Below are 65,049 nucleotides of genomic sequence, written 5' to 3'. Positions count from 1 at the left end.
GAATATAGAGATCAGGCGTCAACTCCCATCAGTATCGACCACGAATATGTTTTTTCCGACAGACGGGGGAAGTGACAAAGTAAAAACCTGTAGGTTCAAACAATGACCATTACAAACCAGTGTAACGAAAAGATGGATCACATGACGCAATCCCGAAGCGGTGCAGCCAGCGGGTTTCTCCACGCATCGCGCCGACAGAAACAAACATCTTTCTGGTAAGAAGAGGGGCGGGGGCGTATGTCTTATGGCCAACGTGACATGGTGTGATGAAAGAAACATACAGGAACTCAAATCCTTCTGTTCACCTGATTTAGAATTCCTCACAATCAAATGTAGACCGCATTATCTACCAAGAGAATTCTCTTCGATTATAATCACAGCCGTATATATCCCCCAAGCAGACACATCGATGGCTCTGAACGAACTTTATTTAACTCTCTGCAAACTGGAAACGATTTATCCGGAGGCTGCATTCATTGTAGCTGGGGATTTTAACAAGGCTAATCTGAAAACAAGACTCCCTAAATTTTATCAGCATATCGATTGCGCAACCAGGGGTGGAAAGACCCTGGATCATTGTTACTCTAACTTCCGCGACGCATATAAGGCCCTGCCCCGCCCCCTTTCGGAAAAGCTGACCACGACTCCATTTTGTTGATCCCTGCCTACAGACAGAAACTAAAACAAGAAGCTCCCACGCTGAGGTCTGTCCAACGCTGGTCCGACCAAGCTGACTCCACACTCCAAGACTGCTTCCATCACGTGGACTGGGAGATGTTTCGTATTGCGTCAGACAACAACATTGACGAATACGCTGATACGGTGTGCGAGTTCATTAGAACGTGCGTTGAAGATGTCGTTCCCATAGCAACGATTAAACATTCCCTAACCAGAAACCGTGGATTGATGGCAGCATTCGTGTGAAACTGAAGGCACGAACCACTGCTTTTAATCAGGGCAAGGTGTCTGGTAACATGACTGAATACAAACAGTGCAGCTATTCCCTCCGCAAGGCTATCAAACAAGCTAAGCGCCAGTACAGAGACAAAGTAGAATCTCAATTCAACGGCTCAGACACAAGAGGTATGTGGCAGGGTCTACAGTCAATCACGGACTACAGGAAGAAACCCAGCCCAGTCACGGACCAGGATGTCTTGCTCCCAGGCAGACTAAATAACTTTTTGCCCGCTTTGAGGACAATACAGTGCCACTGACACGGCCTGCAACGGAAACATGCGGTCTCTCCTTCACTGCAGCCGAAGTGAGTAAGACATTTAAACGTGTTAACCCTCGCAAGGCTGCAGGCCCAGACGGCATCCCCAGCCGCGCCCTCAGAGCATGCGCAGACCAGCTGGCCGGTGTGTTTACGGACATATTCAATCAATCCCTATACCAGTCTGCTGTTCCCACATGCTTCAAGAGGGCCACCATTGTTCCTGTTCCCAAGAAAGCTAAGGTAACTGAGCTAAACGACTACCGCCCCGTAGCACTCACATCCGTCATCATGAAGTGCTTTGAGAGACTAGTCAAGGACCATATCACCTCCACCCTACCTGACACCCTTGACCCACTCCAATTTGCTTACCGCCCAAATAGGTCCACAGACGATGCAATCTCAACCACACTGCACACTGCCCTAACCCATCTGGACAAGAGGAATACCTATGTGAGAATGCTGTTCATCGACTACAGCTCGGCATTCAACACCATAGTACCCTCCAAGCTCGTCATCAAGCTCGAGACCCTGGGTCTCGGCCCCGCCCTGTGCAACTGGGTACTGGACTTCCTGACGGGCCGCCCCCAGGTGGTGAGGGTAGGCAACAACATCTCCTCCCCGCTGATCCTCAACACTGGGGCCCCACAAGGGTGCGTTCTGAGCCCTCTCCTGTACTCCCTGTTCACCCACGACTGCGTGGCCATGCACGCCTCCAACTCAATCATCAAGTTTGCGGACGACACAACAGTGGTAGGCTTGATTACCAACAACGACGAGACGGCCTACAGGGAGGAGGTGAGGGCCCTCGGAGTGTGGTGTCAGGAAAATAACCTCACACTCAACGTCAACAAAACTAAGGAGATGATTGTGGACTTCAGGAAACAGCAGAGGGAACACCCCCATCCACATCGATGGAACAGTAGTGGAGAGGGTAGCAAGTTTTAAGTTCCTCGGCATACACATCACAGACAAACTGAATTGGTCCACTCACACAGACAGCATCGTGAGGAAGGCGCAGCAGCGCCTCTTCAACCTCAGGAGGCTGAAGAAATTCGGCTTGTCACCAAAAGCACTCACAAACTTCTACAGATGCACAATCGAGAGCATCCTGGCGGGCTGTATCACCGCCTGGTATGGCATGCACCGCCCTCAACCGTAAGGCTCTCCAGAGGGTAGTGAGGTCTGCACAACGCATCACCGGGGGCAAACTACCTGCCCTCCAGGACACCTACACCACCCGATGCTACAGGAAGGCCATAAAGATCATCAAGGACATCAACCACCCGAGCCACTGCCTGTTCACCCCGCTGCCATCCAGAAGGCGAGGTCAGTACAGGTGCATCAAAGCTGGGACCGAGAGACTGAAAAACAGCTTCTATCTCAAGGCCATCAGACTGTTAAACAGCCACCACTAACATTGAGTGGCTACTGCCAACACACTGTCAATGACACTGACTCTACTCCAGCCACTTTAATCATGGGAATTGATGGGAAATGATGTAAATATATCACTAGCCACTTTAAACAATGCTACCTTATATAATTTAACTATGCCACTTGGTTTACATACTTATCTCATATGTATATACTGTACTCGATATCATCTACTGTATCTTGCCTATGCTGCTCTGTACCATCACTCATTCATATATCCTTATGTACATATTCTTTATCCCCTTACACTGTGTATGACAGTAGTTTTTTTTTTTTGGAATTGTTAGTTAGATTACTTGCTCGTTATTACTGCATTGTCGGAACTAGAAGCACAAGCATTTCGCTACACTCGCATTAACATCTGCTAACCATGTGTATGTGACAAATAAAATTTGATTTGATTTGATACTGTAGTCTAATGTCCACCAACCCTATTCATCTCCTCTAGTTCTCCAGTCTAACGTGTACTGTAGTCTAATGTCCACCAACCCTATTCATATCCTCTAGTTCTCCAGTCTAACCTGTACTGTAGTCTAATGTCCACCAACCCTATTCATCTCCTCTAGTTCTCCAGACTAATGTCCACCAACCCTATTCATCTCCTCTAGTTCTCAGTCTAACGTGTACTGTAGTCTAATGTCCACCAAACCTATTCATATCCTCTAGTTCTCCAGTCTAATGTGTACTGTAGTCTAATGTCCACCAACCCTATTCATCTCCTCTAGTTCTCCAGTCTAACGTGTACTGTAGTCTAATGTCCACCAACCCTATTCATCTCCTCTAGTTCTCCAGACTAATGTCCACCAACCCTATTCATCTCCTCTAGTTCTCCAGACTAACGTGTACTGTAGTCTAATGTCCACCAACCCTATTCATCTCCTCTAGTTCTCCAGTCTAACCTGTACTGTAGTCTAATGTCCACCAACCCTATTCATCTCCTCTAGTTCTCCAGTCTAACATGTACTATAGTCTAATGTCCACCAACCCTATTCATCTCCTCTAGTTCTCCAGACTAACATGTACTGTAGTCTAATGTTGTGTTCTCTGCTCATCTCCTTTCCTCTCGTCAGTCAATCAATTGTATTTGTATTTATTTTTACATCAGCATATTCCACAACGTGTTTATACAGAAACCTAGCATTAATCCCCCAATCAGCACGCAATGTAGATGAAGAAGCATGGTGGCTAGGAAAAACTCCCCAGAAAGGCAGGAACCTAGGAAGAAACCTAGCGAGGAACCAGGCTCTCAGGGGTGGCCAGTCCTCTACTGGCTGTACTGGGTAGAGAGGAACCAGGCTCTGAGGGGTGGCCAGTCCTCTTCTGGCTGTACTGGGTAGAGAGGAACCAGGCTCTCAGGGGTGGTCAGTCCTCTTCTGGCTGTACCGGGTAGAGAGGAACCAGGCTCTGAGGGGTGGCCAGTCCTCTTCTGTCTGTACTGGGTAGAGAGGAACCAGGCTCTCAGGGGTGGCCAGTCCTCTTCTGGCTGTACTGGGTAGAGAGGAACCAGGCTCTCGGGGGTGGCCAGTTCTCTTCTGGCTGTACTGGGTAGAGAGGAACCAGGCTCTCAGGGGTGGCTAGTCCTCTTCTGGCTGTACTGGGTAGAGAGGAACCAGGCTCTGAGGGGTGGCCAGTCCTCTTCTGGCTATACCGGGTAGAGAGGATCCAGGCTCTGAGGGTGGCCAGTCCTCTTCTGGCTGTACCGGGTAGAGAGGAACCAGGCTCTGAGGGGTGGCCAGTCCTCTTCTGGCTGTACTGGGTAGAGAGGAACCAGGCTCTCAGGGGTGGCCAGTCCTCTTCTGGCTGTACTGGGTAGAGAGGAAACAGGCTCTCAGGGTGGCCAGTCCTCTTCTGGCTGTACTGGGTAGAGAGGAACCAGGCTCTCAGGGGTGGCCAGTTCTCTTCTGGCTGTACTGGGTAGAGAGGAACCAGGCTCTGAGGGGTGGCCAGTCCTCTTCTGGCTGTACTGGGTAGAGAGGAACCAGGCTCTCAGGGGTGGCCAGTCCTCTTCTGGCTGTACTGGGTAGAGAGGAACCAGGCTCTCAGGGGTGGCCAGTCCTCTTCTGGCTGTACTGGGTAGAGAGGAACCAGGCTCTCAGGGGTGGCCAGTCCTCTTCTGGCTGTACTGGGTAGAGAGGAACCAGGCTCTCAGGGGTGGCCAGTCCTCTTCTGGCTGTGCTGGGTAGAGAGGAACCAGGCTCTGAGGGGTGGCCATTCCTCTTCTGGCTGTACTGGGTAGAGAGGAACCAGGCTCTGAGGGGTGGCCAGTCCTCTTCTGGCTGTACTGGGTAGAGAGGAACCAGGCTCTCAGGGGTGGCTAGTCCTCTTCTGGCTGTACTGGGTGTAGAGGAACCAGGCTCTGAGGGTGGCCAGTCCTCTTCTGGCTGTACTGGGTAGAGAGGAACCAGGCTCTCAGGGGTGGCCAGTCCTCTTCTGGCTGTACTGGGTAGAGAGGAACCAGGCTCTCAGGGGTGGCCAGTCCTCTTCTGGCTGTGCTGGGTAGAGAGAAACCAGGCTCTGAGGGGTGGCCAGTCCTCTTCTGGCTGTACTGGGTAGAGAGGAACCAGGCTCTCAGGGGTGGCCAGTTCTCTTCTGGCTGTACTGGGTAGAGAGGAACCAGGCTCTGAGGGGTGGCCAGTCCTCTTCTGGCTGTACTGGGTAGAGAGGAACCAGGCTCTCAGGGGTGGCCAGTCCTCTTCTGGCTGTACTGGGTAGAGAGGAACCAGGCTCTCAGGGGTGGCCAGTCCTCTTCTGGCTGTACTGGGTAGAGAGGAACCAGGCTCTCAGGGGTGGCCAGTCCTCTTCTGGCTGTACTGGGTAGAGAGGAACCAGGCTCTCAGGGGTGGCCAGTCCTCTTCTGGCTGTGCTGGGTAGAGAGAAACCAGGCTCTGAGGGGTGGCCAGTCCTCTTCTGGCTGTACTGGGTAGAGAGGAACCAGGCTCTGAGGGGTGGCCAGTCCTCTTCTGGCTGTACTGGGTAGAGAGGAACCAGGCTCTCAGGGGTGGCCAGTCCTCTTCTGGCTGTACTGGGTAGAGAGAAACCAGGCTCTGAGGGGTGGCCAGTCCTCTTCTGGCTGTACTGGGTAGAGAGGAACCAGGCTCTGAGGGGTGGCCAGTCCTCTTCTGGCTGTACTGGGTAGAGAGGAACCAGGCTCTCAGGGGTGGCCAGTCCTCTTCTGGCTGTGCTGGGTAGAGAGGAACCAGGCTCTGAGGGGTGGCCAGTCCTCTTCTGGCTGTACTGGGTAGAGAGGAACCAGGCTCTCAGGGGTGGCCAGTCCTCTTCTGGCTGTACTGGGTAGAGAGAAACCAGGCTCTGAGGGGTGGCCAGTCCTCTTCTGGCTGTACTGGGTAGAGAGGAACCAGGCTCTGAGGGGTGGCCAGTCCTCTTCTGGCTGTACTGGGTAGAGAGGAACCAGGCTCTCAGGGGTGGCCAGTCCTCTTCTGGCTGTACTGGGTAGAGAGGAACCAGGCTCTCAGGGGTGGCCAGTCCTCTTCTGGCTGTACTGGGTAGAGAGGAACCAGGCTCTCAGGGGTGGCCAGTCCTCTTCTGGCTGTGCCGAGAGGAGATTATAAGAGTACATGGCCATCAAGACCAGATCGTTCTTCAAGATGTTTATAGATGACCAGGAGGGTCAAATAGTCATTATAGAGGCTGCAACAGCTCAGCACCTCAGGAGTAAATGTCAGTTGGGTTTTCATAGCTGAGCATTCAGAGGTAGAGAGGTAGAGAGGTAGAGAGGTAGAGAGGTAGAGAGGTAGAGAGAGAGAGACAGAGAGGTAGAGAGACAGAGAGGTATAGAGAGACAGAGAGGTATAGAGACAGAGAGGTAGAGAGACAGAGAGGTAGAGAGACAGAGAGGTAGAGAGACAGAGAGGTAGAGAGACAGAGAGGTAGAGAGACAGAGAGACAGAGAGGTAGAGAGACAGAGAGACAGAGAGGTAGAGAGACAGAGAGGTAGAGAGACAGAGAGGTAGAGAGACAGAGAGGTAGAGAGACAGAGAGGTAGAGAGACAGAGAGGTAGAGAGACAGAGAGGTAGAGAGACAGAGAGACAGAGAGGTAGAGAGACAGAGAGGTAGAGAGACAGAGAGGTAGAGAGACAGAGAGGTAGAGAGACAGAGAGGTAGAGAGACAGAGAGGTAGAGAGACAGAGAGGTAGAGAGACAGAGAGGTAGAGAGACAGAGAGGTAGAGAGACAGAGAGGTAGAGAGACAGAGAGACAGAGAGGTAGAGAGACAGAGAGACAGAGAGGTAGAGAGACAGAGAGGTAGAGAGACAGAGAGGTAGAGAGACAGAGAGGTAGAGAGACAGAGAGGTAGAGACTAATGTGTATGGTAGTCTAATGCCTTGTTCTCTTCTCTCCTCTTCTCTTCTCTTCTTCTCCTCTCTCTCCTGTCTCTCTAGTCTAATGTCTACTGGCCCAACATCCATTCTATTAACCTGACGCTAGTCAACGTAAGTCGAGACGACAACGGCTTCCTGCTCACCTGCATAGCAGAGAACCTAGTGGGAATGACCAACGCTTCCATCCAGCTGGCTGTACAGTGTAGGTTTCAAACCACTGGTGTGTGTGTGTCCGTCCAATGGTTATCATTCCCAACTGCACAGTGTAGGTTTCAATCCACGGGTGTGTGTGTGTGTGTGTGTGTGTGTGTGTGTGTGTGTGTGTGTGTGTGTGTGTGTGTGTGTGTGTGTGTGTGTGTGTGTGTGTGTGTCATGTGACTGTGGTTGTCCACCTAGCTATCATGTGACTGTGGTTGTCCACCTAGCTATCATGTGACTGTGGTTGTCCACCTAGCTATCATGTGATATGTGGTTGTCCACCTAGCTATCATGTGACTGTGATATGTGGTTGTCCACCTAGCTATCATGTAACTGAAATATGTGGTTGTCTACCTAGCTATCATGTGACTGTGGTTGTCCCACCTAGCTATCATGTGATATGTGGTTGTCCACCTAGCTATCATGTGACTGTGATATGTGGTTGTCCACCTAGCTATCATGTAACTGAAATATGTGGTTGTCTACCTAGCTATCATGTGACTGTGGTTGTCCACCTAGCTATCACGTGATATGTGGTTGTCCCCTAGCCTATCATGTGATATGTGGTTGTCCCACCTAGCTATCTTGTGATATGTGGTTGTCCCACCTAGCTATCATGTGATATGTGGTTGTCCACCTAGCTATCACGTGATATGTGGTTGTCCACCTAGCTATCAAGTGACTGTGATATGTGGTTGTCCACCTAGCTATCATGTAACTGTGATATGTGGTTGTCCACCTAGCTATCATGTGATATGTGGTTGTCCACCTAGCTATCATGTGACTGTGATATGTGGTTGTCCACCTAGCTATCATGTGACTGTGATATGTGGTTGTCCACCTAGCTATCTTGTGACTGTGGTTGTCCACCTAGCTATCATGTGACTGTGATATGTGGTTGTCCACCTAGCTATCATGTGATATGTGGTTGTCCACCTAGCTATCATGTGACTGTGATATGTGGTTGTCCACCTAGCTATCATGTGATATGTGGTTGTCCACCTAGCTATCATGTGACTGTGATATGTGGTTGTCCACCTAGCTATCATGTAACTGTGATATGTGGTTGTCCACCTAGCTATCATGTGACTGTGATATGTGGTTGTCCACCTAGCTATCATGTGACTGTGATATGTGGTTGTCCACCTAGCTATCATGTGACTGTGATATGTGGTTGTCCACCTAGCTATCATGTGACTGTGATATGTGGTTGTCCACCTAGCTATCATGTGACTGTGATATGTGGTTGTCCACCTAGCTATCATGTGACTGTGATATGTGGTTGTCCACCTAGCTATCATGTGACTGTGATATGTGGTTGTCCACCTAGCTATCATGTGACTGTGATATGTGGTTATCCACCTAGCTATCATGTGACTGTGATATGTGGTTGTCCACCTAGCTATCATGTGATATGTGGTTATCCACCTAGCTATCATGTGATATGTGGTTATCCACCTAGCTATCATGTGATATGTGGTTATCCACCTAGCTATCATGTGACTGTGATATGTGGTTATCCACCTAGCTATCATGTGATATGTGGTTGTCCACCTAGCTATCATGTGACTGTGATATGTGGTTGTCCAACTAGCTATCTTGTGATATGTGGTTGTCCAACTAGCTATCTTGTGAAATGTGGTTGTCCAACTAGCTATCTTGTGATATGTGGTTGTCCACCTAGCTATCTTGTGACTGTGGTTGTCCTACCTAGCTATCATGTGATATGTGGTTGTCCCACCTAGCTATCATGTGATATGTGGTTGTCCACCTAGCTATCACGTGATATGTGGTTGTCCACCTAGCTATCATGTGACTGTGATATGTGGTTGTCCACCTAGCTATCATGTGACTGTGATATGTGGTTGTCCAACTAGCTATCTTGTGATATGTGGTTGTCCAACTAGCTATCTTGTGATATGTGGTTGTCCAACTAGCTATCTTGTGAAATGTGGTTGTCCAACTAGCTATCTTGTGATATGTGGTTGTCCACCTAGCTATCTTGTGACTGTGGTTGTCCTACCTAGCTATCATGTGATATGTGGTTGTCCCACCTAGCTATCATGTGATATGTGGTTGTCCCACCTAGATATCATGTGATATGTGGTTGTCCCACCTAGCTATCATGTGATATGTGGTTGTCCCACCTAGCTATCATGTGATATGTGGTTGTCCACCTAGCTATCATGTGACTGTGATATGTGGTTGTCCACCTAGCTATCATGTGACTGTGATATGTGGTTGTCCACCTAGCTATCATGTGACTGTGATATGTGGTTGTCCACCTAGCTATCATGTGACTGTGATATGTGGTTGTCCACCTAGCTATCATGTGACTGTGATATGTGGTTGTCCACCTAGCTATCATGTGACTGTGATATGTGGTTGTCCACCTAGCTATCATGTGACTGTGATATGTGGCTATCCACCTAGCTATCATGTGATATGTGGTTGTCCACCTAGCTATCATGTGACTGTGATATGTGGTTGTCCAACTAGCTATCTTGTGATATGTGGTTGTCCAACTAGCTATCTTGTGAAATGTGGTTGTCCAACTAGCTATCTTGTGATATGTGGTTGTCCACCTAGCTATCTTGTGACTGTGGTTGTCCTACCTAGCTATCATGTGATATGTGGTTGTCCCACCTAGCTATCATGTGATATGTGGTTGTCCCACCTAGATATCATGTGATATGTGGTTGTCCCACCTAGCTATCATGTGATATGTGGTTGTCCCACCTAGCTATCATGTGATATGTGGTTGTCCCACTTGGGATCCAAGATGGCGGTGCAGTAGAACGTGTGTATCTGTCTTATCCCGTGTAAATAGCTGGTATAGCTTAATCTCACTTTGTCTACGAACTGAATATATTTTCCTGCAACCCGCCTCACCTAATTTGGTACGGATCTGCTATTTCTATTCCTTATAACTGGAACTTCCATCAGAGCTAGCCAGCTAACTAGCTACTAGTCTCTATTAGCCATGGCTAGCTGTCCTCTAGCCAGCTAACTAGCTACTAGTTTTTATTAGCCATGGCTAGCGGTCCTCTAGCCACCTAACCAACTACGAGTCTTTATTAGCCACGGCTAGCTGTCCTCTAGCCAGCTAACTAGCTACTAGTCTTTATTAGCCACGGCTAGCTGTCCTCTAGCCAGCTAACCAGCTACTAGTCTTTATTAAGTGGTTTAATCTTTTTTATTTATTTATTTATTTTACCTTTATTTAACTAGGCAAGTCAGTTGAGAACAAATTCTTATTTTCAATGACGGCCTAGGAACAGTGGGTTAACTGCCTGTTCAGGGGCAGAATGACAGATTTGTACCTTGTCAGCTCGGGGATTCGAACTTGCAACCTTCGGTTACTAGTCCAACGCTCTAACCACTAGGCTACCCTGCCGCCCCAATCATATCAGTGTTGAATCATATCAGTGGTTAATCATATCAGTGGTTAATCATATCAGTGTTGAATCATAACAGTGTTTTAATCATATCAGTGTTGAATCATATCAGTGGTTAATCATATCAGTGTTGAATCATAACAGTGTTTTAATCATAACAGTGTTTAAATTATTAATGTTTTGCATTGTGAAATCTAGCTTGTGGAATTGGCCAACCATTAGAAGTTAGAAGACACCATTGTGTGTCAAAATCGTCAGTTTCCTCTGTCCTCAGTTTCCCTTCCAGTTCCACCAGTCATCCTGAAACTGTCCGAGCCATGCTGTGTCAAAACCTTCACAGTTTCCTCTGCTCCCCTTCCAGTTCTACCAGTCATCCTGAAACTGTCCGAGCCATGCTGTGTCAAAACCTTCACAGTTTCCTCTGCTCCCCTTCCAGTTCTACCAGTCATCCTGAAACTGTCCGAGCCATGCTGTGTCAAAACCTTCACAGTTTCCTCTGCTCCCCTTCCAGTTCTACCAGTCATCCTGAAACTGTCCGAGCCATGCTGTGTCAAAACCTTCACAGTTTCCTCTGCTCCCCTTCCAGTTCCACCAGTCATCCTTAAACTGTCCGAGCCATGCTGTGTCAAAACCTTCACAGTTTCCTCTGCTCCCCTTCCAGTTCCACCAGTCATCCTGAAACTGTCCGAGCCATGCTGTGTCAAAACCTTCACAGTTTCCTCTGCCCCCTTCCAGTTCCACCAGTCATCCTTAAACTGTCCGAGCCATGCTGTGTCAAAACCTTCACTGTTTCCTCTGCTCCCTTCCAGTTCTACCAGTCATCCTGAAACTGTCCGAGCCATGCTGTGTCAAAACCTTCACAGTTTCCTCTGCTCCCCTTCCAGTTCCACCAGTCATCCTGAAACTGTCCGAGCCTGAGCGACGCCATGACACCTGCATAGAGTTCACAGTGAGAGGCTATCCCTACCCGACGCTGCGATGGTACCACAAACAGGTGTGATTTTTATTCCTTTTTATTAATTTCTAATATGTAAAGCAGCATGTACATATTCTGGTCTTAGAGACCACAAGAGGTGCAGGTTTTAGTCTTTACCCCAGAACTACACAGCTAACTGAAACAATCAACGGCTTGATGCTGAGATATCAATCAGGCGACTAATGCTGGGGAAAACCCAAAACAGCCTCCCCTTGGGGTTCCCCAGAATCAGGATTCAGAACCACTGATGTCAAGAGTTTGGGTCTTTTGAAAAGGACAAAAAAAATGAAACCGTATTCTAATCATGATTGTACACAGAGAGATCCTGCAGAGTGAGTACATCAGGACAGAGATGGATTTCTACCGGGACTATCTGGAGGGATGTCTGACTCTTCTCAACCCAACACACTACGATAACGGAAACTACACGCTGGAGGCCTCCAACTCCCTGGGGACCGTCACCAAGACGGTCTACGGACACTTCCTCACGGCTCCGCCCTTTGACCCTGACCCTGACGGTAACCACAACATTTTCTTAGACAGGGACACATCGTACAGCAAAAGCTATAGGTCTCAGAACAGTGACAAAGGATGTATTGCAGCAGATTGTAGCTATAAAGCAGTTCGACTAGTTCCCCATTGGGATTATTCACATCACTCAGAGATTCTCTAATGGTAGAAGACAGTCTGACCCCATTGGGATGATTCACATCACTCAGAGATTCTCTAATGGTAGAAGACAGTCTGACCCCATTGGGATGATTCACATCACTCAGAGATTCTCTAGGGTAGAAGACAGTTCTCTAATGGTCTAGAAGACAGTGACCCCATTGGGATGATTCACATCACTCAGAGATTCTCTAGTGGTAGAAGACAGTCTGACCCCCGATTGGGATGATTCCATCACTGGGATTCTCTATGGTAGAAGACAGTCCCCATTGGGATTCACATCACTCAGAGATCTCTAGAAAGACAGTCTGACCCCATTGTGATTCACATCACTCAAGATTCTCTAATGACAGTCTGACCCCATTGGGATGATTCACATCACTCAGAGATTCTCTAGTGGTAGAAGACAGTCTGACCCCATTGGGATGATTCACATCACTCAGAGATTCTCTAGTGGTAGAAGACAGTCTGACCCCATTGGGATGATTCACATCAAACTCAGAGATTCTCTAATGGTAGAAGACAGTCTGACCCCATTGGGATGATTCACATCACTCAGATGATTCACATCTAGATTCTCTAGTGGTAGAAGACAGTCTGACCCCATTGGGATGATTCACATCACTCAGAGATTCTCTAGTGGTAGAAGACAGTCTGACCCCATTGGGATGATTCACATCACTCAGAGATTCTCTAGTGGTAGAAGACAGTCTGACCCCATTGGGATGATTCACATCACTCAGAGATTCTCTAGTGGTAGAAGACAGTCTGACCCCATTGGGATGATTCACATCACTCAGAGATTCTCTAGTGGTAGAAGACAGTCTGACCCCATTGGGATGATTCACATCACTCAGAGATTCTCTAGTGGTAGAAGACAGTCTGACCCCATTGGGATGATTCACATCACTCAGAGAAGACTCTAGTGGTGAAGACAGTCTGACCCCATTGGGATGATTCACATCACTCAGAGATTCTCTAGTGGTAGAAGACAGTCTGACCCCATTGGGATGATTCACATCACTCAGAGATTCTCTAGTGGTAGAAGACAGTCTGACCCCATTGGGATGATTCACATCACTCAGAGATTCTCTAGTGGTAGAAGACAGTCTGACCCCATTGGGATGATTCACATCACTCAGAGCTTCTCTAGTGGTAGAAGACAGTCTGACCCCATTGGGATGATTCATTCACATCACTCAGAGATTCTCTAGTGGTAGAAGACAGTCTGACCCCATTGGGATGATTCACATCACTCAGAGATTCTCTAGTGGTAGAAGACAGTCTGACCCCATTGGGATGATTCACATCACTCAGAGATTCTCTAGTGGTAGAAGACAGTCTGACCCCATTGGGATGATTCACATCACTCAGAGATTCTCTAGTGGTAGAAGACAGTCTGACCCCATTGGGATGATTCACATCACTCAGAGATTCTCTAGTGGTAGAAGACAGTCTGACCCCATTGGGATGATTCACATCACTCAGAGATTCTCTAGTGGTAGAAGACAGTCTGACCCCATTGGGATGATTCACATCACTCAGAGATTCTCTAGTGGTAGAAGACAGTCTGACCCCATTGGGATGATTCACATCACTCAGAGATTCTCTAGTGGTAGAAGACAGTCTGACCCCATTGGGATGATTCACATCACTCAGAGAAGACAGTCAGAAGACAGTCTGACCCCATTGGGATGATTCACATCACTCAGAGATTCTCTAATGGTAGATTCTCCCCATTGGGATGATGGTAGAAGACAGTCTGACCCCATTGGGATTATTCACATCACTCAGAGATTCTCTAGTGGTAGAAGACAGTCTGACCCCATTGGGATGATTCACATCACTCAGAGATTCTCTAGTGGTAGAAGACAGTCTGACCCCATTGGGATGATTCACATCACTCAGAGATTCTCTAGTGGTAGAAGACAGTCTGACCCCTCAGAGATTGGGATTGGGATTCACATCACTCAGAGATTCTCTAGTGGTAGAAGACAGTCTGACCCCATTGGGATGATTCACATCACTCAGAGATTCTCTAGTGGTAGAAGACAGTCTGGGACCCCATTGGGATGATTCACATCACTCAGAGATTCTCTAGTGGTAGAAGACAGTCTGACCCCATTGGGATGATTCACATCACTCAGAGATTCTCTAGTGGTAGAAGACAGTCTGACCCCATTGGGATGATTCACATCACTCAGAGATTCTCTAGTGGTAGAAGACAGTCTGACCCCATTGGGATGATTCACATCACTCAGAGATTCTCTAGTGGTAGAAGACAGTCTGACCCCATTGGGATGATTCACATCACTCAGAGATTCTCTAGTGGTAGAAGACAGTCTGACCCCATTGGGATGATTCACATCACTCAGAGATTCTCTAGTGGTAGAAGACAGTCTGACCCCATTGGGATGATTCACATCACTCAGAGATTCTCTAGTGGTAGAAGACAGTCTGACCCCATTGGGATGATTCACATCACTCAGAGATTCTCTAGTGGTAGAAGACAGTCTGACCCCATTGGGATGATTCACATCACTCAGAGATTCTCTAGTGGTAGAAGACAGTCTGACCCCATTGGGATGATTCACATCACTCAGAGATTCAGAGATTCTCTAATGGTAGAAGACAGTCTGACCCCATTGGGATGATTCACATCACTCAGAGATTCTCTAGTGGTACCCCATTGAAGACAGTCTGACCCCATTGGGATGATTCACATCACTCAGAGATTCTCTAGTGGTAGAAGACAGTCTGACCCCATTGGGATGATTCACATCACTCAGAGATTCTCTAGTGGTAGAAGACAGTCTGACCCCATTGGGATGATTCACATCACTCAGAGATTCTCTAGTGGTAGAAGACAGTCTGACCCCATTGGGATGATTCACATCACTCAGAGATTCTCTAGTGGTAGAAGACAGTCTGACCCCATTGGGATGATTCACATCACTCAGAGATTCTCTAGTGGTAGAAGACAGTCTGACCCCATTGGGATGATTCACATCACTCAGAGATTCTCTAGTGGTAGAAGACAGTCTGACCCCATTGGGATGATTCACATCACTCAGAGATTCTCTAGTGGTAGAAGACAGTCTGACCCCATTGGGATGATTCACATCACTCAGAGATTCTCTAGGGTAGAAGACAGTCTGACCCCATTGGGATGATTCACATCACTCAGAGATTCTCTAGTGGTAGAAGACAGTCTGACCCCATTGGGATGATTCACATCACTCAGAGATTCTCTAGTGGTAGAAGACAGTCTGACCCCATTGGGATGATTCACATCACTCAGAGATTCTCTAGTGGTAGAAGACAGTCTGACCCCATTGGGATGATTCACATCACTCAGAGATTCTCTAATGGTAGAAGACAGTCTGACCCCATTGGGATGATTCACATCACTCAGAGATTCTCTAATGGTAGAAGACAGTCTGACCCCATTGGGATGATTCACATCACTCAGAGATTCTCTAGTGGTAGAAGACAGTCTGACCCCATTGGGATGATTCACATCACTCAGAGATTCTCTAGTGGTAGAAGACAGTCTGACCCCATTGGGATGATTCACATCACTCAGAGATTCTCTAGTGGTAGAAGACAGTCTGACCCCATTGGGATGATTCACATCACTCAGAGATTCTCTAGTGGTAGAAGACAGTCTGACCCCATTGGGATGATTCACATCACTCAGAGATTCTCTAGTGGTAGAAGACAGTCTGACCCCATTGGGATGATTCACATCACTCAGAGATTCTCTAGTGGTAGAAGACAGTCTGACCCCATTGGGATGATTCACATCACTCAGAGATTCTCTAGTGGTAGAAGACAGTCTGACCCCATTGGGATGATTCACATCACTCAGAGATTCTCTAATGGTAGAAGACAGTCTGACCCCATTGGGATGATTCACATCACTCAGAGATTCTCTAGTGGTAGAAGACAGTCTGACCCCATTGGGATGATTCACATCACTCAGAGATTCTCTAGTGGTAGAAGACAGTCTGACCCCATTGGGATGATTCACATCACTCAGAGATTCTCTAGTGGTAGAAGACAGTCTGACCCCATTGGGATGATTCACATCACTCAGAGATTCTCTAGTGGTAGAAGACAGTCTGACCCCATTGGGATGATTCACATCACTCAGAGATTCTCTAGTGGTAGAAGACAGTCTGACCCCATTGGGATGATTCACATCACTCAGAGATTCTCTAGTGGTAGAAGACAGTCTGACCCCATTGGGATGATTCACATCACTCAGAGATTCTCTAGTGGTAGAAGACAGTCTGACCCCATTGGGATGATTCACATCACTCAGAGATTCTCTAGTGGTAGAAGACAGTCTGACCCCATTGGGATGATTCACATCACTCAGAGATTCTCTAGTGGTAGAAGACAGTCTGACCCCATTGGGATGATTCACATCACTCAGAGATTCTCTAGTGGTAGAAGACAGTCTGACCCCATTGGGATGATTCACATCACTCAGAGATTCTCTAGTGGTAGAAGACAGTCTGACCCCATTGGGATGATTCACATCACTCAGAGATTCTCTAGTGGTAGAAGACAGTCTGACCCCATTGGGATGATTCACATCACTCAGAGATTCTCTAGTGGTAGAAGACAGTCTGACCCCATTGGGATGATTCACATCACTCAGAGATTCTCTAGTGGTAGAAGACAGTCTGACCCCATTGGGATGATTCACATCACTCAGAGATTCTCTAGTGGTAGAAGACAGTCTGACCCCATTGGGATGATTCACATCACTCAGAGATTCTCTAATGGTAGAAGACAGTCTGACCCCATTGGGATGATTCACATCACTCAGAGATTCTCTAATGGTAGAAGACAGTCTGACCCCATTGGGATGATTCACATCACTCAGAGATTCTCTAGTGGTAGAAGACAGTCTGACCCCATTGGGATGATTCACATCACTCAGAGATTCTCTAGTGGTAGAAGACAGTCTGACCCCATTGGGATGATTCACATCACTCAGAGATTCTCTAGTGGTAGAAGACAGTCTGACCCCATTGGGATGATTCACATCACTCAGAGATTCTCTAGTGGTAGAAGACAGTCTGACCCCATTGGGATGATTCACATCACTCAGAGATTCTCTAATGGTAGAAGACAGTCTGACCCCATTGGGATGATTGGGATGATTCACATCACTCAGAGATTCTCTAGTGGTAGAAGACAGTCTGACCCCATTGGGATGATTCACATCACTCAGAGATTCTCTAATGGTAGAAGACAGTCTGACCCCATTGGGATGATTCACATCACTCAGAGCTCTAGTGGTAGAAGACAGTCTAGTGGTAGAAGACAGTCTGACCCCATTGGGATGATTCACATCACTCAGAGCTTCTCTAGGGGTAGAAGACAGTCTGACCCCATTGGGATTATTCACATCACTCAGAGATTCTCTAATGGTAGAAGACAGTCTGACCCCATTGGGATGATTCACATCACTCAGAGATTCTCTAGTGGTAGAAGACAGTCTGACCCCATTGGGATTATTCACATCACTCAGAGATTCTCCAGTGGTAGAAGACAGTCTGACCCCATTGGGATTATTCACATCACTCAGAGATTCTCCAGTGGTAGAAGACAGTCTGACCCCATTGGGATTATTCACATCACTCAGAGCTTCTCTAGGGGTAGAAGACAGTCTGACCCCATTGGGATTATTCACATCACTCAGAGCTTCTCTAGTGGTAGAAGACAGTCTGACCCCATTGGGATTATTCACATCACTCAGAGATTCTCTAGTGGTAGAAGACAGTCTGACCCCATTGGGATTATTCACATCACTCAGAGCTTCTCTAGTGGTAGAAGACAGTCTGACCCCTGAGAATTGGTGGCGTATTAACATGATGAATGTTAGCAGAATATCCCTCTTTTCACTCATTCATTAGTTTCACATGACCACTTTTTCATCAATTTTTCAGAAATTGTGGACTACGGTCAGTGTTTTGACTTACTAGTGTTATTCTATTATTATGTTGTGAATGTTAGTTCTGTATTGTGGAGTTACGGCGCGCTGCTCTGTTTTGAGACAGCTTGTAATGGAGACGCAGGGAGTCAGGAAGCAGGAGTCAGGAAGAAGAAGTCAGGAGTCAGAAAGCGGGTGTCAGGAAGCAGGAGTCAGGAAGAAGGAAGCAGGAAGCAGGAGTCAGGAAGCAGGAGTCAGGAAGCAGGAGTCAGGAAGCAGGTGTCAGGAAGCAAGTTTCAGGAAGAAGGAATCAGGAAGCAGCAGTCAGGAAGCAGCAGGCAGGAAGCAGCAGTCAGGAAGCAGGAGGCAGGAAGCAGCAGTCAGGAAGCAGGAAGCAGGAAGCAGGAGTCAGGAAGCAGGAGTCAGGAGTCAGAAAGCAGGTGTCAGGAAGCAGGAGTCAGGAAGAAGGAAGCAGGAGTCAGGAAGCAGGAAGCAGGAGTCAGGAAGCAGGTGTCAGGAAGCAAGTTTCAGGAAGAAGGAGTCAGGAATCAGGAAGCAGGCAGCAGTCAGGAAGCAGCAGTCAGGAAGCAGGAAGCAGGAGTCAGGAAGCAGGAGTCAGGAAGCAGGAGTCAGGAAGCAGGTGCAGTTTGTGAGTTTAATAATAATGAACATGGAGAGATACAAAACAAGAGATGCGTCTGGACAAGAGAACAGAACCAATACTACCTGATGAGTGAGGCTACAGAGAGCTAGATAAAAGGGGAGTAATCAAGATAGTGATGAAGTCCGAGTGGGCATAATGATGGTTGCCAGGTGTGGATAATGATGTTTGCCAGGTGACATAATGAGGGTTGCCAGGTGTGCATAATGAGGGTTTCCAGGTGTGCATAATGAGGGTTGCCAGGTCACATAATGAGGTTTGCCAGGTGACATAATGAGGGTTTCCAGGTGTACATAATGATGGTTGCCAGGGGTACGTAATGATGGTTGCCAGGTGTACGTAATGATGGTTGCCAGGTGTACGTAATGATGGTTGCCAGGTGTGCATAATGAGGGTTGCCAGGTGTGCATAATGAGGGTTGCCAGGTGTGCATAATGAGGGTTGCAAGGTGTGCATAATGACGGTTGCCAGGTGTACGTAATGATGGTTGCCAGGTGTACGTAATGATGGTTCCCAGGTGTACGTAATGATGGTTGCCAGGTGAGGGAGGAGGGCTCATAATAATGTCTGGAATGGAGTCGATGGAACGGGGATCTAGCTGTTCTAACAGAGAGGGAGGAGGGCTCATAATAATGTCTGGAATGGAGTCGATGGAACGGTGATCTAGCTGTTCTAACAGAGAGGGAGGAGGGCTCATAATAATGTCTGAAATGGAGTCAATGGAAGGGGATCTAGCTGTTCTGACAGAGAGGGAGGAGGGCTCATAATAATGTCTGGAATGGAGTCAATGGAAGGGGGATCTAGCTGTTCTAACAGAGAGGGAGGAGGGCTCATAATAATGTCTGGAATGGAGTCGATGGAAGGGGATCTAGCTGTTCTGACAGTGAGGAGGTGTGACAGTGTATGATTGGAGTTACCTTGGATTGTATGATTGGAATAACCCTGGATTGTATGATGGAATAACCCTGGATTGTATGATGGAATAACCCTGGATTGTATGATGGAATAACCCTGGATTGTATGATTGGAATAACCCTGGATTGTATGATTTGAGTTACCTTGGATCGTATGATTGGAGTTACCCTGGATGAAGGGAGGGAGGGTTGAAGGGAGGGTGGGTGGGAAGAAGGGAGGGATGAAGGGAGGGAGGAAGGATGACGGAGGGATGGAGGGAGGGGGCTGAAGGGAGGAAAGGTTGAAGGGCGGAGGGATAAAGAGAGGGAAGGAGGGTTGAAGGAGGGAAGGAGGTTTGAGGAGGGTTGGAGGGATGGGGATGAAGAGAGAGTTGAGGGAGGGAGGGTTTAAGAGAGGGAAGGAGGGTTGAAGGGAGGGTTGGAGGGAGGAGGGTGAAGAGAGGGAAGGAGGTTTGAAGGGAGGGTTGAGGGAGGGAGGGATGAAGAGAGGGAAGGAGGGTTGAAGGGAGTGTTGGAGGGAGGGAGGGATGAAGAGAGGGAAGGAGGGTTGAAGGGCGGGAAGGAAGGAGGGTTGAAGAGTAGGTTGGAGGGAGGATGAAGAGAGTGAAGGAGGGTTGAAGGGAGGGTTGGAGGGAGGAGGGATGAAGAAAGGAAGGAGGGTTGAAGGGCGGAAGGAAGGAGGGTTGAAGAGTAGGTTGGAGGATGAGGGATGAAGAGAGGAAGGAGGGTTGAAGGGAGGGAAGGAAGGATGGGTTGGAGGGAGGGGAAGGAAGGAGGGTTGAAGGAGGGTTGGAGGAGGAGGGAGGATGAAGAGAGGGAAAGAGGGTTGAAGGGGGTTGAGGAGGGAAGGATTGAAGGAGGGTTGGAGGGAGGGATGGAGGGTTGGAGGGAGGGAAGGAGCTTTGAAGGGAGGGTTAAAGGGAGGGAGGAGGGGGTTGTAGGGAGGGTGGGTAGGAGGGTTGAAGGGGCGGGTTGAAGAGAGGGAAGGAGGGTTGAAGGAGGGGTAATGGGAGGGAAGGAGGAGGGTTGGAGGGAGTGAGGATGAAGAGAGGAAGGAGGGTAACAAGGAGGGTTGGAGGGAGGAAGGAAGGAGGGTTGAAGAGTAGGTTGGATGGAGGGATGAAGAGAGGGAAGGAGGGTTGAAGGGAGGGAAGGAAGGAGGTTGAAGGGAGGGTTGGAGGGAGGGAAGGAAGGAGGGTTGAAGGGAGGGTTGGAGGGAGGGGGAGGGATGAAGAGAGGGAAAGAGGGTTGAAGGAGGGTTGGAGGGAGGGAAGGAGGGTTGAAGGGAGGGTTGGAGGAGGGAGGGGGGTTGGAGGGAGGGAAGGGGGATTGGAGGGAGGGAGGGAAGGAGGGTTGGAGGGAGGGAAGGAGGATTGAAGGGAGGGTTGAAGAGAGGGAAGGAGGGTTGAAGGGAGGGAAGGAAGGAGGGTTGAAGGAGGGTTGGAGGGAGGGGAGGGATGAAGAGAGGGAAGGAGGGTTGAAGGGAGGCTGGAAGGAGGAAAGGAACGTTGAGGGGAGGGTTGGAGGGAGGGAAGGAGGTTTGAAGGGAGGAGGGATGAAAAGAGGGAAGGAGGGTTGAAGGTAGGGTTGGGGAGAGGGAAGGATGAAGAGAGGGTTGGAGGGTTGAAGGGAGGTTGGCGGGAGGGAGGGATGAAGAGAGGGAAGGAGGGTTGAAGGAAGGGTTGGAGGGAGGGAAGGGGTTGAAGGAGGGTTGAGGGAAGGGAAAGGAGGTTTGAAGGGAGGGGGATGAAAAGAGGAAGGAGGGTTGAAGGAAGGGGGGATTGATGAAGGAGGGTTGGAGGGTGAAGGGAGGTTGAAGGAGGGAGGGATGAAGAGGGAAGGAGGGTTGAAGGAGGGTTGGGAGGGAAAGGGATAGGGAGGGTGATGGTGGGGAAAGAAGAAGGAGGGTGGGTGGAAGATAGGGAGGAGGAAGGGATGACGGGAGGGATGGAGGGAGGGGGCTGAAGGGAGGAAAGGTTGAAGGGCGGGAGGGATAAAGAGAGGGAAGGAGGGTTGAAGGGAGGGAAGGAGGTTTGAGGGGAGGGTTGGAGGGAGGAGGGAGGGGATGAAGAGAGAGTTGGAGGGAGGGAGGGTTTAAGAGAGGGAAGGAGGGTTGAAGGGAGGGTTGGAGGGAGGAAGGGGTGAAGAGAGGGAAGGAGGTTTGAAGGGAGGGTTGGAGGGAGGAGGGATGAAGAGAGGGAAGGAGGGTTGAAGGGAGGGTTGGAGGAGGGAGGGGAGGGGTGAAGAGAGGGAAAGAGGTTTGAAGGGAGGGTTGGAGGAGGGAGGGATGAAGAGAGGGAAGGAGGGTTGAAGGGAGTGTTGGAGGGAGGGAGGGATGAAGAGAGGGAAGGAGGGTTGAAGGGCGGGAAGGAAGGAGGGTTGAAGAGTAGGTTGAAAGGGAGGGATGAAGAGATGAAGGAAGGTTGAAGGGAGGGGTTGGAGGGAGGAGGATGAAGAGAGGGAAGGAGGGTTGAAGGGCGGGAAGGAAGGAGGGTTGAAGAGTAGGTTGATGGAGGAGGGATGAAGAGAGGGAAGGAGGGTTGAAGGGAGGGAAGGAAGGAGGGTTGGAGGGAGGGAAGGAAGGAGGGTTGAAGGGAGGGTTGGAGGGAGGGAGGGAGGGATGAAGAGAGGGAAAGAGGGTTGAAGGGAGGGTTGGAGGGAGGAAGGAGGGTTGAAGGAGGGTTGGAGGGAGGGAGGGGAGGGTTGGAGGGAGGGAAGGAGCTTTGAAGGGAGGGTTAAGGGGAGGGAGGGGAGGGGGTTGTAGGGAAGGAGGGAAGGAGGGTTGAAGGGCGGGTTGAAGAGAGGGAAGGAGGGTTGAAGGGAGGGGTAATGGGAGGGAAGGAGGGAATGATTGGAGGGATGAGGGATGAAGAGAGGGAAGGAGGGTTGAAGGAGGGTTGGATGGAGGGAAGGAAGGATATTGAAGAGTAGGTTGGAGGGATGAAGAGAAAGGAGGGTTGAAGGATACCAATGAAGGAGGGTTGAAGGGAGGGGAATGGAGGGATGATGGAGGGAGGGATGAAGAGAGGGAAAGAGGGTTGAAGGGAGGGTTGGAGGGAGGGAAGGAGGGTTGAAGGAGGGTTGGAGGGATGGGAGGGAGGGAAGGAGAGGGAGGGAGGGAGGGAAGGAGGGTTGGAGGGAGGGAAGGAGGGAAGGAGGGTTGAAGGGAGGGAAGGAAGGAGGGTTGAAGGGAGGGTTGAAGAGGGGAAGGAGGGTTGAAGGAGGGAAGGAAGGAGGGTTGAAGGGAGGGTTGGAGGGAGGGAGGGATGAAGAGAGGGAAGGAGGGTTGAAGGGAGGCTGGAAGGAGGAAAGGAACGTTGAGGGAGGGAAGGAGGTTTGAAGGGAGGGAGGGATGAAAAGAGGGAAGGAGGGTTGAAGGTAGGGTTGGGGAGAGGGAAGGATGAAGAGAGGGTTGGAGGGTTGAAGAGGGTTGAGGTTGGCGGGAGGGAGGGATGAAGAGAGGGAAGGAGGGTTGAAGGGAGGGTTGGAGGGAGGGAAGGGGGTTGAAGGGAGGGCTGGAGGGTGGGAAGGAGGGTTGGAGGGAGGAAGGAGGGTTGAAGGGAGGGTGGGTGGGAAGAAGGAGGGAGGAAGGGATGAGTGTGTTAATGTCTGAATGGAGTCAATGGAAGGGGGATCTAGCTGTTCTAACAGAGAGGGAGGAGGGCTCATAATAATGTCTGAATGGAGTCAATGGAAGGGGATCTAGCTGTTCTAACAGAGAGGGAGGAGGGCTCATAATAATGTCTGGAATGGAGTCGATGGAATGGGGATCTAGCTGTTCTGACAGTGAGGAGGTGTGACAGTGTATGATTGGAGTTACCTTGGATTGTATGATTGGAATAACCCTGGATTGTATGATGGAATAACCCTGGATTGTATGATGGAATAACCCTGGATTGTATGATTGGAATAACCCTGGATTGTATGATGGAATAACCCTGGATTGTATGATGGAATAACCCTGGATTGTATGATGGAATAACCCTGGATTGTATGATTGGAATAACCCTGGATTGTATGATTTGAGTTACCTTGGATCGTATGATTGGAGTTACCCTGGATGAAGGGAGGGAGGGTTGAAGGGAGGGTGGATGGGAAGAAGGATGGATGAAGGGAGGGAGGAAGGGATGACGGGAGGGATGGAGGGAGGGGGCTGAAGGGAGGAAAGGTTGAAAATAGGCAGGGAGGGATAAAAGAGGAAGGATGGGTTGAAGGAGGGAAGGAGGTTTGAAGGAGGGTTGGAGGGAGGATGAAGAGAGTTGGAGGGAGGAGGGTTTAAGAGAGGGAAGGAGGGTTGAAGGAGGGTTGGAGGGAGGGGAGGGGTGAAGAGAGGAAGGAGGTTTGAAGGGAGGGTTGGAGGAGGGAGGGATGAAGAGAGGAAGGAGGGTTGAAGAGAGGGTTGGAGGGAGGAGGGTGAAGAGAGGGAAGGAGGTTTGAAGGAGGGTTGGAGGGAGGGAGGGATGAAGAGAGGGAAGGAGGGTTGAAGGGAGTGTTGGAGGGAGGGAGGGATGAAGAGAGGGAAGAGGGTTGAAGGGCGGGAAGGAAGGAGGGTTGAAGAGCAGGTTGGAGGGAGGGATGAAGAGAGTGAAGGAGGGTTGAAGGGAGGGTTGGAGGGAGGGATGGATGAAGAAAGGAAGGAGGGTTGAAGGGCGGGAAGGAAGGAGGTTTGAAGAGTAGGTTGGAGGGAGGAGGGATGAAGAGAGGGGAAGGAGGGTTGAAGGGGAGGGAAGGAAGGAGGGTTGGAGGGAGGGAAGGAAGGAGGGTTGAAGGGAGGGTTGGAGGAGGAGGGATGAAGAGAGGAAAGAGGGTTGAAGGAGGGTTGGAGGAGGGAAGGAGGGTTGAAGGAGGGAGGGAGGGTTGGAGGAGGGAAGGAGCTTTGAAGGGGAGGGTTAAAGGGATGGAGGGGAGGGGGGTTGTAGGGAGGGGAGGGAAGGAGGGTTGAAGGGCGGGTTGAAGAGAGGAAGGAGGGTTGAAGGGAGGAATGGGAGGGAAGGAGGGAGGGTTGGAAGGAGTGAGGGATGAAGAGAGGGAAGGAGGGTTGAAGGGGAGGAAAGGAGGGAGGAGGGAAGGAAGGAGGGTTGAAGAGCAGGTTGGAGGGAGGGATGAAGAGAGAGGAAGGAGGGTTGAAGGAGGGAAGGAAGGAGGGTTGAAGGGAGGGTTGGAGGGAGGGAAGGAAGGAGGGTTGAAGGGAGGGTTGGAGGAGGAGGGAGGAGGGATGAAGAGAGGGAAAGAGGGTTGAAGGGAGGGGAGGGAGGAAGGAGGGGAAGGGAGGTTGGAGGGAGGGAGGGGGCGGTTGAGAGGGAGGGAAGGGGGTTGGAGGGAGGGAGGGAAGGAGGGTTGGAGGGAGGGAAGGAGGATTGAAGGGAGGGTTGAAGAGAGGGAAGGAGGGCTGAAGGAGGGAAGGAAGGAGGGTTGAAGGGAGGGTTGGAGGGAGGGAGGGATGAAGAGAGGGAAGGAGGGTTGAAGGGAGGCTGGAAGGAGGAAAGGAACGTTGAGGGAGGGTTGGAGGGAGGGAAGGAGGTTTGAAGGGAGGGAGGGATGAAAAGAGGGAAGGAGGGTTGAAGGTAGGGTTGGGGAGAGGGAAGGATGAAGAGAGGGTTGGAGGGTTGAAGGAGGTTGGCGGGAGGGAGGGATGAAGAGAGGGAAGGGGGTTGAAGGGAGGGTTGGAGGGTGGAAGGAGGGTTGGAGGAGGGAAGGAGGGTTGAAGGGAGGGTGGGTGGAAGAAGGAGGGATGAAGGGATGACGGAGGGATGGAGGGAGGGGGGCTGAAGGGAGGAAAGGTTGAAGGGCGGGAGGGACAAAGAGGAAGGAGGGTTGAAGGGAGGGAAGGAGGTTTGAGGGTTGGAGGGAGGGGGGATGAAGAGAGAGTTGGAGGAGGGAGGGCTTTAAGAGAGGAAGGAGGGTTGAAGGGAGGGTTGGAGGGAGGGAGGGGTGAAGAGAGGGAAGGAGGTTTGAAGAGAGGGTTGAGGGAGGGAGGGATGAAGAGAGGGAAGGAGGGTTGAGGGAGGGTTGGAGGGAGGAGGGGTGAAGAGAGGGAAGGAGGTTTGAAGGAGGGCTGGAGGGAGGGAGGGATGAAGAGAGGGAAGGAGGGTTGAAGGGAGTGTTGGAGGAGGGAGGGATGAAGAGAGGGAAGGAGGGGCTGAAGGGCGGGAAGGAAGGAGGGTTGAAGAGCAGGTTGGAGGGAGGGATGAAGAGAGTGAAGGAGGGTTGAAGGAGGGTTGGAGGAGGGAGGGATGAAGAGAGGGAATGATGGGTTGAAGGGCGGGAAGGAAGAGGGTTGAAGAACAGGTCGGAGGGGAGGGAGGGATGAAGAGAGGGAATGGAGGGTTAAGGAGGAAGGAAGGAGGGTTGATGAGGGAAGGAAGGAGGGTTGAAGGAGGGTTGGAGGAGGGAGGAGGAGGGATGAAGAAGGAAAGAGGGCTGAAGGGAGGGTTGGAGGGAGGGAAGGAGGGTTGAAGGGAGGGTTGGAGGAGGAGGAGGGCTGGAGGGAGGGAAGGAGCTTTGAAGGAGGGTTAAAGGGAGGAGGAGGGGGTTGTAGGGAGGGAGGGAAGGAGGGTTGAAGGGCGGGTTGAAGAGAGGGAAGGAGGAGGGTAACAAGGAGGGGAATGGGAGGGAAGGAGGGAGGGTTGAGGAGTGAGGGATGAAGAGAGGAAGGAGGGTTGAAGGAGGAAGGAAGGAGGGTTGAAGGGAGGTGATGGAGGAGGGATGGATGAAGAGAGGGAAGGAGGGGTTGAAGGGAGGAAGGAAGGAGGGCTGGAGGAGGAAGGGAGGAGGGAGGAAGGAGGGCTGAAGGATGAGGAAGAGAGGAAAGAGGGCTGAAGGAGGGAGGAGGGAAGGAGGGCTGAAGGAGGAGGAAGGGGGTGAAGGAGGGAAGGGGGTTGAGGGAGGAGGAAGGAGGGTTGAGGAGGGAAGGAGGACTGAAGGAGGGTTGAAGAGAGGGAAGGATGATGGAAGGGTTGAAGGGAGGGTTGAAGGGAGGGAGGATGAAGAGAGGGGAAGGAGGGCTTGAAGGAGGCTGGAAGGAGGAAAGGAACGTTGAGGGAGGGTTGGAGGGAGGAAGGAGGTTTGAAGGAGGAGGATGAAGAGAGGGAAGGAGGGTTGAAGGAGGGTTGGAGGAGGGAAGGAAGGAGGGTTGAAGAGCAGGTTGGAGGAGGGATGAAGAGAGGGAAGGAGGGTTGAAGGAGGGAAGGAAGGAGGGTTGAAGGGAGGGAAGGAAGGAGGGTTGAAGGAGGGTTGGAGGGAGGGAGGAGGGATGAAGAGAGGGAAAGAGGGTTGAAGGGAGGGTGGAGGAGGGAAGGAGGGTGAAGGGAGGGCTGGAGGGAGGGAAGGGGGTGGAGGGAGGGAGGGAAGGGGGGTGAGGGAGGGAGGGAGGGAAGGAGGGTTGGAGGGAGGGAAGGAGGATTGAAGGAGGGTTGAAGAGAGGGAAGGAGGGTTGAAGAGGGAAGGAAGGAGGGTTTAAGGCAGGGTTGGAGGGAGGGAGGGATGAAGAGAGGGAAGGAGGGTTGAAGGGAGGCTGGAAGGAGGAAAGGAACGTTGAGGGGAGGGTTGGAGGGAGGGAAGGAGGTTTGAAGGGAGGGAGGGATGAAAAGAGGGAAGGAGGGTTGAAGGTAGGGTTGGAGGGAGGAAGGATGAAGAGAGGGTTGGAGGGTTGAAGGGAGGTTGGCGGGAGGGAGGGATGAAGAGAGGGAAGGAGGGTTGAAGGGAGGGTTGGAGGGAGGGAAGGGGGGTTGAAGGGAGGGTTGAGGGTGGAAGGAGGGTAGGAGGAGGAAGGAGGGTTGAAGGGAGGGTTGGAGGGAGGGAAGGGGGTGAAGGGAGGAAGGAGGGTTGAAGGGAGGGTTGGAAGGAGGGAAGGAGGGTGAAGGGAGGGAAGGAGGGTTGGGGATGGGTTGGAGGGAGGGAGGGATGAAGAGAGGGAAGGAGGGTTGAAGGGAGGGAGGGAGGGATGAAGAGAGGGAAGGAGGTTTGAAGGAGGGGCTGGAGGGAGGGAGGGATGAAGAGAGGGAAGGAGGGTTGAAGGGATGGGTTGGAGGGAGGGAGGGAGGGAGGATGAAGAGAGGGAAGGAGGGTTGAAGGGAGGGTGGAGGGAGGGTTGAAGGGAGGGAGGGAGGGATGAAGAGAGGGAAGGAGGTTTGAAGGAGGGTTGGAGGGAGGGAGGGATGAAGAGAGGGAAGGAGGGTTGAAGGGCGGAAGGAAGGAGGGTTGAAGGGAGGGTTGGAGGGAGGGAGGGATGAAGAGAGGGAAGGAGGTTGAAGGGAGGGAAGGAAGGAGGGTTGGAGGGAGAGAAGGAAGGAGGGTTGAAGGGAGGGTGAGGGAGGGAAGGAAGGAGGGTTGAAGGAGGGTTGGAGGGAAGGAAGGAAGGAGGGTTGAAGGAAGGGTTGGAGGGAGGGAGGGAGGGATGAAGAGAGGAAAGAGGGTTGAAGGAGAGTTGGAGGGAGGGAAGGAGGGTTGAAGGGAGGCTGGAAGCAGGAAAGGAACGTTGAGGGGAGGGTTGGAGGGAGGGAGGGAGGTTTGAAGGAGGGTTGGAGGGAGGGAGGGATGAAGAGAGGGAAGGAGGGTTGAAGGTAGGGTTGGAGGAGGGAAGGAGGGTTGGCGGGAGGGAGGGATGAAGAGAGGGAAGGAGGGTGGAGGAGGGTTGGAGGGAGGAAGGAGGGTTGGAGGGTGGGAAGGAGGGTTGAAGGGAGGGTTGGAGGGAGGGAAGGAGGGTTGAAGGGAGGGAAGGAGGGTTGAAGGGAGGAAGGAGGGAGGGAAGGGGGTTGAAGGGTGGGAAGGAGGGTGAAGGAGGGTTGGAGGGAGGAAGGAGGGCTGAAGGGAGAGGTGATTGGAGGGAGGGAAGGGGGTTGAAGGGAGGGTTGGAGGGAGGGAAGGAGGGTTAAGGAAGGGAGGGTGGAAGGGAGGGAAGGAGGGTTGAAGGGAGGGTTGGAGGGAGGGAAGGAGGCATAAAGGAGGGAAGGAGTGTTGAAGGGAGGGTTGGCAGGAGGGAGGGATGAAGAGAGGGAAGGAGTGTTGAAGGGAGGGTTGGAGGAGGGAAGGGGGTTGAAGGGAGGGTTGGAGGGAGGGAAGGGGGTTGAAGGGAGGGTTGGAGGGATGGAAGGAGGTTTGAAGGAGGGAAGGAGTGTTGAAGGGAGGGTTGGAGGGGGAGAAAATACTTGAAGGGAGGGAGGGTTGAAGGGAGGGAAGGAGGGTTGAAGGGAGGGTTGGAGGGTTGAAGGGAGGGTTAGAGGGATGGTTAGAGGGAGGGAGGGTTGAAGGGAGGGAGGGTTGAAGGGAGGATTGGAGGAGGGAGGGTTGAAGGGAGGATTGGAGGGAGGGAGGGTTGAAGGGAGGATTGGAGGGAGGGAGGGTTGAAGGGAGGTTTGTAGGGAAGGAGGGTTGAAGGGAGGATTGGAGGGAAGGAGGGTTGAAGGGAGGTTTGTAGGGAAGGAGGGTTGAAGGGAGGTTTGGAGGAGGGAGGGTTGAAGGAGGTTTGTAGGAGGGAGGGTTGAAGGGAGGATTGGAGGAGGGAGGGTTGAAGGGAGGTTTGGAGGAGGTTTGGAGGGAGGGAGGGTTGAAGGGAGGGTTGAAGGGAGGGTTGAAGGGAGGTTGGGAGGAGGGTTGAAGGGAGGTTTGGAGGGAAGGAGGGTTGAAGGGAGGTTTGGAGGGAAGGAGCTGCGTATAGTTGTTACAGGCTGCTTATAGTTATTACGGGCTGAGAAAAGGGACTGCTAATTCAACACACTCAGACACACACACACACACACACACACACACACACACACACACACACACACACACACACACAGACACAGACACCCCCAATTCCTCTCTGATTTTCAGCCTCCTCTCATCCTTCAAATTGTATCCGACAGCAGCCGACAGAGACTCCATTTCATGGTTGTGAGTCTGTGTGTGTGAGTGTGTATGAGTGAGTGGTGTGTGATTCTGTGTGTGTGTGTGTGGTGTGTGTGAGTGTGTGTGTGTGTGTGTGTGTGGTGTGAGTCTGTGTGAGTGTGTGTTTCAGTGTGTGTGTGTGTGAGTGTATGAGTGTGTGAGTGTGTGTGTGTGGTGTGTGTGAGTGTGTGAGTGTGTGTGTGTGTTTCAGTCCGTGTGTGTGTGTGTTCACTTTGCTCCAGCTTGTCCTGTTCATGTCCTCTGTTCTTTTATATAAATAACCTCCAGTGTATAATATCTTCTGATAAGGAAACTGTTTTATGTGAAATGGGATTTAAAGACTCCAGCCTGTCGGTCGATTTTTACTCCACAATTCTGCTCTGGAGTTAGACTGCATCCCAAATAGAACCCTGTTCCATATATAGCACACTACAAGGCAAGGAGGGCTCTGGTCAAAGCTAGTGTACTATGGAATAGTGTGCCATTTGGGAGTGGGTTGTATTCTCCAGTGCTCCTACTGTCTCTGTCTGTATTCCAGGTAGCCCAGTGCCATCAAACAATGCCATCAGGCCGGAAGAGGAGACGTTTGGGGTGAGTTTATAATGACTCAGGGTCTGTCTCAAATAGCACACTAATCCCTACATAGGGCACTACTTTAGACCACAGTCCATAGGGCTCTGTTCAAAAGTAGTGTAGTGTCTCCTGGTTTCCACAGTACTGGGGCTGGCTAGAATCACCTGTCTCTCTGTCTGTCTCCTAACCTGTCTGTCTGTCTCCTAACCTGTCTGTCTCTCTGTCTGTCTCCTGGTGTCCACAGTACTGGGGGTGGCTAGAATCACCTGTCTGTCTGTCTGTCTGTCTGTCTGTCTGTCTGTCTGTCTGTCTGTCTGTCTGTTGCCTAACCTGTCTGTCTGTCTCCTAACCTGTCTGTCTGTCTGTCTGTCTGTCTGTCTGTCTGTCTGTCTGTCTGTCTGTCTGTCTGTCTGTCTGTCTGTCTCCTAACCTGTCTGTCTGTCTCCAGGTGTCGATAGCAGTAGGTCTGGCTGGTTTCACCTGTCTGTCTGTCTCCTAACCTGTCTGTCTGTCTCCTAACCTGTCTGTCTGTCTCCTAACCTGTCTGTCTGTCTCCAGGTGTCGATAGCAGTAGGTCTGGCTGGTTTCACCTGTCTGTCTGTCTCCTAACCTGTCTGTCTGTCTCCAGGTGTCGATAGCAGTAGGTCTGGCTGGTTTCACCAGTGTTCTCCTCATCGTCCTCTTCATTCTCATCAACAAATATGGCCGACGCAACAAGTATGGATTGAAGGGTAAGTCATAGTGCACTACATGACCAAATGTATGTGGACACCTGCTCCTCCAACATCTCATTCCATAAATCATGGGGATGAATTCAAGTTAAATAAAGGTTAAATACAAAATATATTAAAAATATGGAGCTGGTCCCCCTTTTGTTGCTATAACAGCCTCCACTCTTCTGGGAAGGCTTTAATATGGAGCTGGTCCCCCTTTTGTTGCTATAACAGCCTCCACTCTTCTGGGAAGGCTTTAATATGGAGCTGGTCCCCCTTTTGTTGCTATAACAGCCTCCACTCTTCTGGGAAGGCTTTAATATGGAGCTGGTCCCCTTTTGTTGCTATAACAGCCTCCACTCTTCTGGGAAGGCTTTAATTGGAGCTGGTCCCCCTTTTGTTGCTATAACAGTCTCCACTCTTCTGGGAAGGCTTTAATATGGAGCTGGTCCCCCTTTGTTGCTATAACAGCCTCCACTCTTCTGGGAAGGCTTTAATATGGAGCTGGTCCCCCTTTTGTTGCTATAACAGCCTCCACTCTTCTGGGAAGGCTTTAATATGGAGCTGGTCCCCCTTTTGTTGCTATAACAGCCTCCACTCTTCTGGGAAGGCTTTAATATGGAGCTGGTCCCCCTTTTGTTGCTATAACAGCCTCCACTCTTCTGGGAAGGCTTTAATATGGAGCTGGTCCCCCTTTTGTTGCTATAACAGTCTCCACTCTTCTGGGAAGGCTTTCCACTAGATGTAGGAACATTGTTGCTATAACAGTCTCCACTCTTCTGGGAAGGCTTTCCACTAGATGTAGGAACATTGCTGCTATAACAGCCTCCACTCTTCTGGGAAGGCTTTCCACTAGATGTTGGAACATTGCTGCTATAACAGCCTCCACTCTTCTGGGAAGGCTTTCCACTAGATGTTGGAACATTGCTGCTATAACAGCCTCCACTCTTCTGGGAAGGCTTTCCACTAGATGTAGGAACATTGCTGCTATAACAGCCTCCACTCTTCTGGGAAGGCTTTCCACTAGATGTTGGAACATTGTTGCTATAACAGTCTCCACTCTTCTGGGAAGGCTTTCCACTAGATGTTGGAACATTGTTGCTATAACAGCCTCCTCTCTTCTGGGAATGCTTTCCACTAGATGTTGGTACATTGCTGCTATAACAGCCTCCACTCTTCTGGGAAGGCTTTCCACTAGATGTTGGAACATTGCTGCTATAACAGCCTCCACTCTTCTGGGAAGGCTTTCCACTAGATGTTAGAACATTGCTGCTATAACAGCCTCCACTCTTCTGGGAAGGCTTTCCACTAGATGTTAGAACATTGCTGCTATAACAGCCTCCACTCTTCTGGGAAGGCTTTCCACTAGATGTTGGAACATTGCTGCTATAACAGCCTCCACTCTTCTGGGAAGGCTTTCCACTAGATGTTAGAACATTGCAGCTGGGACCTCCATTCAGTCACAAGAGCATTAGTGAAGTCTGGCACTGATGTTAGGTGATTAGTCCTGGCTCATCCCCAAAGGTGTTCGATGGGGTTGAGGTCAGGGCTCTGTGTAGGCCAGTCAAGTTCTTCCACGCTGATCTCGACAAACCATTTCTGTATGGATCTTGATTTGTGCACGTTGGCATTGCTGGAACAGCATGCTGAAACAGGAAATGGCCTTCCCCACACTGTTACCACAAAGTTGGAAGCACAGAATTGTCTAGAATGTCACTGTATGCTGCAGCGTTATGATTTCCCTTGACTGGAACTGAGGGGCCCGAACCATGAAAAATGGCCCCAGACTGTTACTCCTCCTCCACCAAACTTTTATTTTAAAAATTTGATTTCACATTTATTTAACCAGGTAGGCCACTTGAGAAACAAGTTCTCATTTACAACTGTGACCTGGCCAAGAATAAAGCAAAGCAGTTCGACACAAACAACACAGAGTTACACATGGAATAAAGAAACTGGCCAGCTGACTGACTGGGGTCTGACTGGCCAGCTGGTAGACAGGGGTTTGACTGGGGTCTGACTGGCCAGCTGGCTGGCTGGGGTCTGACTGGCCAGCTGGCTGGCTGGGGTCTGACTGGCCAGCTGGCTGGCTGGGGTTTAATTGAGGTCTGACTGGGGTCTGACTGGCCAACTGGTAGACCGGGGTTTGACTGGGGTCTGACTGGGGTCTGCCTGGCCAGCTGGCTGACTGGGGTCTGACTGGCCAGCTGGCTGACTGGGGTCTGACTGGCCAGCTGGCTGACTGCGGTCTGACTGGGGTCTGACTGGCCAGCTGGCTGACTGGGACCTGACTGGGACCTGACTGGGGTCTGACTGGTCACCTGGCTGACTGGGGTCTGACTGGGACCTGACCGGGACCTGACTGGGGTCTGACTGGGACCTGACTGGGACCTGACTGGGACCTGACTGGGACCTGACTGGATTCTGTCTCTCTGGTTGCCACCTGACTGGTGTCTGATTGGGACGTGACTGGAACCTGAAGAGGGCCCAGATAACGATTATGGACAGGACCCACGATCAGATCTAGTAGCCATGGTGGAAAAGAGTCAAATCCATTTTCCATTTTGGCTGCGAAAAACAACGAGAAGGAAGCTTCTTCTTTTAATCAATGATTTTTTTTTGTGGGAGATTAAAATGTATCTTTGACATATTCTGAAAGTTACGAAGCGTGCGGCCAATTCTATTATTTCCAGTGTGGCCATAATAATAACTGTTAAAGCTTCTGCCATTTATAAGCTTTGGTCTCTGCATCTCCCTTTCCTTCTGCCTCCATCTCTCTCTCATGTTTTGCCCTCCACATCTTGGCATTTGGAACGGAACTAGTTTCATATTTTTTATAGTATAGAGTCTATTGACGTACCGGTGCGTCAATCTAAGTAATATAATAAAAATAAAAAACATTTATATCTGTCAGTTTAATGAGCTGGAGATGTTTTCTGCATGGGCTGTGTCTCAATACATCGCATCCTCCTATGTGGCCCTTCCCTATCTGCGGTGGAAAGAGTCCGATTTATACCGCTGTTGGTCAGACTGGTAGACATCCTGAAAATGTCTGTAGCATCCTAACGGTTTGGCCAACAAACTAATATGGTGTTCTCCGTTGTGCTGTACGACCTCCACGAGTGACTCGTCTGAAGTCGGTAACGCCGATGTGTCAGCTTTTGTCTGAGGTGTCTGAACCGTTTTACCCCACTGTAAGAAGGGGAGACTCTCACCAATACGGCGGTGTTCTCCGTTTTGTTCTATTTCCCCCACCAGTGTTATGGGACTGGTCTGAAGGTAACCCTGACAAAATAATGGAAGAACGAAGGTAGTTTTGTGCCAACAACAACAAGGGGTTAAATGTGTCTAAACATTTATAAACATTTCCTGAGCTTTCTTATATCTCCTAGATATATGACATACACTTCAAAAACATTTGTAACAATGATGCTGGGAGTCAGGAAGCAGGAGTCAGGAAGCAGGAGTCAGGAAGCAGGAGTCAGGAAGCAGGAGTCAGGAAGCAGGAGTCAGGAAGCAGGAGTCAGGAAGCAGGAGTCAGGAAGCAGGAGTCAGGAAGCAGGAGTCAGGAAGCAGGAGTCAGGAAGCAGGAGTCAGGAGTCAGGAAGCAGGAGTCAGGAAGCAGGAAGCAGGAAGCAGGAAGCAGGAAGCAGGAGTCAGGAAGCAGGAGTCAGGAAGCAGGAGTCAGAAGCAGGAGTCAGGAAGCAGGAGTCAGGAAGCAGGAGTCAGGAAGCAGGAGTCAGGAAGCAGGAGTCAGGAAGCAGGAGTCAGGAAGCAGGAAGCAGGAAGCAGGAAGCAGGAGTCAGGAAGCAGGAGTCAGGAAGCAGGAGTCAGGAAGCAGGAAGCAGGAAGCAGGAAGCAGGAGTCAGGAAGCAGGAGTCAGGAAGCAGGAAGCAGGAAGCAGGAGTCAGGAAGCCGGAAGAAGGTGAAGTTGGTGAGTTTAATAATAAAGAACAGATCGATACATAGAGTGATGTTAGGGAGGGGACATGAACCACTACTGTCTGTAGAGTGATGTTAGGGAGGGGACATGAACCACTACTGTCTGTAGAGTGATGTTAGGGAGGGACATGAACCAATACTGTCTGTAGAGTGATGTTAGGGAGGGGACATGAACCACTACTGTCTGTAGAGTGATGTTAGGGAGGGGACATGAACCACTACTGTCTGTAGAGTGATGTTAGGGAGGGGACATGAACCAATACTGTCTGTAGAGTGATGTTAGGGAGGGGACATGAACCACTACTGTCTGTAGAGTGATGTTAGGGAGGGGACATGAACCACTACTGTCTGTAGAGTGATGTTAGGGAGGGGACATGAACCACTACTGTCTGTAGAGTGATGTTAGGGAGGGGACATGAACCACTACTGTCTGTAGAGTGATGTTAGGGAGGGGACATGAACCACTACTGTCTGTAGAGTGATGTTAGGGAGGGGACATGAACCACTACTGTCTGTAGAGTGATGTTAGGGAGGGGACATGAACCACTACTGTCTGTAGAGTGATGTTAGGGAGGGGACATGAACCACTACTGTCTGTAGAGTGATGTTAGGGAGGGGACATGAACCACTACTGTCTGTAGAGTGATGTTAGGGAGGGGACATGAACCACTACTGTCTGTAGAGTGATGTTAGGGAGGGGACATGAACCACTACTGTCTGTAGAGTGATGTTAGGGAGGGGACATGAACCACTACTGTCTGTAGAGTGATGTTAGGGAGGGGACATGAACCACTACTGTCTGTAGAGTGATGTTAGGGAGGGGACATGAACCACTACTGTCTGTAGAGTGATGTTAGGGAGGGGACATGAACCACTACTGTCTGTAGAGTGATGTTAGGGAGGGGACATGAACCACTACTGTCTGTAGAGTGATGTTAGGGAGGGGACATGAACCACTACTGTCTGTAGAGTGATGTTAGGGAGGGGACATGAACCACTACTGTCTGTAGAGTGATGTTAGGGAGGGGACATGAACCACTACTGTCTGTAGAGTGATGTTAGGGAGGGGACATGAACCACTACTGTCTGTAGAGTGATGTTAGGGAGGGGACATGAACCACTACTGTCTGTAGAGTGATGTTAGGGAGGGGACATGAACCACTACTGTCTGTAGAGTGATGTTAGGGAGGGGACATGAACCACTACTGTCTGTAGAGTGATGTTAGGGAGGGGACATGAACCACTACTGTCTGTAGAGTGATGTTAGGGAGGGGACATGAACCACTACTGTCTGTAGAGTGATGTTAGGGAGGGGACATGAACCAATACTGTCTGTAGAGTGATGTTAGGGAGGGGACATGAACTCAGAACCACTACTGTCTGTAGAGTGATGTTAGGGAGGGGACATGAACCAATACTGTCTGTAGAGTGATGTTAGGGAGGGGACATGAACTCAGAACCACTACTGTCTGTAGAGTGATGTTAGGGAGGGGACATGAACCACTACTGTCTGTAGAGTGATGTTAGGGAGGGGACATGAACCACTACTGTCTGTAGAGTGATGTTAGGGAGGGGACATGAACCACTACTGTCTGTAGAGTGATGTTAGGGAGGGGACATGAACCACTACTGTCTGTAGAGTGATGTTAGGGAGGGGACATGAACCACTACTGTCTGTAGAGTGATGTTAGGGAGGGGACATGAACCACTACTGTCTGTAGAGTGATGTTAGGGAGGGGACATGAACCACTACTGTCTGTAGAGTGATGTTAGGGAGGGGACATGAACCACTACTGTCTGTAGAGTGATGTTAGGGAGGGGACATGAACCAATACTGTCTGTAGAGTGATGTTAGGGAGGGGACATGAACCACTACTGTCTGTAGAGTGATGTTAGGGAGGGGACATGAACCACTACTGTCTGTAGAGTGATGTTAGGGAGGGGACATGAACCACTACTGTCTGTAGAGTGATGTTAGGGAGGGGACATGAACCACTACTGTCTGTAGAGTGATGTTAGGGAGGGGACATGAACTCAGAACCACTACTGTCTGTAGAGTGATGTTAGGGAGGGGACATGAACCACTACTGTCTGTAGAGTGATGTTAGGGAGGGGACATGAACCACTACTGTCTGTAGAGTGATGTTAGGGAGGGGACATGAACCACTACTGTCTGTAGAGTGATGTTAGGGAGGGGACATGAACCACTACTGTCTGTAGAGTGATGTTAGGGAGGGGACATGAACCACTACTGTCTGTAGAGTGATGTTAGGGAGGGGACATGAACCAATACTGTCTGTAGAGTGATGTTAGGGAGGGGACATGAACCACTACTGTCTGTAGAGTGATGTTAGGGAGGGGACATGAACCACTACTGTCTGTAGAGTGATGTTAGGGAGGGGACATGAACCACTACTGTCTGTAGAGTGATGTTAGGGAGGGGACATGAACCACTACTGTCTGTAGAGTGATGTTAGGGAGGGGACATGAACCACTACTGTCTGTAGAGTGATGTTAGGGAGGGGACATGAACCACTACTGTCTGTAGAGTGATGTTAGGGAGGGGACATGAACCACTACTGTCTGTAGAGTGATGTTAGGGAGGGGACATGAACCACTACTGTCTGTAGAGTGATGTTAGGGAGGGGACATGAACCACTACTGTCTGTAGAGTGATGTTAGGGAGGGGACATGAACCACTACTGTCTGTAGAGTGATGTTAGGGAGGGGACATGAACCACTACTGTCTGTAGAGTGATGTTAGGGAGGGGACATGAACCACTACTGTCTGTAGAGTGATGTTAGGGAGGGGACATGAACCACTACTGTCTGTAGAGTGATGTTAGGGAGGGGACATGAACCACTACTGTCTGTAGAGTGATGTTAGGGAGGGGACATGAACCACTACTGTCTGTAGAGTGATGTTAGGGAGGGGACATGAACCACTACTGTCTGTAGAGTGATGTTAGGGAGGGGACATGAACCACTACTGTCTGTAGAGTGATGTTAGGGAGGGGACATGAACCACTACTGTCTGTAGAGTGATGTTAGGGAGGGGACATGAACCACTACTGTCTGTAGAGTGATGTTAGGGAGGGGACATGAACCACTACTGTCTGTAGAGTGATGTTAGGGAGGGGACATGAACCACTACTGTCTGTAGAGTGATGTTAGGGAGGGGACATGAACCACTACTGTCTGTAGAGTGATGTTAGGGAGGGGACATGAACCACTACTGTCTGTAGAGTGATGTTAGGGAGGGGACATGAACCACTACTGTCTGTAGAGTGATGTTAGGGAGGGGACATGAACCACTACTGTCTGTAGAGTGATGTTAGGGAGGGGACATGAACCACTACTGTCTGTAGAGTGATGTTAGGGAGGGGACATGAACCACTACTGTCTGTAGAGTGATGTTAGGGAGGGGACATGAACCACTACTGTCTGTAGAGTGATGTTAGGGAGGGGACATGAACCACTACTGTCTGTAGAGTGATGTTAGGGAGGGGACATGAACCACTACTGTCTGTAGAGTGATGTTAGGGAGGGGACATGAACCACTACTGTCTGTAGAGTGATGTTAGGGAGGGGACATGAACTCAGAACCAATACTGTCTGTAGAGTGATGTTAGGGAGGGGACATGAACCACTACTGTCTGTAGAGTGATGTTAGGGAGGGGACATGAACCACTACTGTCTGTAGAGTGATGTTAGGGAGGGGACATGAACCACTACTGTCTGTAGAGTGATGTTAGGGAGGGGACATGAACTCAGAACCACTACTGTCTGTAGAGTGATGTTAGGGAGGGGACATGAACCACTACTGTCTGTAGAGTGATGTTAGGGAGGGGACATGAACCACTACTGTCTGTAGAGTGATGTTAGGGAGGGGACATGAACCACTACTGTCTGTAGAGTGATGTTAGGGAGGGGACATGAACCAATACTGTCTGTAGAGTGATGTTAGGGAGGGGACATGAACCACTACTGTCTGTAGAGTGATGTTAGGGAGGGGACATGAACTCAGAACCAATACTGTCTGTAGAGTGATGTTAGGGAGGGGACATGAACCACTACTGTCTGTAGAGTGATGTTAGGGAGGGGACATGAACCACTACTGTCTGTAGAGTGATGTTAGGGAGGGGACATGAACCACTACTGTCTGTAGAGTGATGTTAGGGAGGGGACATGAACCACTACTGTCTGTAGAGTGATGTTAGGGAGGGGACATGAACCACTACTGTCTGTAGAGTGATGTTAGGGAGGGGACATGAACCACTACTGTCTGTAGAGTGATGTTAGGGAGGGGACATGAACCACTACTGTCTGTAGAGTGATGTTAGGGAGGGGACATGAACCACTACTGTCTGTAGAGTGATGTTAGGGAGGGGACATGAACCACTACTGTCTGTAGAGTGATGTTAGGGAGGGGACATGAACCACTACTGTCTGTAGAGTGATGTTAGGGAGGGGACATGAACCACTACTGTCTGTAGAGTGATGTTAGGGAGGGGACATGAACACAGAACCAATACTGTCTGTAGAGTGATGTTAGGGAGGGGACATGAACACAGAACCACTACTGTCTGTAGAGTGATGTTAGGGAGGGGACATGAACACAGAACCAATACTGTCTGTAGAGTGATGTTAGGGAGGGGACATGAACCACTACTGTCTGTAGAGTGATGTTAGGGAGGGGACATGAACCACTACTGTCTGTAGAGTGATGTTAGGGAGGGGACATGAACCACTACTGTCTGTAGAGTGATGTTAGGGAGGGGACATGAACCACTACTGTCTGTAGAGTGATGTTAGGGAGGGGACATGAACCACTACTGTCTGTAGAGTGATGTTAGGGAGGGGACATGAACCACTACTGTCTGTAGAGTGATGTTAGGGAGGGGACATGAACCACTACTGTCTGTAGAGTGATGTTAGGGAGGGGACATGAACCACTACTGTCTGTAGAGTGATGTTAGGGAGGGGACATGAACCACTACTGTCTGTAGAGTGATGTTAGGGAGGGGACATGTACCACTACTGTCTGTAGAGTGATGTTAGGGAGGGGACATGAACCACTACTGTCTGTAGAGTGATGTTAGGGAGGGGACATGAACCAATACTGTCTGTAGAGTGATGTTAGGGAGGGGACATGAACCACTACTGTCTGTAGAGTGATGTTAGGGAGGGGACATGAACTCAGAACCACTACTGTCTGTAGAGTGATGTTAGGGAGGGGACATGAACCACTACTGTCTGTAGAGTGATGTTAGGGAGGGGACATGAACCACTACTGTCTGTAGAGTGATGTTAGGGAGGGGACATGAACCACTACTGTCTGTAGAGTGATGTTAGGGAGGGGACATGAACCACTACTGTCTGTAGAGTGATGTTAGGGAGGGGACATGAACCACTACTGTCTGTAGAGTGATGTTAGGGAGGGGACATGAACCACTACTGTCTGTAGAGTGATGTTAGGGAGGGGACATGAACCACTACTGTCTGTAGAGTGATGTTAGGGAGGGGACATGAACCACTACTGTCTGTAGAGTGATGTTAGGGAGGGGACATGAACCACTACTGTCTGTAGAGTGATGTTAGGGAGGGGACATGAACCACTACTGTCTGTAGAGTGATGTTAGGGAGGGGACATGAACCACTACTGTCTGTAGAGTGATGTTAGGGAGGGGACATGAACCACTACTGTCTGTAGAGTGATGTTAGGGAGGGGACATGAACCACTACTGTCTGTAGAGTGATGTTAGGGAGGGGACATGAACCACTACTGTCTGTAGAGTGATGTTAGGGAGGGGACATGAACCACTACTGTCTGTAGAGTGATGTTAGGGAGGGGACATGAACACAGAACCAATACTGTCTGTAGAGTGATGTTAGGGAGGGGACATGAACACAGAACCACTACTGTCTGTAGAGTGATGTTAGGGAGGGGACATGAACACAGAACCAATACTGTCTGTAGAGTGATGTTAGGGAGGGGACATGAACCACTACTGTCTGTAGAGTGATGTTAGGGAGGGGACATGAACCACTACTGTCTGTAGAGTGATGTTAGGGAGGGGACATGAACCACTACTGTCTGTAGAGTGATGTTAGGGAGGGGACATGAACCACTACTGTCTGTAGAGTGATGTTAGGGAGGGGACATGAACCACTACTGTCTGTAGAGTGATGTTAGGGAGGGGACATGAACCACTACTGTCTGTAGAGTGATGTTAGGGAGGGGACATGAACCACTACTGTCTGTAGAGTGATGTTAGGGAGGGGACATGAACCACTACTGTCTGTAGAGTGATGTTAGGGAGGGGACATGAACCACTACTGTCTGTAGAGTGATGTTAGGGAGGGGACATGAACCACTACTGTCTGTAGAGTGATGTTAGGGAGGGGACATGAACCACTACTGTCTGTAGAGTGATGTTAGGGAGGGGACATGAACCACTACTGTCTGTAGAGTGATGTTAGGGAGGGGACATGAACCACTACTGTCTGTAGAGTGATGTTAGGGAGGGGACATGAACCACTACTGTCTGTAGAGTGATGTTAGGGAGGGGACATGAACCACTACTGTCTGTAGAGTGATGTTAGGGAGGGGACATGAACCACTACTGTCTGTAGAGTGATGTTAGGGAGGGGACATGAACCACTACTGTCTGTAGAGTGATGTTAGGGAGGGGACATGAACCACTACTGTCTGTAGAGTGATGTTAGGGAGGGGACATGAACCACTACTGTCTGTAGAGTGATGTTAGGGAGGGGACATGAACCACTACTGTCTGTAGAGTGATGTTAGGGAGGGGACATGAACCACTACTGTCTGTAGAGTGATGTTAGGGAGGGGACATGAACCACTACTGTCTGTAGAGTGATGTTAGGGAGGGGACATGAACCACTACTGTCTGTAGAGTGATGTTAGGGAGGGGACATGAACCACTACTGTCTGTAGAGTGATGTTAGGGAGGGGACATGAACCACTACTGTCTGTAGAGTGATGTTAGGGAGGGGACATGAACCACTACTGTCTGTAGAGTGATGTTAGGGAGGGGACATGAACCACTACTGTCTGTAGAGTGATGTTAGGGAGGGGACATGAACCACTACTGTCTGTAGAGTGATGTTAGGGAGGGGACATGAACCACTACTGTCTGTAGAGTGATGTTAGGGAGGGGACATGAACCACTACTGTCTGTAGAGTGATGTTAGGGAGGGGACATGAACCACTACTGTCTGTAGAGTGATGTTAGGGAGGGGACATGAACCACTACTGTCTGTAGAGTGATGTTAGGGAGGGGACATGAACCACTACTGTCTGTAGAGTGATGTTAGGGAGGGGACATGAACCACTACTGTCTGTAGAGTGATGTTAGGGAGGGGACATGAACCACTACTGTCTGTAGAGTGATGTTAGGGAGGGGACATGAACCACTACTGTCTGTAGAGTGATGTTAGGGAGGGGACATGAACCACTACTGTCTGTAGAGTGATACTAGGGAGGGGACATGAACCACTACTGTCTGTAGAGTGATGTTAGGGAGGGGACATGAACCACTACTGTCTGTAGAGTGATGTTAGGGAGGGGACATGAACCACTACTGTCTGTAGAGTGATGTTAGGGAGGGGACATGAACCACTACTGTCTGTAGAGTGATGTTAGGGAGGGGACATGAACCACTACTGTCTGTAGAGTGATGTTAGGGAGGGGACATGAACCACTACTGTCTGTAGAGTGATGTTAGGGAGGGGACATGAACCACTACTGTCTGTAGAGTGATGTTAGGGAGGGGACATGAACCACTACTGTCTGTAGAGTGATGTTAGGGAGGGGACATGAACCACTACTGTCTGTAGAGTGATGTTAGGGAGGGGACATGAACCACTACTGTCTGTAGAGTGATGTTAGGGAGGGGACATGAACCACTACTGTCTGTAGAGTGATGTTAGGGAGGGGACATGAACCACTACTGTCTGTAGAGTGATGTTAGGGAGGGGACATGAACCACTACTGTCTGTAGAGTGATGTTAGGGAGGGGACATGAACCACTACTGTCTGTAGAGTGATGTTAGGGAGGGGACATGAACCACTACTGTCTGTAGAGTGATGTTAGGGAGGGGACATGAACCACTACTGTCTGTAGAGTGATGTTAGGGAGGGGACATGAACCACTACTGTCTGTAGAGTGATGTTAGGGAGGGGACATGAACCACTACTGTCTGTAGAGTGATGTTAGGGAGGGGACATGAACCACTACTGTCTGTAGAGTGATGTTAGGGAGGGGACATGAACCACTACTGTCTGTAGAGTGATGTTAGGGAGGGGACATGAACCACTACTGTCTGTAGAGTGATGTTAGGGAGGGGACATGAACCACTACTGTCTGTAGAGTGATGTTAGGGAGGGGACATGAACCACTACTGTCTGTAGAGTGATGTTAGGGAGGGGACATGAACCACTACTGTCTGTAGAGTGATGTTAGGGAGGGGACATGAACTCAGAACCAATACTGTCTGTAGAGTGATGTTAGGGAGGGGACATGAACCACTACTGTCTGTAGAGTGATGTTAGGGAGGGGACATGAACCACTACTGTCTGTAGAGTGATGTTAGGGAGGGGACATGAACCACTACTGTCTGTAGAGTGATGTTAGGGAGGGGACATGAACTCAGAACCACTACTGTCTGTAGAGTGATGTTAGGGAGGGGACATGAACCACTACTGTCTGTAGAGTGATGTTAGGGAGGGGACATGAACCACTACTGTCTGTAGAGTGATGTTAGGGAGGGGACATGAACCACTACTGTCTGTAGAGTGATGTTAGGGAGGGGACATGAACCAATACTGTCTGTAGAGTGATGTTAGGGAGTGGACATGAACCACTACTGTCTGTAGAGTGATGTTAGGGAGGGACATGAACCAATACTGTCTGTAGAGTGATGTTAGGGAGGGGACATGAACCACTACTGTCTGTAGAGTGATGTTAGGGAGGGGACATGAACCACTACTGTCTGTAGAGTGATGTTAGGGAGGGGACATGAACCACTACTGTCTGTAGAGTGATGTTAGGGAGGGGACATGAACTCAGAACCACTACTGTCTGTAGAGTGATGTTAGGGAGGGGACATGAACTCAGAACCACTACTGTCTGTAGAGTGATGTTAGGGAGGGGACATGAACCACTACTGTCTGTAGAGTGATGTTAGGGAGGGGACATGAACCACTACTGTCTGTAGAGTGATGTTAGGGAGGGGACATGAACCACTACTGTCTGTAGAGTGATGTTAGGGAGGGGACATGAACCACTACTGTCTGTAGAGTGATGTTAGGGAGGGGACATGAACCACTACTGTCTGTAGAGTGATGTTAGGGAGGGGACATGAACCACTACTGTCTGTAGAGTGATGTTAGGGAGGGGACATGAACTCAGAACCAATACTGTCTGTAGAGTGATGTTAGGGAGGGGACATGAACTCAGAACCACTACTGTCTGTAGAGTGATGTTAGGGAGGGGACATGAACCACTACTGTCTGTAGAGTGATGTTAGGGAGGGGACATGAACCACTACTGTCTGTAGAGTGATGTTAGGGAGAGGACATGAACCACTACTGTCTGTAGAGTGATGTTAGGAGGGGACATGAACCACTACTGTCTGTAGAGTGATGTTAGGGAGGGGACATGAACCACTACTGTCTGTAGAGTGATGTTAGGGAGGGGACATGAACCACTACTGTCTGTAGAGTGATGTTAGGGAGGGGACATGAACCACTACTGTCTGTAGAGTGATGTTAGGGAGGGGACATGAACCACTACTGTCTGTAGAGTGATGTTAGGGAGGGGACATGAACCACTACTGTCTGTAGAGTGATGTTAGGGAGGGGACATGAACCACTACTGTCTGTAGAGTGATGTTAGGGAGGGGACATGAACCACTACTGTCTGTAGAGTGATGTTAGGGAGGGGACATGAACCACTACTGTCTGTAGAGTGATGTTAGGGAGGGGACATGAACCAATACTGTCTGTAGAGTGATGTTAGGGAGGGGACATGAACCACTACTGTCTGTAGAGTGATGTTAGGGAGGGGACATGAACCACTACTGTCTGTAGAGTGATGTTAGGGAGGGGACATGAACCACTACTGTCTGTAGAGTGATGTTAGGGAGGGGACATGAACTCAGAACCACTACTGTCTGTAGAGTGATGTTAGGGAGGGGACATGAACCACTACTGTCTGTAGAGTGATGTTAGGGAGGGGACATGAACACAGAACCACTACTGTCTGTAGAGTGATGTTAGGGAGGGGACATGAACCACTACTGTCTGTAGAGTGATGTTAGGGAGGGGACATGAACCACTACTGTCTGTAGAGTGATGTTAGGGAGGGGACATGAACCACTACTGTCTGTAGAGTGATGTTAGGGAGGGGACATGAACCACTACTGTCTGTAGAGTGATGTTAGGGAGGGGACATGAACCACTACTGTCTGTAGAGTGATGTTAGGGAGGGGACATGAACCAATACTGTCTGTAGAGTGATGTTAGGGAGGGGACATGAACCACTACTGTCTGTAGAGTGATGTTAGGGAGGGGACATGAACCACTACTGTCTGTAGAGTGATGTTAGGGAGGGGACATGAACCACTACTGTCTGTAGAGTGATGTTAGGGAGGGGACATGAACCACTACTGTCTGTAGAGTGATGTTAGGGAGGGGACATGAACTCAGAACCAATACTGTCTGTAGAGTGATGTTAGGGAGGGGACATGAACTCAGAACCACTACTGTCTGTAGAGTGATGTTAGGGAGGGGACATGAACCACTACTGTCTGTAGAGTGATGTTAGGGAGGGGACATGAACTCAGAACCAATACTGTCTGTAGAGTGATGTTAGGGAGGGGACATGAACACAGAACCAATACTGTCTGTAGAGTGATGTTAGGGAGGGGACATGAACCACTACTGTCTGTAGAGTGATGTTAGGGAGGGGACATGAACCACTACTGTCTGTAGAGTGATGTTAGGGAGGGGACATGAACCACTACTGTCTGTAGAGTGATGTTAGGGAGGGGACATGAACCAATACTGTCTGTAGAGTGATGTTAGGGAGGGGACATGAACCACTACTGTCTGTAGAGTGATGTTAGGGAGGGGACATGAACCACTACTGTCTGTAGAGTGATGTTAGGGAGGGGACATGAACCACTACTGTCTGTAGAGTGATGTTAGGGAGGGGACATGAACCAATACTGTCTGTAGAGTGATGTTAGGGAGGGGACATGAACCACTACTGTCTGTAGAGTGATGTTAGGGAGGGGACATGAACCACTACTGTCTGTAGAGTGATGTTAGGGAGGGGACATGAACCACTACTGTCTGTAGAGTGATGTTAGGGAGGGGACATGAACCACTACTGTCTGTAGAGTGATGTTAGGGAGGGGACATGAACCACTACTGTCTGTAGAGTGATGTTAGGGAGGGGACATGAACCACTACTGTCTGTAGAGTGATGTTAGGGAGGGGACATGAACCACTACTGTCTGTAGAGTGATGTTAGGGAGGGGACATGAACCACTACTGTCTGTAGAGTGATGTTAGGGAGGGGACATGAACCACTACTGTCTGTAGAGTGATGTTAGGGAGGGGACATGAACCACTACTGTCTGTAGAGTGATGTTAGGGAGGGACATGAACCACTACTGTCTGTAGAGTGATGTTAGGGAGGGGACATGAACCACTACTGTCTGTAGAGTGATGTTAGGGAGGGGACATGAACCACTACTGTCTGTAGAGTGATGTTAGGGAGGGGACATGAACCACTACTGTCTGTAGAGTGATGTTAGGAGGGGACATGAACCACTACTGTCTGTAGAGTGATGTTAGGGAGGGGACATGAACCACTACTGTCTGTAGAGTGATGTTAGGGAGGGGACATGAACTCAGAACCACTACTGTCTGTAGAGTGATGTTAGGGAGGGGACATGAACTCAGAACCACTACTGTCTGTAGAGTGATGTTAGGGAGGGGACATGAACCACTACTGTCTGTAGAGTGATGTTAGGGAGGGGACATGAACTCAGAACCAATACTGTCTGTAGAGTGATGTTAGGGAGGGGACATGAACTCAGAACCACTACTGTCTGTAGAGTGATGTTAGGGAGGGGACATGAACCACTACTGTCTGTAGAGTGATGTTAGGGAGGGGACATGAACCACTACTGTCTGTAGAGTGATGTTAGGGAGGGGACATGAACCACTACTGTCTGTAGAGTGATGTTAGGGAGGGGACATGAACCACTACTGTCTGTAGAGTGATGTTAGGGAGGGGACATGAACCACTACTGTCTGTAGAGTGATGTTAGGGAGGGGACATGAACCACTACTGTCTGTAGAGTGATGTTAGGGAGGGGACATGAACCACTACTGTCTGTAGAGTGATGTTAGGGAGGGGACATGAACCACTACTGTCTGTAGAGTGATGTTAGGGAGGGGACATGAACCACTACTGTCTGTAGAGTGATGTTAGGGAGGGGACATGAACTCAGAACCAATACTGTCTGTAGAGTGATGTTAGGGAGGGGACATGAACCACTACTGTCTGTAGAGTGATGTTAGGGAGGGGACATGAACTCAGAACCACTACTGTCTGTAGAGTGATGTTAGGGAGGGGACATGAACTCAGAACCACTACTGTCTGTAGAGTGATGTTAGGGAGGGGACATGAACTCAGAACCACTACTGTCTGTAGAGTGATGTTAGGGAGGGGACATGAACCACTACTGTCTGTAGAGTGATGTTAGGGAGGGGACATGAACTCAGAACCACTACTGTCTGTAGAGTGATGTTAGGGAGGGGACATGAACCACTACTGTCTGTAGAGTGATGTTAGGGAGGGGACATGAACTCAGAACCACTACTGTCTGTAGAGTGATGTTAGGGAGGGGACATGAACTCAGAACCACTACTGTCTGTAGAGTGATGTTAGGGAGGGGACATGAACCACTACTGTCTGTAGAGTGATGTTAGGGAGGGGACATGAACCACTACTGTCTGTAGAGTGATGTTAGGGAGGGGACATGAACCACTACTGTCTGTAGAGTGATGTTAGGGAGGGGACATGAACCACTACTGTCTGTAGAGTGATGTTAGGGAGGGGACATGAACCACTACTGTCTGTAGAGTGATGTTAGGAGGGGACATGAACCACTACTGTCTGTAGAGTGATGTTAGGGAGGGGACATGAACCACTACTGTCTGTAGAGTGATGTTAGGGAGGGGACATGAACTCAGAACCAATACTGTCTGTAGAGTGATGTTAGGGAGGGGACATGAACCACTACTGTCTGTAGAGTGATGTTAGGGAGGGGACATGAACTCAGAACCACTACTGTCTGTAGAGTGATGTTAGGGGGGACATGAACCAGAACCACTACTGTCTGTAGAGTGATGTTAGGGAGGGGACATGAACTCAGAACCACTACTGTCTGTAGAGTGATGTTAGGGAGGGGACATGAACCACTACTGTCTGTAGAGTGATGTTAGGGAGGGGACATGAACTCAGAACCACTACTGTCTGTAGAGTGATGTTAGGGAGGGGACATGAACCACTACTGTCTGTAGAGTGATGTTAGGGAGGGACATGAACTCAGAACCAATACTGTCTGTAGAGTGATGTTAGGAGGGGACATGAACTCAGAACCACTACTGTCTGTAGAGTGATGTTAGGGAGGGGACATGAACCACTACTGTCTGTAGAGTGATGTTAGGGAGGGGACATGAACCACTACTGTCTGTAGAGTGATGTTAGGGAGGGGACATGAACCACTACTGTCTGTAGAGTGATGTTAGGGAGGGGACATGAACTCAGAACCACTACTGTCTGTAGAGTGATGTTAGGGAGGGGACATGAACTCAGAACCACTACTGTCTGTAGAGTGATGTTAGGGAGGGGACATGAACCAGAACCACTACTGTCTGTAGAGTGATGTTAGGGAGGGGACATGAACCACTACTGTCTGTAGAGTGATGTTAGGGAGGGGACATGAACTCAGAACCACTACTGTCTGTAGAGTGATGTTAGGGAGGGGACATGAACCACTACTGTCTGTAGAGTGATGTTAGGGAGGGGACATGAACTCAGAACCAATACTGTCTGTAGAGTGATGTTAGGGAGGGGACATGAACTCAGAACCACTACTGTCTGTAGAGTGATGTTAGGGAGGGGACATGAACCACTACTGTCTGTAGAGTGATGTTAGGGAGGGGACATGAACCACTACTGTCTGTAGAGTGATGTTAGGGAGGGGACATGAACCACTACTGTCTGTAGAGTGATGTTAGGGAGGGGACATGAACCACTACTGTCTGTAGAGTGATGTTAGGGAGGGGACATGAACCACTACTGTCTGTAGAGTGATGTTAGGGAGGGGACATGAACCACTACTGTCTGTAGAGTGATGTTAGGGAGGGGACATGAACCACTACTGTCTGTAGAGTGATGTTAGGGAGGGGACATGAACCACTACTGTCTGTAGAGTGATGTTAGGGAGGGGACATGAACCACTACTGTCTGTAGAGTGATGTTAGGGAGGGGACATGAACTCAGAACCAATACTGTCTGTAGAGTGATGTTAGGGAGGGGACATGAACCACTACTGTCTGTAGAGTGATGTTAGGGAGGGGACATGAACTCAGAACCACTACTGTCTGTAGAGTGATGTTAGGGAGGGGACATGAACTCAGAACCACTACTGTCTGTAGAGTGATGTTAGGGAGGGGACATGAACTCAGAACCACTACTGTCTGTAGAGTGATGTTAGGGAGGGGACATGAACCACTACTGTCTGTAGAGTGATGTTAGGGAGGGGACATGAACTCAGAACCAATACTGTCTGTAGAGTGATGTTAGGGAGGGGACATGAACTCAGAACCACTACTGTCTGTAGAGTGATGTTAGGGAGGGGACATGAACCACTACTGTCTGTAGAGTGATGTTAGGGAGGGGACATGAACCACTACTGTCTGTAGAGTGATGTTAGGGAGGGGACATGAACCACTACTGTCTGTAGAGTGATGTTAGGGAGGGGACATGAACCACTACTGTCTGTAGAGTGATGTTAGGGAGGGGACATGAACTCAGAACCACTACTGTCTGTAGAGTGATGTTAGGGAGGGGACATGAACCACTACTGTCTGTAGAGTGATGTTAGGGAGGGGACATGAACTCAGAACCAATACTGTCTGTAGAGTGATGTTAGGGAGGGGACATGAACCACTACTGTCTGTAGAGTGATGTTAGGGAGGGGACATGAACTCAGAACCACTACTGTCTGTAGAGTGATGTTAGGGAGGGGACATGAACTCAGAACCACTACTGTCTGTAGAGTGATGTTAGGGAGGGGACATGAACTCAGAACCACTACTGTCTGTAGAGTGATGTTAGGGAGGGGACATGAACCACTACTGTCTGTAGAGTGATGTTAGGGAGGGGACATGAACTCAGAACCAATACTGTCTGTAGAGTGATGTTAGGAGGGGACATGAACCAGAACCACTACTGTCTGTAGAGTGATGTTAGGGAGGGGACATGAACCACTACTGTCTGTAGAGTGATGTTAGGGAGGGGACATGAACTCAGAACCAATACTGTCTGTAGAGTGATGTTAGGGAGGGGACATGAACCACTACTGTCTGTAGAGTGATGTTAGGGAGGGGACATGAACCACTACTGTCTGTAGAGTGATGTTAGGGAGGGGACATGAACCACTACTGTCTGTAGAGTGATGTTAGGGAGGGGACATGAACCACTACTGTCTGTAGAGTGATGTTAGGGAGGGGACATGAACCACTACTGTCTGTAGAGTGATGTTAGGGAGGGGACATGAACCACTACTGTCTGTAGAGTGATGTTAGGGAGGGGACATGAACCACCACTACTGTCTGTAGAGTGATGTTAGGGAGGGGACATGAACCACTACTGTCTGTAGAGTGATGTTAGGGAGGGGACATGAACCACTACTGTCTGTAGAGTGATGTTAGGGAGGGGACATGAACCACTACTGTCTGTAGAGTGATGTTAGGGAGGGGACATGAACTCAGAACCACTACTGTCTGTAGAGTGATGTTAGGGAGGGGACATGAACCACTACTGTCTGTAGAGTGATGTTAGGGAGGGGACATGAACTCAGAACCAATACTGTCTGTAGAGTGATGTTAGGGAGGGGACATGAACTCAGAACCACTACTGTCTGTAGAGTGATGTTAGGGAGGGGACATGAACCACTACTGTCTGTAGAGTGATGTTAGGGAGGGGACATGAACCACTACTGTCTGTAGAGTGATGTTAGGGAGGGGACATGAACCACTACTGTCTGTAGAGTGATGTTAGGGAGGGGACATGAACCACTACTGTCTGTAGAGTGATGTTAGGGAGGGGACATGAACCACTACTGTCTGTAGAGTGATGTTAGGGAGGGGACATGAACCACTACTGTCTGTAGAGTGATGTTAGGGAGGGGACATGAACCACTACTGTCTGTAGAGTGATGTTAGGGAGGGGACATGAACTCAGAACCAATACTGTCTGTAGAGTGATGTTAGGGAGGGGACATGAACCACTACTGTCTGTAGAGTGATGTTAGGGAGGGACATGAACTCAGAACCACTACTGTCTGTAGAGTGATGTTAGGGAGGGGACATGAACTCAGAACCACTACTGTCTGTAGAGTGATGTTAGGGAGGGGACATGAACTCAGAACCACTACTGTCTGTAGAGTGATGTTAGGGAGGGGACATGAACCACTACTGTCTGTAGAGTGATGTTAGGGAGGGGACATGAACTCAGAACCACTACTGTCTGTAGAGTGATGTTAGGGAGGGGACATGAACCACTACTGTCTGTAGAGTGATGTTAGGGAGGGGACATGAACTCAGAACCAATACTGTCTGTAGAGTGATGTTAGGGAGGGGACATGAACTCAGAACCACTACTGTCTGTAGAGTGATGTTAGGGAGGGGACATGAACCACTACTGTCTGTAGAGTGATGTTAGGGAGGGGACATGAACCACTACTGTCTGTAGAGTGATGTTAGGGAGGGGACATGAACCACTACTGTCTGTAGAGTGATGTTAGGGAGGGGACATGAACTCAGAACCACTACTGTCTGTAGAGTGATGTTAGGGAGGGGACATGAACTCAGAACCACTACTGTCTGTAGAGTGATGTTAGGGAGGGGACATGAACTCAGAACCACTACTGTCTGTAGAGTGATGTTAGGGAGGGGACATGAACCACTACTGTCTGTAGAGTGATGTTAGGGAGGGACATGAACTCAGAACCACTACTGTCTGTAGAGTGATGTTAGGGAGGGGACATGAACCACTACTGTCTGTAGAGTGATGTTAGGGAGGGGACATGAACTCAGAACCAATACTGTCTGTAGAGTGATGTTAGGGAGGGGACATGAACTCAGAACCACTACTGTCTGTAGAGTGATGTTAGGGAGGGGACATGAACCACTACTGTCTGTAGAGTGATGTTAGGGAGGGGACATGAACCACTACTGTCTGTAGAGTGATGTTAGGGAGGGGACATGAACCACTACTGTCTGTAGAGTGATGTTAGGGAGGGGACATGAACCACTACTGTCTGTAGAGTGATGTTAGGGAGGGGACATGAACCACTACTGTCTGTAGAGTGATGTTAGGGAGGGGACATGAACCACTACTGTCTGTAGAGTGATGTTAGGGAGGGGACATGAACCACTACTGTCTGTAGAGTGATGTTAGGGAGGGGACATGAACCACTACTGTCTGTAGAGTGATGTTAGGGAGGGGACATGAACCACTACTGTCTGTAGAGTGATGTTAGGGAGGGGACATGAACTCAGAACCAATACTGTCTGTAGAGTGATGTTAGGGAGGGGACATGAACCACTACTGTCTGTAGAGTGATGTTAGGGAGGGGACATGAACTCAGAACCACTACTGTCTGTAGAGTGATGTTAGGGAGGGGACATGAACTCAGAACCACTACTGTCTGTAGAGTGATGTTAGGGAGGGGACATGTTAACTCAGAACCACTACTGTCTGAGGGATGTTACATGAACCACTACTGTCTGTAGAGTGATGTTAGGGAGGGGACATGAACTCAGAACCAATACTGTCTGTAGAGTGATGTTAGGGAGGGGACATGAACTCAGAACCACTACTGTCTGTAGAGTGATGTTAGGAGGGGACATGAACCACTACTGTCTGTAGAGTGATGTTAGGGAGGGGACATGAACCACTACTGTCTGTAGAGTGATGTTAGGGAGGGGACATGAACCACTACTGTCTGTAGAGTGATGTTAGGGAGGGGACATGAACCACTACTGTCTGTAGAGTGATGTTAGGGAGGGGACATGAACTCAGAACCACTACTGTCTGTAGAGTGATGTTAGGGAGGGGACATGAACCACTACTGTCTGTAGAGTGATGTTAGGGAGGGGACATGAACTCAGAACCAATACTGTCTGTAGAGTGATGTTAGGGAGGGGACATGAACCACTACTGTCTGTAGAGTGATGTTAGGGAGGGGACATGAACTCAGAACCACTACTGTCTGTAGAGTGATGTTAGGGAGGGGACATGAACTCAGAACCACTACTGTCTGTAGAGTGATGTTAGGGAGGGGACATGAACTCAGAACCACTACTGTCTGTAGAGTGATGTTAGGGAGGGGACATGAACCACTACTGTCTGTAGAGTGATGTTAGGGAGGGACATGAACTCAGAACCAATACTGTCTGTAGAGTGATGTTAGGGAGGGGACATGAACTCAGAACCACTACTGTCTGTAGAGTGATGTTAGGGAGGGGACATGAACCACTACTGTCTGTAGAGTGATGTTAGGGAGGGGACATGAACTCAGAACCAATACTGTCTGTAGAGTGATGTTAGGGAGGGGACATGAACCACTACTGTCTGTAGAGTGATGTTAGGGAGGGGACATGAACCACTACTGTCTGTAGAGTGATGTTAGGGAGGGGACATGAACCACTACTGTCTGTAGAGTGATGTTAGGGAGGGGACATGAACCACTACTGTCTGTAGAGTGATGTTAGGGAGGGGACATGAACCACTACTGTCTGTAGAGTGATGTTAGGGAGGGGACATGAACCACTACTGTCTGTAGAGTGATGTTAGGGAGGGGACATGAACCACTACTGTCTGTAGAGTGATGTTAGGGAGGGGACATGAACCACTACTGTCTGTAGAGTGATGTTAGGGAGGGGACATGAACCACTACTGTCTGTAGAGTGATGTTAGGGAGGGGACATGAACCACTACTGTCTGTAGAGTGATGTTAGGGAGGGGACATGAACCACTACTGTCTGTAGAGTGATGTTAGGGAGGGGACATGAACCACTACTGTCTGTAGAGTGATGTTAGGGAGGGGATATGAACCAATACTGTCTGTAGAGTGATGTTAGGGAGGGGACATGAACCAATACTGTCTGTAGAGTGATGTTAGGGAGGGGACATGAACCACTACTGTCTGTAGAGTGATGTTAGGGAGGGGACATGAACCACTACTGTCTGTAGAGTGATGTTAGGGAGGGGACATGAACCACTACTGTCTGTAGAGTGATGTTAGGGAGGGGACATGAACCACTACTGTCTGTAGAGTGATGTTAGGGAGGGGACATGAACTCAGAACCAATACTGTCTGTAGAGTGATGTTAGGGAGGGGACATGAACCACTACTGTCTGTAGAGTGATGTTAGGGAGGGGACATGAACCACTACTGTCTGTAGAGTGATGTTAGGGAGGGGACATGAACCACTACTGTCTGTAGAGTGATGTTAGGGAGGGGACATGAACCACTACTGTCTGTAGAGTGATGTTAGGGAGGGGACATGAACCACTACTGTCTGTAGAGTGATGTTAGGGAGGGGACATGAACCACTACTGTCTGTAGAGTGATGTTAGGGAGGGACATGAACCAATACTGTCTGTAGAGTGATGTTAGGGAGGGACATGAACTCAGAACCACTACTGTCTGTAGAGTGATGTTAGGGAGGGGACATGAACACAGAACCAATACTGTCTGTAGAGTGATGTTAGGGAGGGGACATGAACCACTACTGTCTGTAGAGTGATGTTAGGGAGGGGACATGAACCAATACTGTCTGTAGAGTGATGTTAGGGAGGGGACATGAACCACTACTGTCTGTAGAGTGATGTTAGGGAGGGGACATGAACCACTACTGTCTGTAGAGTGATGTTAGGGAGGGGACATGAACCACTACTGTCTGTAGAGTGATGTCAGGGAGGGGACATGAACCACTACTGTCTGTAGAGTGATGTTAGGGAGGGGACATGAACCACTACTGTCTGTAGAGTGATGTTAGGGAGGGGACATGAACCACTACTGTCTGTAGAGTGATGTTAGGGAGGGGACATGAACCACTACTGTCTGTAGAGTGATGTTAGGGAGGGGACATGAACCACTACTGTCTGTAGAGTGATGTTAGGGAGGGGACATGAACCAATACTGTCTGTAGAGTGATGTTAGGAGGGGACATGAACCACTACTGTCTGTAGAGTGATGTTAGGGAGGGGACATGAACCACTACTGTCTGTAGAGTGATGTTAGGGAGGGGACATGAACCAATACTGTCTGTAGAGTGATGTTAGGGAGGGGACATGAACCACTACTGTCTGTAGAGTGATGTTAGGGAGGGGACATGAACCACTACTGTCTGTAGAGTGATGTTAGGGAGGGGACATGAACCACTACTGTCTGTAGAGTGATGTTAGGGAGGGGACATGAACCACTACTGTCTGTAGAGTGATGTTAGGGAGGGGACATGAACCACTACTGTCTGTAGAGTGATGTTAGGGAGGGGACATGAACCAATACTGTCTGTAGAGTGATGTTAGGGAGGGGACATGAACTCAGAACCACTACTGTCTGTAGAGTGATGTTAGGGAGGGGACATGAACCACTACTGTCTGTAGAGTGATGTTAGGGAGGGGACATGAACCACTACTGTCTGTAGAGTGATGTTAGGGAGGGGACATGAACTCAGAACCACTACTGTCTGTAGAGTGATGTTAGGGAGGGGACATGAACTCAGAACCACTACTGTCTGTAGAGTGATGTTAGGGAGGGGACATGAACCACTACTGTCTGTAGAGTGATGTTAGGGAGGGGACATGAACCACTACTGTCTGTAGAGTGATGTTAGGGAGGGGACATGAACTCAGAACCAATACTGTCTGTAGAGTGATGTTAGGGAGGGGACATGAACCACTACTGTCTGTAGAGTGATGTTAGGGAGGGGACATGAACCACTACTGTCTGTAGAGTGATGTTAGGGAGGGGACATGAACCACTACTGTCTGTAGAGTGATGTTAGGGAGGGACATGAACCAATACTGTCTGTAGAGTGATGTTAGGGAGGGGACATGAACCACTACTGTCTGTAGAGTGATGTTAGGGAGGGGACATGAACCACTACTGTCTGTAGAGTGATGTTAGGGAGGGGACATGAACCACTACTGTCTGTAGAGTGATGTTAGGGAGGGGACATGAACCACTACTGTCTGTAGAGTGATGTTAGGGAGGGGACATGAACCACTACTGTCTGTAGAGTGATGTTAGGGAGGGGACATGAACCACTACTGTCTGTAGAGTGATGTTAGGGAGGGGACATGAACCAATACTGTCTGTAGAGTGATGTTAGGGAGGGGACATGAACTCAGAACCACTACTGTCTGTAGAGTGATGTTAGGGAGGGGACATGAACCACTACTGTCTGTAGAGTGATGTTAGGGGGGACATGAACCACTACTGTCTGTAGAGTGATGTTAGGGAGGGACATGAACTCAGAACCACTACTGTCTGTAGAGTGATGTTAGGGAGGGGACATGAACTTAGAACCACTACTGTCTGTAGAGTGATGTTAGGGAGGGGACATGAACCACTACTGTCTGTAGAGTGATGTTAGGGAGGGGACATGAACCACTACTGTCTGTAGAGTGATGTTAGGGAGGGGACATGAACTCAGAACCATTACTGTCTGTAGAGTGATGTTAGGGAGGGGACATGAACCACTACTGTCTGTAGAGTGATGTTAGGGAGGGGACATGAACCACTACTGTCTGTAGAGTGATGTTAGGGAGGGGACATGAACCACTACTGTCTGTAGAGTGATGTTAGGGAGGGGACATGAACCAATACTGTCTGTAGAGTGATGTTAGGGAGGGGACATGAACCACTACTGTCTGTAGAGTGATGTTAGGGAGGGGACATGAACCACTACTGTCTGTAGAGTGATGTTAGGGAGGGGACATGAACCACTACTGTCTGTAGAGTGATGTTAGGGAGGGGACATGAACACAGAACCAATACTGTCTGTAGAGTGATGTTAGGGAGGGGACATGAACCACTACTGTCTGTAGAGTGATGTTAGGGAGGGGACATGAACCACTACTGTCTGTAGAGTGATGTTAGGGAGGGGACATGAACCACTACTGTCTGTAGAGTGATGTTAGGGAGGGGACATGAACCACTACTGTCTGTAGAGTGATGTTAGGGAGGGGACATGAACCACTACTGTCTGTAGAGTGATGTTAGGGAGGGGACATGAACCACTACTGTCTGTAGAGTGATGTTAGGGAGGGGACATGAACTCAGAACCAATACTGTCTGTAGAGTGATGTTAGGGAGGGACATGAACCACTACTGTCTGTAGAGTGATGTTAGGGAGGGGACATGAACCACTACTGTCTGTAGAGTGATGTTAGGGAGGGGACATGAACCACTACTGTCTGTAGAGTGATGTTAGGGAGGGGACATGAACCACTACTGTCTGTAGAGTGATGTTAGGGAGGGGACATGAACCACTACTGTCTGTAGAGTGATGTTAGGGAGGGGACATGAACCACTACTGTCTGTAGAGTGATGTTAGGGAGGGGACATGAACCACTACTGTCTGTAGAGTGATGTTAGGGAGGGACATGAACCACTACTGTCTGTAGAGTGATGTTAGGGAGGGGACATGAACCACTACTGTCTGTAGAGTGATGTTAGGGAGGGGACATGAACCACTACTGTCTGTAGAGTGATGTTAGGGAGGGGACATGAACCACTACTGTCTGTAGAGTGATGTTAGGGAGGGGACATGAACACAGAACCAATACTGTCTGTAGAGTGATGTTAGGGAGGGGACATGAACACAGAACCACTACTGTCTGTAGAGTGATGTTAGGGAGGGGACATGAACACAGAACCAATACTGTCTGTAGAGTGATGTTAGGGAGGGGACATGAACCACTACTGTCTGTAGAGTGATGTTAGGGAGGGGACATGAACCACTACTGTCTGTAGAGTGATGTTAGGGAGGGGACATGAACCACTACTGTCTGTAGAGTGATGTTAGGGAGGGGACATGAACCAATACTGTCTGTAGAGTGATGTTAGGGAGGGGACATGAACCACTACTGTCTGTAGAGTGATGTTAGGGAGGGACATGAACCAATACTGTCTGTAGAGTGATGTTAGGGAGGGGACATGAACCACTACTGTCTGTAGAGTGATGTTAGGGAGGGGACATGAACCACTACTGTCTGTAGAGTGATGTTAGGGAGGGGACATGAACCACTACTGTCTGTAGAGTGATGTTAGGGAGGGGACATGAACACAGAACCAATACTGTCTGTAGAGTGATGTTAGGGAGGGGACATGAACACAGAACCACTACTGTCTGTAGAGTGATGTTAGGGAGGGGACATGAACACAGAACCAATACTGTCTGTAGAGTGATGTTAGGGAGGGGACATGAACCACTACTGTCTGTAGAGTGATGTTAGGGAGGGGACATGAACCACTACTGTCTGTAGAGTGATGTTAGGGAGGGGACATGAACCACTACTGTCTGTAGAGTGATGTTAGGGAGGGACATGAACCAATACTGTCTGTAGAGTGATGTTAGGGAGGGGACATGAACCACTACTGTCTGTAGAGTGATGTTAGGAGGGGACATGAACCAATACTGTCTGTAGAGTGATGTTAGGGAGGGGACATGAACCACTACTGTCTGTAGAGTGATGTTAGGGAGGGGACATGAACCACTACTGTCTGTAGAGTGATGTTAGGGAGGGGACATGAACACAGAACCAATACTGTCTGTAGAGTGATGTTAGGGAGGGGACATGAACACAGAACCACTACTGTCTGTAGAGTGATGTTAGGGAGGGGACATGAACACAGAACCAATACTGTCTGTAGAGTGATGTTAGGGAGGGGACATGAACACAGAACCACTACTGTCTGTAGAGTGATGTTAGGGAGGGGACATGAACACAGAACCAATACTGTCTGTAGAGTGATGTTAGGGAGGGGACATGAACCACTACTGTCTGTAGAGTGATGTTAGGGAGGGGACATGAACCACTACTGTCTGTAGAGTGATGTTAGGGAGGGGACATGAACCACTACTGTCTGTAGAGTGATGTTAGGGAGGGGACATGAACCAATACTGTCTGTAGAGTGATGTTAGGGAGGGGACATGAACCACTACTGTCTGTAGAGTGATGTTAGGGAGGGGACATGAACCACTACTGTCTGTAGAGTGATGTTAGGGAGGGGACATGAACCAATACTGTCTGTAGAGTGATGTTAGGGAGGGGACATGAACCACTACTGTCTGTAGAGTGATGTTAGGGAGGGACATGAACCAATACTGTCTGTAGAGTGATGTTAGGGAGGGGACATGAACCACTACTGTCTGTAGAGTGATGTTAGGGAGGGGACATGAACCACTACTGTCTGTAGAGTGATGTTAGGGAGGGGACATGAACCACTACTGTCTGTAGAGTGATGTTAGGGAGGGGACATGAACCAGAACCAATACTGTCTGTAGAGTGATGTTAGGGAGGGGACATGAACCACTACTGTCTGTAGAGTGATGTTAGGGAGGGGACATGAACCAGAACCAATACTGTCTGTAGAGTGATGTTAGGGAGGGGACATGAACCACTACTGTCTGTAGAGTGATGTTAGGGAGGGGACATGAACCACTACTGTCTGTAGAGTGATGTTAGGGAGGGGACATGAACCACTACTGTCTGTAGAGTGATGTTAGGGAGGGGACATGAACCACTACTGTCTGTAGAGTGATGTTAGGGAGGGGACATGAACCACTACTGTCTGTAGAGTGATGTTAGGGAGGGGACATGAACCACTACTGTCTGTAGAGTGATGTTAGGGAGGGGACATGAACCACTACTGTCTGTAGAGTGATGTTAGGGAGGGGACATGAACCACTACTGTCTGTAGAGTGATGTTAGGGAGGGACATGAACCAAACCAATACTGTCTGTAGAGTGATGTTAGGGAGGGGACATGAACCACTACTGTCTGTAGAGTGATGTTAGGGAGGGGACATGAACTCAGAACCAATACTGTCTGTAGAGTGATGTTAGGGAGGGGACATGAACCACTACTGTCTGTAGAGTGATGTTAGGGAGGGGACATGAACCACTACTGTCTGTAGAGTGATGTTAGGGAGGGGACATGAACTCAGAACCAATACTGTCTGTAGTGATACTAGGGAGGGGACATGAACCACTACTGTCTGTAGAGTGATGTTAGGGAGGGGACATGAACTCAGAACCAATACTGTCTGTAGAGTGATGTTAGGGAGGGGACATGAACCACTACTGTCTGTAGAGTGATGTTAGGGAGGGGACATGAACTCAGAACCAATACTGTCTGTAGAGTGATGTTAGGGAGGGGACATGAACCACTACTGTCTGTAGAGTGATGTTAGGGAGGGGACATGAACTCAGAACCAATACTGTCTGTAGAGTGATGTTAGGGAGGGGACATGAACCACTAATGTCTGTAGAGTGATGTTAGGGAGGGGACATGAACACAGATCCAATACTGTCTGTAGAGTGATGTTAGGGAGGGGACATGAACACAGAACCAATACTGTCTGTAGAGTGATGTTAGGGAGGGGACATGAACACAGAACCAATACTGTCTGTAGAGTGATACTAGGGAGGGGACATGAACCACTACTGTCTGTAGAGTGATGTTAGGGAGGGGACATGAACTCAGAACCAATACTGTCTGTAGAGTGATGTTAGGGAGGGGACATGAACCACTACTGTCTGTAGAGTGATGTTAGGGAGGGGACATGAACCACTACTGTCTGTAGAGTGATGTTAGGGAGGGGACATGAACTCAGAACCAATACTGTCTGTAGAGTGATGTTAGGGAGGGGACATGAACCACTACTGTCTGTAGAGTGATGTTAGGGAGGGGACATGAACTCAGAACCAATACTGTCTGTAGAGTGATGTTAGGGAGGGGACATGAACCACTACTGTCTGTAGAGTGATGTTAGGAGGGGACATGAACTCAGAACCAATACTGTCTGTAGAGTGATGTTAGGGAGGGGACATGAACCACTACTGTCTGTAGAGTGATGTTAGGGAGGGGACATGTACACAGAACCAATACTGTCTGTAGAGTGATGTTAGGGAGGGGACATGAACACAGAACCACTACTGTCTGTAGAGTGATGTTAGGGAGGGGACATGAACACAGAACCAATACTGTCTGTAGAGTGATACTAGGGAGGGGACATGAACCACTACTGTCTGTAGAGTGATGTTAGGGAGGGGGACATGAACTCAGAACCAATACTGTCTGTAGAGTGATGTTAGGGAGGGGACATGAACCACTACTGTCTGTAGAGTGATGTTAGGGAGGGGACATGAACCAATACTGTCTGTAGAGTGATACTAGGAGGGGACATGAACCACTACTGTCTGTAGAGTGATGTTAGGGAGGGGACATGAACACAGAACCAATACTGTCTGTAGAGTGATGTTAGGGAGGGGACATGAACCACTACTGTCTGTAGAGTGATGTTAGGGAGGGGACATGAACCACTACTGTCTGTAGAGTGATGTTAGGGAGGGGACATGAACACAGAACCAATACTGTCTGTAGAGTGATGTTAGGGAGGGGACATGAACACAGAACCAATACTGTCTGTAGAGTGATGTTAGGGAGGGGACATGAACACAGAACCAATACTGTCTGTAGAGTGATACTAGGGAGGGGACATGAACCACTACTGTCTGTAGAGTGATGTTAGGGAGGGGACATGAACTCAGAACCAATACTGTCTGTAGAGTGATGTTAGGGAGGGGACATGAACCACTACTGTCTGTAGAGTGATGTTAGGGAGGGGACATGAACCAATACTGTCTGTAGAGTGATACTAGGGAGGGGACATGAACCACTACTGTCTGTAGAGTGATGTTAGGGAGGGGACATGAACACAGAACCAATACTGTCTGTAGAGTGATGTTAGGGAGGGGACATGAACCACTACTGTCTGTAGAGTGATGTTAGGGAGGGGACATGAACCACTACTGTCTGTAGAGTGATGTTAGGAGGGGACATGAACACAGAACCAATACTGTCTGTAGAGTGATGTTAGGGAGGGGACATGAACACAGAACCAATACTGTCTGTAGAGTGATGTTAGGGAGGGGACATGAACACAGAACCAATACTGTCTGTAGAGTGATACTAGGGAGGGGACATGAACCACTACTGTCTGTAGAGTGATGTTAGGGAGGGGACATGAACTCAGAACCAATACTGTCTGTAGAGTGATGTTAGGGAGGGGACATGAACCACTACTGTCTGTAGAGTGATGTTAGGGAGGGGACATGAACCAATACTGTCTGTAGAGTGATACTAGGGAGGGGACATGAACCACTACTGTCTGTAGAGTGATGTTAGGGAGGGGACATGAACACAGAACCAATACTGTCTGTAGAGTGATGTTAGGGAGGGGACATGAACCACTACTGTCTGTAGAGTGATGTTAGGGAGGGGACATGAACCACTACTGTCTGTAGAGTGATGTTAGGGAGGGGACATGAACACAGAACCAATACTGTCTGTAGAGTGATGTTAGGGAGGGGACATGAACACAGAACCAATACTGTCTGTAGAGTGATGTTAGGGAGGGGACATGAACACAGAACCAATACTGTCTGTAGAGTGATACTAGGGAGGGGACATGAACCACTACTGTCTGTAGAGTGATGTTAGGGAGGGGACATGAACTCAGAACCAATACTGTCTGTAGAGTGATGTTAGGGAGGGGACATGAACCACTACTGTCTGTAGAGTGATGTTAGGGAGGGACATGAACCAATACTGTCTGTAGAGTGATACTAGGGAGGGACATGAACCACTACTGTCTGTAGAGTGATGTTAGGGAGGGGACATGAACACAGAACCAATACTGTCTGTAGAGTGATGTTAGGGAGGGGACATGAACCACTACTGTCTGTAGAGTGATGTTAGGGAGGGGACATGAACCACTACTGTCTGTAGAGTGATGTTAGGGAGGGACATGAACCACTACTGTCTGTAGAGTGATGTTAGGGAGGGGACATGAACACAGAACCAATACTGTCTGTAGAGTGATGTTAGGGAGGGGACATGAACACAGAACCACTACTGTCTGTAGAGTGATGTTAGGGAGGGGACATGAACACAGAACCAATACTGTCTGGAGAGTGATACTAGGGAGGGGACATGAACCACTACTGTCTGTAGAGTGATGTTAGGGAGGGGACATGAACTCAGAACCAATACTGTCTGTAGAGTGATGTTAGGGAGGGGACATGAACTCAGAACCAATACTGTCTGTAGAGTGATGTTAGGGAGGGGACATGAACACAGAACCAAGACTGTCTGTAGTGATACTATGGAGGGACATGAACCAATAATGTCTGTAGAGTGATGTTAGGGGGAGACATGAACCAATAATGTCTGTAGAGTGATGTTAGGGAGGGGACATGAACCAGTACTGTCTGTAGTGATACCATGGAGGGGACATGAACACAGAACCAATACTGTCTGTGGAGGTACTAGGGGGGACATGAACCAATACTGTCTGTAGTGTGATGTTATGGAGGGGACATGAACACAGAACCAATACTGTCTGTAGTGATACTAAGGAGGGGACATGAACCAATACTGTCTGTAGAGTGATGTTAGGGGGGACATGAACCAATACTGTCTGTAGTGATACTAGGGAGGGACATGAACCAGTACTGTCTGTAGAGTGATGTTAGTGGGGGGAGGGACATGAACCAATACTGTCTGTAGTGATACTAGGGAGGGACATGAACCAATACTGTCTGTAGAGTGATGTTAGTGGGGAGGAGATGAACCAATACTGTCTGTAGTGATACTAGGGAGGGACATGAACCAATACTGTCTGTAGTGATACTAGGGAGGGGACATGAACCAATACTGTCTGTAGAGTGATGTTAGTGGGGGAGGACATGAACCAATACTGTCTGTAGTGATACTAGGGAGGGACATGAACCAATACTGTCTGTAGAGTGATGTTAGGGAGGGGACATGAACTCAGAACCAATACTGTCTGTAGAGTGATGTTAGGGAGGGGACATGAACACAGAACCACTACTGTCTATAGTGATACTGGGGAGGGACATGAACCAATACTGTCTGTTGTGATACTGGGGAGGGACATGAACCAATACGGTCTGTTGTGATACTGGGGAGGGGACATGAACCAATACTGTCTGTAGTGATACTAGGGAGGGGACATAAACCAATACTGTCTGTTGTGATACTAGGGAGGGACATGAACCAATACTGTCTGTAGTGATACTAGGGAGGGACATAAACCAATACTGTCTGTTGTGATACTAGGGAGGGACATGAACCAATACTGTCTGTTGTGATACTGGGGAGGGACATGAACCAATACGGTCTGTTGTGATACTAGGGAGGACATGAACCAATACGGTCTGTTGTGATACTAGGGGAGGGGACATGAACCAATACGGTCTGTTGTGATACTAGGGAGGGACATGAACCAATACGGTCTGTTGTGATACTAGGGAGGGGACATGAACCAATACTGTCTGTTGTGATACTGGGGAGGGGACATGAACCAATACGGTCTGTTGTGATACTAGGGAGGGGACATGAACCAATACGGTCTGTTGTGATACTAGGGAGGGGACATGAACCAATACTGTCTGTTGTGATACTAGGGAGGGGACATGAACCAATACTGTCTGTTGTGATACTAGGGAGGGGACATGAACCAATACTGTCTGTT

General features: G+C 49.4%; 1 protein-coding gene across 1 annotated transcript; it reads left to right on the top strand.

The window, feature by feature from the left end:
- The first annotated feature begins 11,892 nt into the window (after positions 1-11,892).
- Positions 11,893-31,014, top strand: LOC121843575 (NT-3 growth factor receptor-like). The gene is made up of 3 exons (XM_042313304.1): positions 11,893-12,080; positions 30,162-30,214; positions 30,825-31,014. Exons 1-3 carry the CDS (start codon positions 11,915-11,917, stop codon positions 30,936-30,938), a joined length of 333 nt encoding a protein of 110 aa, XP_042169238.1. The 5' UTR covers positions 11,893-11,914; the 3' UTR covers positions 30,939-31,014.
- The last annotated feature ends 34,035 nt before the right edge of the window (positions 31,015-65,049 follow it).

The sequence above is a fragment of the Oncorhynchus tshawytscha genome, unplaced genomic scaffold, assembly GCF_018296145.1.
Source record: "Oncorhynchus tshawytscha isolate Ot180627B unplaced genomic scaffold, Otsh_v2.0 Un_contig_4259_pilon_pilon, whole genome shotgun sequence".
In the NCBI taxonomy this organism is placed as follows: domain Eukaryota; kingdom Metazoa; phylum Chordata; class Actinopteri; order Salmoniformes; family Salmonidae; genus Oncorhynchus; species Oncorhynchus tshawytscha.
Note: the sequence above shows the minus strand (reverse complement) of the source record. Positions and strands in the feature narration are given on the sequence as shown.

Coding starts and splice junctions, on each gene's coding strand:
- LOC121843575 (XM_042313304.1), top strand. CDS start 11,915: ATGGATTTCTACCGGGACTATCTGGAGGGATGTCTGACTCTTCTCAAC. Junction 12,081..30,161: donor CTTTGACCCTGACCCTGACG/GTAACCACAACA, acceptor TCTGTATTCCAG/GTAGCCCAGTGCCATCAAAC. Junction 30,215..30,824: donor CGGAAGAGGAGACGTTTGGG/GTGAGTTTATAA, acceptor GTCTGTCTCCAG/GTGTCGATAGCAGTAGGTCT.